This window comes from Centroberyx gerrardi, chromosome 11 (assembly GCF_048128805.1).
Source record: "Centroberyx gerrardi isolate f3 chromosome 11, fCenGer3.hap1.cur.20231027, whole genome shotgun sequence".
NCBI classification, from domain to species: domain Eukaryota; kingdom Metazoa; phylum Chordata; class Actinopteri; order Beryciformes; family Berycidae; genus Centroberyx; species Centroberyx gerrardi.
The window spans coordinates 5,098,506-5,170,594 of record NC_136007.1 but is presented as its reverse complement, the minus strand read 5'-3'; the positions used below and the strand labels follow the sequence as shown (position 1 = coordinate 5,170,594).

Below are 72,089 nucleotides of genomic sequence, written 5' to 3'. Positions count from 1 at the left end.
CGAGTTTCCCAACAAGCACCTGCCGTCTCTCTGCTGATGAAAAGACAATAAACCATTTATTCTTAAAGCAAAATCTTTATGTCGAAATCCACCCGTCCTATCAGCCTAAATCACAAAGTGGGGTTGCAGCAGAGAAGAGCGTCCCATCTCTATTAGTTAGAGAAATTCGTCCTGTTTGCCCAAATGTAATTCTGGCCTCAGGTTTGGTCTCTCCTCCACACAGGAAGTGATGAATCCAAACTTCAGAGTGAAATCCAGACACATCCAGAAAACCGGACTCACCAACGTTAGATCTTTTCCTCTCTCATCTCTTTGGTTTCCTTTGGTATAGATAAGAATGGCTTGACATTTCAAACAGGCCACGCCCACAAAGTGCGGTACAAGTGATATGACCCCTTCTATGGGCAAAATAAAAAAAAGTAAAACTTTCTGTGGTTGCTTTTTCCGTGTTCTGATAATTGTCGTTACCTTTTCACAGTTATCAAAGAACTGCATGATCATTAAAATGTTTATTTTCTGGAAGTCACAAAATGCTAACAAGCTAGCTAACTTCCGTGCAAACTTCCGTTCAAGACGGGAGTCATGTTGCATTTTGAGACTTCAGGAAAAAAAACATTTGAATGATCCTGCTGTTGTTTGACAACCGTGAAAAGATAACGACAAATTATTTATACCATATACATGTCACATAAATTATTAGAACACAGAAAAAACAACCATTTTACTGTTTTGCTCATAGAAATTGAATAGGGTTTCGCACTTGTACCGCACTTTGCAGGCGTGGCCTTTTTGCTGCGTAATCGCCATTGTTATCTATAAAGCATCACAGACCGCTTTACGTCACCTTACAGGATTTCCGGGTTTTGAATTCTAATTTTTCAGTTACCTCTTGCTGCCATTTGGAGCCGCCAACATGCGAAGTTGCATACTGCAGCTTTCAAACGTGAAGGTTTGCATCTCTGTTGCCACAGATGCTGCATGCGTCTTTGGTGTGTTCATACTGTAGGATAAAAAAAAATGTCTTTGACCTTAAAAAGGGGCTAAATGCATCACTTTGTTTTAATCTGGAATTGTAGCGACCCCCTTTGGCCAATCAGTGTAGTTTTGAGAAAGCTGGAGTGCGGTGGTGAGATGCATCATTCGCCCAAGTTTAATCAAAATCAGATCAGCGGTGTCTGAGATATCACAGACAAATGAGCGAATGGAGACCGAGACCTCAAGGAATATAAATGATAAATTCACTTTGTCCAATATTTGTCCAATTGTGAATTGAACACAAGCGGTGCAACACTACTTTGCCACTTTGTTGAGTAACGCTACTTTTTTGAGTACTTTTACGATCTTGTACAATAATTTCTACTGTTGTTATTTTAAATATTTATGCCTACTTTTGCTTGAATAATCTTTGAGAGGGACCATCTCCAGAATTAGACTTGATAATAATAATCTGCAAGGAGCATAGTGAAAACAGAGGAGAGCTTAATAATAATAATAATTAACATCTGGAAAAACTGGACTGAACCTTGTATCCTCAACCTAGTAATATTAATGAGATAGAGATTAGCCTCTGTTAAGAAGTAGCGTTACTCAGACATAGATCCTTAACGCGATATTCCACTTAGTTTTAACATGGGGGTTATTCGGCACTTGACCGCCATGAAAACCAGAATATAATGAATGAATGAATGAATGAATGAATGAATGGGAAGTAAAAATCTGAACGCTACAAACTCGTCCAGCTGCATCCGATCTTGATGATTAGTATTTTGGTTTTTATGGTGGTCAAGTGCCAAATAACCCCCATGTTAAAACTAAGTGGAATACTGCTTTAAGTTTAACCTGGACATTGGTTTTATGGATCTCTCATGGGGAAACACTGTTGAGAAGTTTTTGTTATCATTTTTAAAGTTATCTGTCTGGTAATCCTGCTTCTTGAAGTATCTGCTCAGATCACTTCCAGCGTCTCACTGCCCACATCCTCTCTCAGTGTTTATATAGTATGTCCTCATTTCTTCCCTCAGTGTTTATACAGTATGTCTTCATTTCTTTCTGAGAGCCAGTGTATTGTACTGCTGGTGATGCCTATCTGAACAAAACTGTGTTGAGACAATAGTCATCTTTGTTTAGATAGTGTCAGGTTGTTAGCTGGCAAACCGTAGGCATTACATCTGGTCAGCTAACCATCACTGTCTTGTTGTAAACCCATTTGATTTGCACATTACGCATCAAGTAGAAGCAAACGTTAGCATTAGCAGTGGCTAGTAGTCGCATGCAAGCATTAGCATTGGTTGCTTTGCTAAATTAGCCTGCTGGCTAGCTAGCTAACAGCCAAAAAACAGCTGTTTTGTTCAGGTTAACTGAGCTGTCTCTTATCAAGCTACAGCTACACAACCTGATACACACAAATCAACACGACTTGTTAACACCAAATTACATGTTGGTGGCACGTAACGTGTTAAAACTCTGTGTTCCCAGCATGAAACGTTAACGTGAAGGAGACGCGACTGTAAACAGGAAGTAGTTTCATATTGAAGTAGCGCAGTGAGGTAGGAAAGTAAGGCTGTTGTGGTCGGTGTGGTGGATGCCAGCGAATGGGGTTCAATTCCCAGCTTGTACAAAGGAAGTGAAGTTGTGATATTTTAATTTTTAGCTTAAGTTTTACTTTTAACCACGAAGCCTTTTCCTAACCTTCACCAAAGTTGTTTTACTTGATTAAACATAACTGTTAGCCCACCTTTAGCTGAAAATACTGTCCAATTTGTGTTATTGTCACAGAATCCAATTTGTGTTGGAGGAATGTAATTTTCACATAATTCGTGTCCACAGCTCATGCTAATTTCACAGCTTTTAATTAGATCATGTTGTTCATACACAGGACCGGCGTTCTGCGGCTCACCGCGGAGTAGAGATTTAGTAAAAGGCCACAGAGAAGAGGAATGTTTTGAGTCTACTTTTAAAGTCGAGATGAAACGGCATTTCGAGAGTATCTAACTTCCGTATCGTGACGTATTTCCGAGTGAAACAGGAAAGACAGGCGGGACGTAACGTTGGGAGGAATTTGATTTGAACGTTGAAAAGTGGGCGTGTCATAACACCCGAAGACACACCGAAGTACCATGCTGTTGCTAGCTAGCTAACTAATGAATCTTAGCTCTGTGCGCTAAAAGTTGAAGATTGATTGATGGGTGGATGTCATGATATTATTGGTTGAAATTGGTTGAGTCATGCTTACGTAAGCACACGGCATATTTTGTTTTACAGGAAGAAAACATGATTGAATTTTGATATAAGAATACAAAGAAATTGATTTTTTTTTTTTTTTTTGGCATATATTGTTAAATAGGTGCACAGCATGACCGGGGATGTGATCTAAAAGGGTTAAAAGGGCATTTTTAATTTCATCTCGACTTTAAAAGAAGTGACAGTGGGAGCAAATCTCAGGGCATCTGGACGTTTATTCCAGCAACTGGGAGCGTAACAACTAAAAACGAAGTAACTTTACCCTGTCGCTGTACGCTGTGATTTGGAGCCTCAGTGTGAACCAGGTGGGCGGCAGGAGGCTCCGCGGGAAACAGCAGGAGACAAAAGGACAACGCGTTTCAGAGGGTGGGAATCCTTTTAGCCCTGTGGGGAGGAAAACCTCCTCACAGTTAATAATAGTTCAGCCCACCCCTCTCTCTTTCTTTCTCTCTCTCTCTCTCTGTTTCTGTCAGTCTCTCTCTCTCTCTCTCTCTCCTTCCCCCTCGCTCTCTCTCTCTCTCCTTCCCCCTCAGTCTCTCTCTCTCTCTCCTTCCCCCTCGGTCTCTCTCTCTCTCTCTCCTTCCCCCTCGGTCTCTCTCTCTCTCTTCTTCCCCCTCAGTCTCTCTCTCTCTCTCTCTCCTTCCCCCTCGGTCTCTCTCTCTCAGACGGGTGGAGGGGTAACTTGATACGGTGAGAGCTCTCTGTCCTCAGGGGTTAAAATAACACTCAATCTGCTGTTTTCTGGGCACACTGGAGCATTAGAATAGAACAGAATAGAATAGGATAGAATAAAATAGAACAGAATAGAATAGAATAGAACAAAATAGAATAGAATAGGATAGAATAGAATAGAACAGAATAGAATAGAATGGTTCAACAAGGAAATAAACAATGATCCCCTGCTTAAAGCAATAATCCACAACGTTGTCATATAAATGAATGTCCATTTTGCTACTATTATCGCTGATTGCTGTAACCCAGCAGTGATCCAACCTGTGATGATGATCTGTGAGAAGTGCAGTGCAGAAACACCACAGTGAGGCTGAGGGACAAAGATGGAGACTGAATAAAAAATAATTTTAAAAAAACGATATCGCAGCTTATGACTTTAAGCTTTCAACATGTTGAGGAGATTTTAATTGTTAGATATGATTTAGTACAGAGTTAATATGTAATATTCTGTTCTCTCATTAGGTTAGCGTCTTGTAAATTAAATTATAATAAAATGTAACTGTTCCGTATTTTGCTCCTTCTGGAGCGTCTCAAACTACTCTCCGATTTCACTCCTGTCCTTCCTGCCAGAATCTAGTGAAGCAGAAAAACAATTTTAAAAAATGTGCATCAGTTTGCTTTAGGAAAAGAACAAACAACAACAACAACAACAAACACAATCATATGTTATGAGAGTAAAGAAAATGCTAAACACTTAACTACATCAGAGAAAGCAGGGTGATGAAGATCAGGAGTGAACTAGGAATAATATCTGGCAAACACAAACCAGCGAGTATTATAACTGCTGTAGTGTGTTTATTCTGACCTGATACTGTATATGTCATTGTTCAGTCGTCGTTCAGCATTTCCAAAGCGCAAAATACAAATATTTTTGGTTCTTGTTTTGGTAATTTTCCTAAAGCCGATCTGATCATATGCTTGTTTATCTGTAAATACTTTGACAAGATGCAGAAAATACTGTAGCTCCTCACTGGGACTTCGCTGCATTACAGAAATCTCTGTACATTCTGCAGCTGTGGTGTTGATTTACAGACATCACGCACCGGTGGAGCGGCGTGGGTTAATTGGCTCAGCTTATTATGCACGGCAGGAAAGGAATATTCCAGTGTTCAGCGTACTCTGACCCCCCACCCCCCCCCCCCTCCGCGTGATGATGTCATCGACCCGCTCCATATCTCACCTAAAGGAATTCCAGGACTTCCTGAAAACCAAATATGGTCTCGTATCCTGCAGGATATCTGGAGCTTGGGGTTGCGAAACGCCTTTTTTGTTAATGTGGCGGCTGGCGCTCCGTCACACACTTCACTCTTCCTGCTCTCAGCGTTTGGCAAGAGCGACGCATTTTTATGACCGATGTAAAGTCACTAATGCAAATACTCAGTGGGAAGCCTTCATGACTTCTTCTATGTGACTCTACCTGCTCAAATCAGAGTCAGCCTGTCTTCCTTTCACCATGTTTTGTCTTTGATTTCAGAGCTAAAGTTATTATTTTGTTATTGTTGTCAGACTTTGTGAAGCGATATTCTTTAGATTCAACCAACCCAGGAAGTGTATTTTCTTGCTTTTGTAGGTGAGGAGATAATATACTGGTGAGAGTGAAACTTATGATCAGAATAGTCATTTTTATACATTTTGCAATTGGAATAATTTCTGATAACTTAAATAATGATGAAATTATACTCATATACTCATTTGGTGAGGGATGCCCCAGAATCCCCTCAAAGGACTCAACATAACTGTCACATCAACACAGTCCTGTCACTGCTGCTGTGGTTGGAAAACCTTGTATCTCCAAAACTTTTCAGGAGCTTAGAAGAACAGCCTTGTTTTTCACTTGATGACAATGCATTTTCATTCAAGGTACAGAGAGCTTAACCTGTAGAGGAGCGCGTAATCCTTCAGTTGAAGTGAAAACATGAACATCACCTGAGAGTTATGACGTTTTCACCATTGTAAATAATACATTTTTGACATTAGGTGACTTGATTTGGGAATTAAACAAGTCTTGGAATGACTGTAGAAGTGCTTGTGAGAGAAAGTACATTTTCTAGACTCAGAATTGGTGTGAACGAGTCTTCCAGGGCCGACACTGTTGTGCAATGTGAGATATTAGTTCCTACAGACTCTTGACAGTTACAGTAAGGCATGGTCATAAACTGTCTCAGTCGCATTCCTGATAAGAAACTATCAATAAAATAGAATTTCAATAAAATGTCAGTGACTGGGCTTCTCTGAGATAAGGCCTCCCTCATTCTCACACACTGTCTTAGACCCGGATCTACTAACATGTCGCAATTCCTGGCGCAGCGCGAAAGCAATTGCGGGTGCAATTGGTACCGCCAGCGCAAGGTATTTACTAAAATAGAGCACGCAAATGAGCGGAGGCGCAGATAATTAATTAGAATTGCGACTGCGCTAATATAAGGGCCAAGCAATGCGCACAATAGCCCATTAGCGGCAACGTAATGACGGGCAAAAGAAGCGCAAATGTCTCTCCAATGGAGCTGGAAGTGTTGGTGGCAGAGAAAACCACAAAGAGCTGCAGAGAAGAGTTTTAAAAAGTCACTCTGGAACGACATAAAGTGAATGCTTGAACCAAAATGCTTACTACAAATAAAGCCAAAGAGGAGCCTTAACTCCCTTGGAGGAGCAAGTGCTGAGACGCAGGTGTCAGTGGGAGGGATGGATACCTGGTGAAGGTATGGTTACATATACTGTAGCTGGAGAAGCCATGCACACACCTCTCCACTGTGGTGACAGTTATTACGCACACGTTTTAGCTGCATTGTTTTCATCAAGGCACATTGGCTTATCATAAGTGTCAGCAAATCCAGAAAAGAGTATATTTAGGTAATAGTCTGAATATTGAGTGCGCATTCTGCTATGCTGCCAATGAGGCTTAAATTGTACATTTTTAAGTCAGCATACTCGTTTAAACCCTGCGATCTAATGACTGCATGTTATGCTGTGTAGATGACTGTGTCACTTTGATCTTGGAGTCGGTTCCAGAGAGTTTCAGCAGAGCTATCCTATGCGCAAAATGATAAGACATGCTTTTCCTAGGTCTTAAATTTCATGCGCAATCGACAGGTGATAACAGCCACCGCCTCTTGATAAATCACGTCCACTGTCAATTTCCATAAATCCCTCCCTTTATTTTGCGCCTCAGCCTTGGAACACCGACAAATGCATATGCAATTAGACCAAACCACAAAAAGTAGTAGATCAGAAAATAAGGTTTTAGCACCCGCAATGCGATTTGCACTGACGCAAACCTTTAGTAGATCCGGGCCTTAATGTTTTATGGCTTAATGTTTCTTAAATTTGAAGTTATATTTCTTGTAAATCTTTTATCGTCTGCATTTGGCAAAGAGAAGCAGCTATATGCGGCTCATATACTGTATATCATTATTAATGTAGGCAGCCATGGTTTTGACAAAAGTAAGAAATACTAGGATTTTAATGAACATTATTTTCTTAGATAATTATTAATGATTTTCTTGTTTTTAACATAGTTTCTTACTATTTTGCAATGTCTTGGTGATATACAATACAGTCACATTCAATACAGTCACACCATACATACCATAACATTTATTACAGTTAGAGTTTAGAGAAGCCTCCCAGCTGTACATATAGTACCATAAACTAAATAATAATAAAGGAAAATAAACATTTGTGGATTTGAATAATTGCTCATTATGTGTTTTTACTTGAAGATTTCTTTATATTATGCAGTGTGTTGTTAGGATTTGCCCATGGGTTTGACAGCCGATATGCTCTGTATGATAAACTGTGTGTAGCCACAGCTTCAGGGAAATAATTTAATGAACAAATTTCCCTGAGAAATCAATGCCAGTTACTTACTTTAATTGTTTAGTTTCTCAGAGTTGTGTAATGTGGCAGCAAAGAATTTCTACAGTTGTGGCTGTATACTGAGATAGAGAGGGTCAAGGCTATAAACTGTCTGGCTCTGTCTCTTTACAGTCAATAAAATGTTGGGAGAAGTGATCCAGTGAATTGTCATATCTGGACCTGGACAGATAAGAGCTCTGAAATGACAAACAATCATGGCGGCCTGCCGTCACAGGAAGCGAGGTGTCGTCAGCGTAGGCGATAACTTGGCTGGGATCCACATGCTTTAAATATAATGCTGTGATTTACAGCCTGGGACGGAGCACTCGGAAATGGGCTGCAAAAAGATTAGAATATGTTGCCAAATTATTCTGGAGAAAATCTTATCAAGGGTTATTGCTATGCAAGGTTGCAAACGTTTTCCCCATTCGCTCCAAAATAAGGTAGACTGTATATTATAGCAGCCTAAAATTCGTTTAGATTGACCTATACAACAGCCAAAGATTACAATAGACAATTTTGATTCTAATTTATTTCAAAAGACAGTGTATGGATCCCCAAAGGAAATGACTGTGAAGCACTAAAACAGTGTACAATACATTACTCAGAGTATAGTAATAGTATTCTAATGCTAGTGGAATCCGCACAGCTATATCACCCATTCAGTCAATACAGTTTTTATCACTATTGCACCACACAGCACACGCTTGCAAAGCACACACACACACACACACACACACACACACACAAACTTCCTTGTTGGTGATTCGCCAACTGACTCAGAGCTATTGATCAACTTGTAGTGTGTGGGAAGAAAACATACAAAAGAGAGTCTGAGTTTTAAAGAAACCAAGACCAAACCTAACCATATATTTTCTCTTTTTCTTTAGATATGTTGTGGATTATACTACTGAATTTGACTGTAATCTGTGCCTGGTGCATATGTGTGTGTGTTGTGTATTTGTGTGTGACTTTGTGTGACTATTGTGTGTCACAATATTTCACGTCTTTGGCAGCACCTCTTCCTTCACATGTGAAAACTCCCTCACTCTGTCCATCTCGCTCTCTCCCCGCTGTACATGGGGAACTGACGTAATTAACTATTGCAGTTCTGAGTTTGCTTAGATCAATGCTTAAGCTCTTACCTTATAGAAAGGTAAACAGGCCTGTATTGGAGTCATTCCTGAGAACAATCAGAGGCTGTTTCACCGGTTCCTCCTTCAGTCAATAAGAGGCCTCGCGACTCCACGCAGCCAATCAGAAGGCTTTCTGACCGTCACGCCCGAAGCTCGCTGCTCGAACCGCACTGCCGCAATGGAAAGAAGCACTTTCAGAGTTCAAGAAAAGACCGTTGGACTCCCATTACTGTCATGATCATCGCCCTTGTCGTCATCACCATCATCATCATCAGTATCGTCAACATCATCGTCATCATCATCATTGCTATCATCATCATAGTTGTCATGATTACCATCATCGTCATTATTTAATTTCTTGCTTAAGTGTGATCTATTTTTTTAAGATCTGATCATTCATTTCATCCAATTATATCTGGTCAGATTTAGATTTTTCTCTGGTGTTTGGTGTTTGCAGAAGCGTCACAGAGGAGTAACATTAACAAACTTCACCTCCGATTGTTCATGCTAACACTTGCAGTATGAAAAATCAAAAACATACATCATTGAAACAAATCTGAGAGCTTCATTGTGCAGCAAACCAACATTGTTTTCTTGCACTTTGCCAGCAGCTACAGCTGTGAGCGACATTACAGTCTGAATGCAGAGCTTCTGGTTCGCTGGTTCAACACACTGTGAGCTGAAGTGTAGTGCAGCGATCCTCAACCTTTTTCATATCAAGCACTCTAGTTTAGTCCACATCAGAGCCACTGACCCCCATTTGATGAGATTTTGTCTCTCAAACCCAAATCTGAGAATATTTTTATTGTCAGATATGATTTTCTCCTCTGTATTGTAGGTAGAGAGATAACAGAGAAACTATGATCAAAACAGTCACTCTTCTACATTCTCTCATTGTGTTAACTTCTTGTAAATTAAATAATGGTGAAGTTTAACAATTCACCAGTTTGCTGGGGACCCCCTGGAACAGCCTCAAGGACCCCTGGTGGTCCCCGGACCCCACGTTGAGAACCACTGGTGTAGCTTTTCAATAATGTATGGATAAACAGCATGATATACATTTATAATACTGGCCACAGCAACCTGTTAGCTGAATGTAATTGTGTGTGTAGGTGTGTGTGTGTGTGTGTGTGTGTGTGTGTGTGTGTGTGTGTGTGTGTGTGTGTGGTATGACTTAAGTCACTTTCAGGGACACACACCAGGCTTAAGACCAGTTGATTGGGGACGGCTTGTGCAATTAGGGACAAAGCCGTGTCCCTAATTGGTAAAAAGCAGATTTTTGGGTCAGTGGGTAAGGTTAGGGTTAGGGTTAGGTTTAGGCAAGTAGTGGTTATGGTTAGGGTTAGGTTAAGTCTCCAGGAAATGAATGTAAGTCTATGTAAATACCCCAAAAGTGACTTAAGTATAACTGTGTGTGTGTGTGCGTGTGCGTGTGTGTGTTGCAAACACACGTGTTCTGGTGTGCTCATCAGAGACTCACAGTAACTTAGCGCTGTAATTCGAGAGGGATTGCTGGTAAACTCCAGTAACCACACACTCTCTTACTCACACACCTGCACACACACACACACACACACTTCAAAATGGCCACGGTTTTCCCTCCATCAATCAAGCGGTCCAGCTGGATGCTGTACTAGGCAAGATTTTTATGTAAAAGTACACCTGTCTCATCGGCCTGAAACACAGTGGGGCTGCAACAGAGAACAGAGATGCTGTAGAAATGAATTACACATTACTCGTTACTTAAAAGTACTTACTTACTTATTACTCTCTGAGAAAAGTAATTAGTTACACTACTTGTTACATTACTTTTGTGTTACCCTCTAAAATGATTGTCCTCGGCTTACTTGCAAAGGCAAGGTTGGGTCAATAAATACTGTGGAGCGAAGCCACATCACCAGCAGAAGAATGTAAATAATGACAAAATCTATTAGATAAAATCTAATCTATCTATAGTGATTTCCTACATTTCCCAGAATGCCTTTCAACAGAGAACGGGCCTGAACTCGGTGCATTCACCTGCTGGTTATACATGTGCGCGGAGAGAGCGATAGAGATAGACCGAAGAAGAAAGAGAGTCGGTCCTCACTTATAACACATCGGGTCTTGATGCTGCAGTGCATTCTGGTCTCTCTCCTGCTCCTGTGGGTGGAGAAACTGGTCTCTCTCCTCTTCTACGATGGATTTCTCCCTGTTTGATTGTTGAACGTCTCTTGAAAGAAGCCCTCGCTCTTTGATTCTGAGGGACTGACACCAAAACCTGACGTTTACCGCTGATGTTTTAGATCGCTGAAACATTTTCTGCTGTCAAACTCCATTGGAGCTGCTGGAAATATCCGGTCGTCTACGATTGGCCGGTTATCAGCAGGAATAAGAGAAATACACCAAACAGCAAAATGGACCCAGAAATGCAAGCTACATCACGAATAGCTCCAAAATGACCTGGCTTCGCAAAAATGTCCTCACTCTGAGATCTAAAACTCTCTCTCTCACACACACACACACACACACACACACACACACCTCACGTTCCCTGTAGTTGTGTAGAATCAGACTCCATATGTGCGGTTTGTTTCATCATGCTCTGTGTCTCTCCGTCTCTCTTCTTCCTCCTCCTCTGTCTGTAGTTTTCCTTTGAAGTCCAGCAGGAGGCTGCGCGTTGTAATTGTCCGGGGAATCCGGCTGTCCGGCGTATCTGGAGACGCCCGAGGCTGCTGGTGTGTGGGGTCCTTTGATGATGCTCTCCCGATGGGTCAGAGAGGTCAGATTTGCAAATTCCTCCTCAGCGTTTTGGAGAACCCCCTCCGGCCGCCGTTACACCTGGCGTTAACATGTGTCTTCGGATCCGATGAGTCCAGATATGATTTAGCCGGATCATATTTACATCTGACATTAAAATGCATCTGCGGTTCACACTGAAATCTGATTCCACTTTCCCTCGTAAAGTCTCTTCCTCTCGTAATATTTACATTCTTGGACAGTAAACTCCTCGTCTTGAATAGATAGATAAATAAATAAATCGATAAATAAATACCGTACTTCCTCTAATATTGGCCCGGGCCTTTATTTACCTCAACTGCAGAGGGTACCAGGCCTTTATTGGAAGCAGGCTTATATTAGAGACAGGCCTTTATTTCTAATTCCCTCTGTTTGATAAGTATATTTGCTCATATTTTAGTACGAAGCCTCCTTGTTTTCCGATCTGCTTCTGTTGGGGTTCGTTAGGTAGACGTTTTTTTGTTACTGCAATGCATTACGATAATTACGGTAATCGACGACGGCACGCTCCAGAGACTTCCGCCGGCCGAGCCGTCTTGTGGCACTTGTACGTTATTACAAACTACAGTTACATTATATAACAGACACCAGGAGTTTACCGGTATCCACCGTTGTTTGTATGTAAGCTGAAGCTAACTGAAGCTAACTGAACCTGGGCACCGATGTGTTCCCGGTGATCCGGCCGAGATTTCGGCGGGGGTCTGGGGCTTGGATCGGGAGGATCAAAGAGGGCCGTGGGCGCGGTGGAGAGGCAGCGGCGGAGAGAGGAGACGGACACGGTCCAGCCATATACTGGTTTTGACCTAGTCTTGTTTCCTTTGTTTTCTCCCCCGGCCTGTATTTGAGGCCGGCCTTTATTTGTTCATGTCGACCACGGCCCCGGCCATTATCGGAGACCCGGCTTTTAATTGACTACAGGCCACTATTAGAGGAAATACGGTAGATAAATAAAATTGGCAATAACAGAAAAAGAGAGATAATGCCTACATATCCAGCAGAGAAAAAAATGAAAATCATTTTTTTTTGTCAAGTATTCCAGCAAGCATTTAACAGACGGTCAACGTCAACCCAAACAAGCACAAACTTTTCACTATATGATATTATGGCGCGATAAGGGCCATCCAGCTTTGGAAATAGTTTTGAACGGATATCAGAAAGATATTTAGATCCTGATTTCACAAAGCGATGCAGGACGACTACAGAAGTCTCAACTTTCATTTTTCGCTGTATTTCCACAGGTTTTAGTGTTGGGATGTTTTTATCGAACTGCCTGCCTCCTCTCTGATTTACGTTCTCTTCCCGGTTTGGATTCACATGTTTTGACTTATTAAAGCTGTTGGCTTCGGTGATTTTCTGATATGCAGGTTGGTTCACAGAAAGGCCTGGTGATGTTAAAACTCTCCACTGTAACAAATGCTTTCCGCTCACCTGTTGAATCATTTTATTTGTGTATTTGTTCACGTACCTTGTTGGATGTGGTTTGTCTTATGGTGCGGCTCTTTTGGCCCAGTCTCACTTTTTTAAAATCTAAAATTAAAGTCGAGATGAAACGGCATTTCGAGAGTATCTAACTTCCGTATCGTGACGTATTTCCGAGTGAAACAGGAAAGACAGGCGGGACGTAACGTTGGGAGGAATTTGATTTGAACGTTGAAAAGTGGGCGTGTCATAACACCCGAAGACACACTGAAGTACCGTGCTGTTGCTAGCTAGCTAATGGGTGGATGTCATGATATTATTGGTTGAAATTGGTTATGGGCATGCTTATGTAAGCACATGGCATATTTTGTTTTACAGGAAGAAAACATGATTGAATTTTGATATAAGAATACAAAGAAATTGATTTTTTGTATTTTTTTTTTGGCATATATTGGTATATAGGTGCACAATATGACCGGGGATGTGATCTAAAAGGGTTAAAAAGGCATTTTTCATTTCATCTCGACTTTAAGATTTTTAAATACTGAAATTCTGAACTTGAAATTCCTCACCCATCCACTGGTGTTCACAGCGTTGTGACACGTACAGCATGTGAGGCAGAGGTGAACTACTGTGGGCAGCAGCAGCGTCACAGGGCTTTCCTTTGGGGAATCACATTCCTGTGATATATTTAGCTGTTGAGCAACAGCACTTTTCTGTCAAGTCATACATGTTGCTGTGTTACAAGACAAAGGAGACGGAGAGAGAGACTGAGGAGTTTCAGTTAAGAAGGAGAGATCCATTTACAAAATGGCATGAAACTAAAGGGCATTATGGGAAAGCTGTGACTCATCTAAAGACCTGTGCTTACACAGTGGTTCTGTTTCTGAGGATAGAATCATCTGTGATTTTGAAATATTGATCAGTGAAATTCACCCAAATTGGATATGCAGCATTTTGGAATAAAACTTGTGTTTAAATAACTATAATTAGTTATTATTTTCCTCTTATTGTCCCTCTTCATCTGGCCTGTTGTTAGTTTGTCATGAGGTAGAAGCGACTGGAGGCTTAGTCTGATATTACATGATAATTTTATTACAGGTAATTTGCTAGATCTTTGTTTTTGTTTTTATTTAGTCTCCATCTTTGTTGCTCAGCCTCACTGTGGTGTTTCTGCACTGCACTTCCCACAGATCACCTGTCAATCAAACAGTGAGGGCGGAGCTTGGATTTTCTGTAGGTGGCGCTCTTTTCAGCCATGGTGACTCAACCCATAAGTGAAGGATAAGTGAAGTTAAAACATGAAAATCACCAAAATTGGAGTCATGAGGTTTTCACATGACAACAGCAATATATGATAAAAGATGTTTAATACAGTCATTAAAAATTGTTTCTGTTTGAGGCGTTACATAGGGTTAGGGTTAGTGCAAAGTCATTGCATTTTCAAAAAAACCATCCTTTTTTACAGGCAGTTTCAGAGAGAAAGGTGACCATTCTGCCTATTAAACCCTTTTATCTAAACTACATTTATTTGCGAAACACTATGAAGAACATTATTTGAAAGCCAAATCGTGAAAACTGATCAAAACAATACTGAACAATACGATTTTAATACTGAATGCAAGATTAAATGACTTGATAACACAATGGAGAGGAGCGTTTGTTCTTCGGTTTTGGGGCTGAAATTGTTTCACCGGTATCAAGTGACGAAAACAAAAACACACTCAGAGCCAGAGATCATCACACAGCCGCAGCAGGACAGAGGCAAAACAAGGGCAACCACTTCAATCCTGCCTGTCAGTGTCATTTGCATGCACGTTTGTATGTGTGTGTGAGTGTGTGTGTGAGTGTGTGTGGGACAAAGAGATAAGATAAGATAAGATAGAGAGAGAAATAGAAATAGAGAGAGTATTCATTCTGTTTTTCATCCATTATCACCTGACAGAAAGGAGAGGAAGCAATGTCGGAGGATGGGAGAAAATAAACTGGACACTCTGCATTCCTCCTCTCTCTCTCTCTCTCTCTGTCTCTATCTCTCTCTCTCCCTCGCACTCTTTCAACTCTGGCTCTTCCACACGGTGAAACATAATATCTGTGCCAGCGTTGGGACGTCCTGGCAGGTGGCAGCGGCGGCGCCGGCGGCGGCACAGAGGCCAGATGAGGACGAGGTTAACGCCCTGCACATCTCTCCTCACCACACTTGGAGTTAAAGGGGAAACGAATACGAGTTTCACTGACCCACAGCACAGAGAAACCATAATATATCATAACAGCGGGGGGTTGTCAGGGCTGTCGATCAATACCGATGACTCATTGATTACTCTGCCAGGTGATTTCAGAGGTTTCTGTCCGGATCTGTGGGAAGTTCATGCAGAAACACAGCAGTGAGCGCTGAGCAACAAAGATGCTGCAACAAAGAACAAATATCTCACAGAACACCAGCTGATCAAATTCCTACATCACAGTGGTGGAAAGAGTACTAGAGTGTCCTACTCAAGTATAAGGACTGTTACTTTGCTGATAATTTACTGAAGCAGAAGTAAAAGTACTGGTGTGAAAATCTACTGCAGTAAAAGTAAAAAGTGTCTCATTTAAAATGTCCTCAGAGTAAAAGTTCCTCTTTAGAAAAGAGAACATTGTTAGCTGTGATCTTTTCCATGTGATTCTAAAAGGAGAGAGGTCAGAGTTCAAACTAGATTCTTTTCACTGGAAACATTAGAAACGACAAAATAAAGTGCAGAAACAAAGTAAAGTCAGATTCCTCTTCTCAATGTGAATAGATCCACAGTTTGTCAGTTTACGTTGATCCAGTTTCTGCTGCTGATGGAGAGAGACAAGATCTGTTCTCTGTAATGGATGGGATTTAAAAATTTAAATTTAAAATTACTGATTTATATAGGTAAATATATAAAATATTCAAAAATTCAAATACACACAAAAGCTACTCAGTTACAGTAACAAGAGTAAATGTAATTAGTTACTTCCACCCATGGCAATATGACGATCATTGTTCTACATTCCTGTGATCTGGGTTAATGTGACGATACGGTGCTGTAACTGCTTTTAATTCTTATAATGATCGGGTGGTGATTTATGAGGTAAGAACCCAGGTGATATTATGGCTGTGGAAGCTGCCTGGAGCCGAACTGGGAACACACAGGTGTTGTCATGACAGCTTTATGGATTATTTGTCCTAGTTGCCACATTCATGACAATTGTCATCATCACTAGTAAAAACATTTACAGCTTGGGGTAACCTTTGTGTGTGTGTGTGTGTGTGTGTGTGTGTGTGTGTGTGTATATACTGTATGTGTGTGTGTGAGAGAGATTTCAGTCATGTAGTTCTTCTCCTAGCAGCAGCCTGTAATGTTTCAGTCACAGTTACACTCCTCTACCTGCTCCTGTATACTGCGCCTCACAACTGAAACCAAACATTAAAACCTCTCGCCACAGAACAGTACGCACTGTTCTCTCTCACTGTTACGAAGTTATGAGGTCAAGTTTTATTGAAATAAGTGCTGCATTTACTGCCAAATTTACCAGTGGCTCCTAATGATTCAGAAAAGGTCTGAAGTCGTGTTCTTGGAGGCATTTATAGTGATTAATGAATGAAATTAAACAAATGGACTTCCTGTAACTTGATCGATGATTGATGCTAACTGGCTAATGGTAATTTCTGGGCTGTTAGCATGTTGTGACCCTCGATCAAATCACTTTTTTATAGTCTTGCCGTCGTCTGACAACAGAAACAGAAAGATATGTCAGTGGCAACACCCTCTACGAACCAGTAATCCCTTAAAATAACCTTACATTTTCATTAATTCACCCCTTCATTCATGCAAAACCCCATCATACCCATCTTAAACACCCCCTTAATTTTTGACTCCTTACCTTCTACTTTCTAATTTAATATAAAATCCAGGTAGACAGGAATTTTCCATTAATAACTCATTAATAACCCTGCAAACCTGCACAAAAGGCATGAAAAAAACCTTATCAACCCATGAATAAATCCCTTAAAATGATACTAACCATACTTTTTTAAGCTATGTTTTTTTAATGGATAATTCATGTTTATGTAATGAGAAATTAAGGACATTTCAGGGATAAAATTAAGGGGTTTGGTTTGGTAGTGTAGAACCGATCCAAACCCTGCAGAAATACATCAGCCATGTTTGTAAAAAAAAAAAAGGTCTGTTAGGCTCAAGACATCACCAGAAGGCTCAGCAGGAAAGTTCTGGCATCCCATAACCTCCACGCCCGCTCTGAACACCGATCAGACCCAGACTCAGCTCACCACTGATCTCTTCCACAGTCGGCTAATGGGAAGCCGGACTCTGCCCCCCTGAAAAGGCCCGATCAGCGGTTCAGAAACCAAACTGGACCAACCAGCTGATCCTGCTGACTTTTGTTTTATTTTTAATATCTTCCCTCCTTTGTACCATGTACAATCCGCAGTCGTTCAAAATGTTCGGTGTATGGTGCCAGCTCTTTTATCGCAGCTCGCTACGTTGTGGTACAATTACGCTCTGCAAATATGCTGGAAAACCAGTGTGGCAAACTAGACCAGAACAGAAAAGTGTCTGTCATTATATTCAGTATAAACAAAATCCACATCAGTATTTTCCCACGGGCAGAATCACACTGTAGCTGCACATTCATGTGTTCCTATAGTCCAGTAAGGTGTAATAAGGTGTAATAATGTCTGACCGCTCCTCTAATGTAGCCTCTGTGTAACATATAGGCCTCAGTTCATTATGTAGGCTACATGTTTCTGTATTTAACCGGTGTATTCTGTCTAGTGAACAGTGTCCTGACTGTTCTTTGGTTTGTTTATAGAGGGATTTCAGCTGATGTAACTCACCTCTGGCGGCCATGTTGGAGGTCCTCAGCTCTGTGAACAGCTGATTCCTTTTCTTAAAGTACAACTTGTCCGTCTCAACAGAATTAAATAGACATGCTTAACTTCTGCGCTGTTTTTGACTAGGAACTTATCTTATTATCTTATTTGAACTTATTATTATTAACTTATCTTAGATATTTGGGTTAGGGTAAGCCAAAAAAACAAATGTTGTTTGTTCAGGTTAACTGAGCTGACTCTTCTCCAGCTACAACTTGTGTTTTGTTAGAAACTAGTGCTAAAGACAAGACACTAATCTAAATTTGGAAACAAAAATCTACCTTTTCACTTTTACTCACAGCATTACTGAATGGATCTGCAGCCACACCACGACTATGTTTTTTAGGTATCTCTCTTTTTCTCTTTTTTATTACCGCACATTTAGCCATTATTTGCGTACAGATAATTCTCCACTGGACTTCCATGATGGTGCCAGACGTGGCTTTGTAGGAGATTTTCTAGTATTTTAAGAGATGAGTTTTAGATGGGATGAGCGACTGCTGTGCACAAACTCCCAATGTTTAAACAAACAGCAATAAAATGTCAATGAAATAAATTAAATCAATGAGCGTCTCCCTGACTCATGCTATAATCCCTTGGAAAACCCCTTGTCTTTTTAGGTGTCCCTCCATTGCTCTCTCTTCTTCAGTCCCCCCGACTCATGGATTATGGATGGACACCGACTCATTCAAGCGTTCATTCATCTCCTCAAAGCCTTTTTCTGCCCTCAACAGGTGTTTGTTGTTTGTTGGGCTGTTGATGCGACCTGTGCAATAAACAACGAGCATGAGTTTTCCAAGTATGACACTTTCTGTATCTCAAGTGTCTGTTATATGATCATTGTCTTTAAATATGTCTGTATATGCTTCTGTTACACTTTTCATACCGTTTCTATACCTGTGCACCAACGTTAGTTAACTATTAACATTTGCAACAGATGCCAATAAGGTTTTTCTTTTCTATTCTATTCTATTCTATTCTATTCTAGTGTGATGCTGTTACTCATCATGACTAAAGCTTCATCGTTTGTTGACTCTGCTGTAACATGCAAAAAAGCACAGTCATGGGTTTTTCCTGTGTGTGTGTGTGTGTGTGCACGTTAGTGTACTTTGAGGACTTGCGGAATATAAGTCCATGTAGCTTAAATTCCCATTTTATCCACTTGGGAATGTATATTTTGCTTATCTTTCGTTATAAATCGTGTGTGATTTCAATACAAAACTAGAGGTGAAGACGTCCAAGGACTGAACACCTGATCCTGGTTGACTGTTTTTTAAATCAATAAAGAAAAAAGAAGTGGACAGCCACCTGCCACAGTGTCTGCTACATCCCAAAATTCACCTGCCAATTCCTCTGTTTCACCAGCCAACTAGATTTTATTTTAATACAATATGACTTAATATTTGGGTATGTGTCAAAGTGGCTGATACACACAACCAAATGATACCAGCATTTCTCATTTCTCTTTGGGAAGGTGACTATTAACACACACCAAATAAACTTTTTGCCAGCAAAAAAGTCTGTATTTGTTAGTTAGTTAATGACAGAAAAAATAAAAACCAACATGTTTTGGTTTGCTGGCCAGAGTGTGAGGAAGATCAGTAGCTGTGACTTTTTTTTTTTTTTTTTTTTTAAATCAGATGATGAAATCAGTGTTATCCTGAAAGTGAGGCTTGCGGGTTTATTCGTGTGTGTGTGTGTGTGTGTGTGTGTGTGTGTGTGTGTGTGTGTGTGCGTGCGCGTGTGCGTGCGTGCTGTGTCTCGACCCACATTTGAAGAGACAATGCTTTGCCCGATGCCCTCCAGTTGTTTTCCTCCAGTCCCTGGTGTCTCTTCAGGTGAGTCCCGCCCCCCACACAGGTAATTGGACCATCCTCTGTTTTGATTGGCTGTGGTGTGTGTCAGTCATCGCCTCCAGGTAGCAGGTCCGTACTTGAGTTCAGGTAAAACCTACCTGGGAGCCAGAAGAGAGGGGAGGGCTTTGGACTTACACTGTACCGCGCATCTGGCTCCAAAAAGGCGCAGTTATTATAATCTATATGTGCTTTACGTAACCAAGATTTGCAAGAAGACATATTTGTTTAAATCAACAGTTTTTTAATGGCAGCGAGTATAGGACTGGCCATGAATCCGCCGCACATTACAGAAGAGAGGGCGGTTTTCACGCAGCTGAAGCCGGTGAGGATGTCGGGAGCGGACGGCGCCGAGGACGCATCCGTGTTCGAGGAAGTCAAACCCGGGGTGAGAGTCTCTGCCGACCCGCTGCGGACGGCCGGGCTCCGGGGAACCGGCGGTCCGGCCTCCCGGGGTTTATTACAACATTTTAATGTATTTGGACTCTCACTTTCAGCCTTAGCAGAAAGTGTGGCTCTACCTGCTGCTTAGGTCAGAATACAACGTCAACACTGCTATTAACCGTTTAATTACCGTGTAACTGCATGCTGTGCTGTTGTTTTTATGGAGCGCTGAGCGGGTCAGGCAGCGGCTCGGCTGCAGGCGGTCCTGTAAAGACACCTGGCTTGTTAACACACAGGTTCACTGCACCTCCACGCTGGAGGCCTGCTGGGGCTCTAATTCCACCCAAACTAGTCAAGTCATTTAACTTTATTTGCACTGCACATTTCATACACAAGGAAGTGTGCTTTTAGTAGTAGGCCTAGTATGAAGTCTGTAAAAAAAAAAGAAATAATCAAAAAACAGGCTATGTAGTTATAACATTTTATTAATATGATTGTTGTCTTTTGCACTTGTTCTGTCTGTGGTTGCTCGCAGTCATGGCATTCACAGACAAACCTGTTTTGCACTTGCATTAATTCTGTAATTCATTTTAAATAAGCCGTGGGATTACTTGCTGTAAAGTTATTCATTTGGGTGCAGAAAGGCTGTGCAGTCAGTAACTGTAGACTTCTTTATGTGAAAGCAAAAAGTTACTTGTTGTAGTGATATGTTCTTGTTGTTTCTTTGAACACAAATGAGCTTTGTAGGTACTATGTTATTGATACGAACACACTCTGAACTTAAATACAGCTGATGGCCTCGTTTTGATCATTACTCAGCCTTGCTTCAGACACTTAAAGCTTGATTTGAGAAGAGGCGAGAGCGGCTTCCTTCTTTCCTCAAATTATGACACCCGTCCTCGACTTAAGAAACTGTGAAGTCATATGATTTGATCAAATAATGGAATAGGAGCTTTAATAGACAAATCTGCAAAATGTTTTTCTCCACATCATCTTCCCCGATTCGTAGATCCGTGTCTGTCAGAGAAAACCAGTCCATGCTTGTGAACGTCACTCTGATGCCAGAAAAGTGCCTGGACTTTTCAGGAAGTGACTCATCCTGTGTGTTTAACAACCAGAGCTGACAGTCCTACACATTATAACATGCATTGAGCCTAATTAACTGCAGAAAGTAGGTAAAACAAGGGGGGAAAACAACATTATTTCTTTTCACCTCCCCACCACTGCCCTTTGTTAAACATGAACAACTGGTCACAGCCAAGACATGACAGCCACATTAAAGTTAAATGGCTGTGAATTGTACGATGGCGCTGCGTGACCACAACAGAAACCGGACTCCCTCAGATCGCGCTGCGAGTCTGGCTCTCTGCCAGGTGTTTGGTAAACAGGGACGAGGGGGAAAAACCGGTAAACACAACCGGTAAACCCGGCCTGCAGACCCTGAGACCCCGGGCTAAAACTGCTCGGCTCACGTGAGGACACAGCAGGAAAAAGTAAAGAAAAAAAAAAAAAATACACAAAAAAAAAGGGCCATGACTCTTTTGGTGTCCTGATTTTATGTAAACTATGATCACAAGCAACCACAAATGTAAACAAAAGTCAGTCACACTTTCAGAAAGGCATTATTGTGTTTTTTTTCTTGAAAGCCTCTATCCTCATATTACCTCAGTTTGATGCTATTTATTAAGAAGTATACTTTATACATTTTCCTACATTTTCAGGCTAAATCAGGTGTGGGAACAACATGTAGGTGGGTTTACCCTCCGCCTCGTCCCTGCTGGTGACCCATCGTTTAGGAAAGACGAATAATTGAAACAGGATTATGCGTCTTTCCTAAACTATCGGTCACTTTCAGACAGGACACCATTTGCTCTGCGCTCATTGCTTGGTACAACGCAACTCTTGACCCTCTCTTCATATTTGGGGAACTCCAGGTAGCGCAAAAAAATAGGGTTTTGAGTTTTGGAGAAGCGGGGAGAGCAGCCACCTGTAGCTCTTTACATATATACATATATATACATGGGTGGAGTTATCTTGTCCTACGTGAAAGCAGACTTACCCAGCTGGCCGGAGAACAGCGAGAAGGAATTCTACGAAAATCTTGATGTTTTAAATCATTTGTTCGACTTTGATATCGTTTCTTTTACAATTTTCACTCAAGCAATCTGATTGATCAAAGACCAAAAAGTCCAAACCTCGCTGACAAATCCCACAGTTACCCATGATGCACTGGTTCCTACGTCATTCTCTTGTGGTAACGAGGGAGCTAGTTGGCAATCTGTCTTGTTTTAATCCCGTTTTCTACTATTTATGTGTGCATACTGCCTTGAGGAAAGCTTTCCAGACGGCAGGTCATGGCCTGTAGCTAGCTGCATCGTCATCGTACTCATGACCGCAGTAAAGACCGCCGTCACTGCTTTTTTATTGCTGTCTTGTAGCTATCCATTTTGAATCATTTCTGAAAGTTGGAAGTTATTTTATGGCAGGCTTTACAGTTATTCTGGCGCGTAACCACATAATTGTGCTTCTCAAACGTCCCTGCAGGACGCAGTGGGAGACGCAGTGGGAGACGCCGTGTCCGCGCTCTGCCAGGCTCACTGCTGTAAAACTGAGAACACAGTGATCGTCATAAACTGTAACCCTGGAGAAGAAGTATTTTACAGCCTAAATGACTCAAGAACTAGATTGTATGCCTGTGAGACAACATGAATCATATCAGTCACGGTGAAACGTCGCTGGACGCCTTGCACAAGCACAGCAGCCGTACGAATTTAATCCTTGAATCATTCTTTTCAGGATTTAACTCCTTATACACAGAGTTTCCCATTAAATCTCCTCTTAAGTGGCTTCGAAGTTAGATTTATTTTTTGTCAGCTGTGTCACACTTATACTGAGTGAAATATTCAAACCCAAAGCTCCATATTTTTTACGGCTGCTCCGTTACATCAAATGGAAAAAAAATCTAGATGTGTTGTGCTTCATTTTCTACACATTTCCCTGTAATTCAGCAGGACATGTTTGGTATCTTTGGAAACCTCGGGATCTTGACTAGAATTTAAAATAAAGTTCAGTGGGTTTGAACAAAGCTCGGCTGCACAACATGTGTTTGTAACGATGGACCATCATGCAGGACCAGTGGGTAAAAGTGGTTCCAAACCCCTCGGCGTTGGTGTCAGGATCCTCCTGAACGTGAACATTTCTGTTTCACATGAAGCACCTGAACAATTCATTACGCAGTGCCGGGACGTCCTGGTGGTTTAGCGGTTTAAAGCGCGTACGATATAACCGGTTCAAATCCGGCCCAGGACCTTTGTCGCATGTCGTCTCCCTCTCTCTCCCTGTCTCTCTCAACTTTGAACAGTCTAATAAAGTCTAAAATGCAAAAAAAAAAAAAAAAGAATTAATTATGCTTGCAAGCATGTTTTACCATACAAATGATGTGATACTAAGCTGTTCCCTCTGGGGGTTTTGATTGAGAGAAAATGGCCAACATTCATTTTCTTTTTTTTTTTTTTTTTTGTTGTAACATGCAGCGCTTGGTGTTATGCAAACGATGACTTTGAAAAGAACAAAGCAGTCATGTTAAGTGAAATAGTTAACGCCACCGGCAGGTTAACGAGGACCGCGGCATGAGAAGGTTACGGAGCGATGCGGATCCAACAAGAAGCTGCATGCAGTCGCTTCATCAAACACATTCCACACCGATCAGACATGTCGCTCGCTCAGATCTATCTGTCTATCTATCTGTCTATCTATCTACCTATCTATCTATCTATCTTAAAACCAGGCTCAAAACGTTTTTCTGCACTGCCTCTGCAACTTGATCTTTATTCTCTTTTTATGCATTTTAATTCTTTATTTATTCTCTCTTCTTATAAACTTAATTATCTCTTTTTATCTCTTTTTTTAATTTATCTTACCCTGTGTTTCTTATCTAATGTCTTATATACCTTGTGTAAAGCACTTTGAGTTGCCTTTGTGTAGGAAATGTGCTATATAAATAAACTTGCCTTGCCTTTATCTATCTATCTATCTATCTATCTATCTCCACTGCTGGCTTTCTTTCTTTCTTTCTTTCTTCCTTTCTGTCTTTCCCTGCCACTCTATTTCTAGCTCTTTCTTCTTCTCGGTGTCGTGACAGCAGTATGTTGCCCGACCTGTCTGAGCAGGGCCGCAGCGCTTATCCCTGATCTCCACAGGCCGCCTCGGGGCGGGCGGGAGGGGAGGATGATATCGCCCCGCCGCGCGAGAAAGTCATCGCCGCCCCGAGGGCAGCAGGCAGCGAAAGGCCCGAAAGTCCGCTCAACCCCCCCAGTCACATGGGTTAGGGTTAGGTTTAGGGTTAGGTTTAGGGTTAAGTTTAGGGTTAGTCAAACTTTATTCATATATCACATTTCATGCACAAGCAGTTCAATGTGCTTCACAGAAAAGTAATTAAAGATTTTAGTAATAAGAGCAAGTAATAAAATAGCATTAGAAGAAATAAAAGACGAGTTAAATGCTACTAAAAATTACTAAAATACAGCAATAAGAGCACTAAAATATGACGTATGAATTAAAACAATGATAAAATAACAGATAGATGTAGCATTTGTAACAATAATACAAGAGTGTGATATACAGGCTCTGATCAAAGGCTCTGGAGAACAGGAAGGTTTTGAGGTTATTTTGAAAAGATGAAGCTTGTCGCACCTCAGATCAGATCATTGTTCTTGTATTGCTGTTGTCGGTGTGTGTGTGTGTGTGTGTCGAAGCGTTTGTCCCTCTGCCGGTACGTATTTGTGGAGAAGCTGTCGGTAAAAGACTGACTGAAAGCTAATGTTTTCAAAGAGTTGGATTTTCCCGACACCGACAGTATATGGATTTTATTTTCTTTACTGCAGGTTTTGACTGAGTTTCAGACGCCTCAGAGGGAAATCTATAGCTATGAGAATGGACTGTGTGAATCTTCAGTTTGATGATATGAAAATCACCAAAATTGTAATCAGGAGGTTTTCCACAAGAGAGAAGTGATGTTTTTTTTAAGCAGGAGTCATGATAACCACACAGTGTGTTACAACTTAAAGGATTTTGTGAACGAGGTCGGTTTTAAGTTCCTTTTGTCACTTTCAAACTCCAGCTATCAGGATCATTTTGTACTAGCCGAGTTAGAAAGTTATTGGCCACAGGCTATTGATCTAGAAAAATATCCATCCCCAGTGGTACTATAATGGTTTTCTAGGATTCTTAGATTATTGTCTAGCAAAAAAAGCCAGTGAGTATTTAAAGTGGTAATCATTGAGGTCCTTGTTTTGTTTTATTCAGTCTCCATCTTCGTCCCTCAGCCTCACTGTGGTGTTTCTGCACTGCACTTCCCAGAGATCACCTGTCAATCAAACAGTGTGGGCGGAGCTTGGATTCTCTGTCCCTGCAGTTTGAGTTTCTCTTTTCTTCGTCTGTTCAGCCATGGTGGCTATCGCTGCTCATGCTGACTACCCAGTTCTTCTTCTTCTGTTTATTCCAAACAAACCGGAAACGTAAAACGCATCACTTCCTGTGTGGCAGAGGATTTTTCCCAGGAAAGAGCGACCAGACATCGGCTGTTTAGAACAGACAGTGGAGAAGATTTAATCAACTGGATATAGGCTGAATTACTACTGTGATATATCGATTAGCGATATAAGCAAAACTGACAGTTATTTATATGAAAATGTTGCAGATCAGTACTTTAAGGAATACTTTGACATTTTGGATTCTGGCCCCCATGGTTTCAATGAGGAATGCCATGTAACATGTTATGACATTTTTATGTTAGACATTTTGAGGAAACTAAAGGAAAAATGTGACGAGTGTCTGGTAGAAAAATAATTAAAATGTAAAAGAGTAATCTTGTAAGTTATAACTAACACTGAGCCTTTCTCTAGAATCTTCCATTGGATTCCATTTGACTGTGGGTCATAGTTTTCCACTGCACATCAATACATTAATGAGTTGTTCTTAGCAGGCAATTTTGTGACTTTAATTGAGTTAAACCAGATGCCAAAGTAGCTGCTGCAAAATATCTGTAGATGGGAAGTGAAGACAAAGGACAGGATTTACCTACATGGGACAGTTGAAGAGTTTCCCAAAAATCTATTTGGTTTGTGGGTAAAAAAAAAAAAAAAAAAGCCTTATCTGAAGTTCATCATTCAAAAATTCTAAAATATGAAGGATCTAGTCTGCACAAGTGTTTACAATTTGTCAACAAAGGACCTGCGTTGCCTGCTCATCTTCAAAATGTAGCAGAGACCGAATTTGTTTTAGTTTTGTTCTGTCAATCATTTGGAAGAGTAGACATCACTTTTTTTTTTTTTTTCAAACAGTGGATATTGTATTTTGTCCATGTTCCTGCGCAGTAATGACAGAATAAGTAACTGATATGAAACCTATTTCCAGATTCTTGTGTCATTATATCATGGGTGGGCTTCCTGTAAGACTGAGCAGAGACGACAGAGAAAGTTACAGAGTAACTTCATGGCATGAAGACCAGGAGCGAGTCGCCAGTCACGCCTAATGAGTCCTGAAGATCAATACTCAGATATGGTTTAAAGTCGTTTTACATCCTGAGGTTGTCCTGGAGGCTCATGGGGCTTAAGTGTGTGTCTCATACTAGTGATGTCATGGATTTGAATCCAGGTTTTAGACTGACTCATGTTCAGATCGTCTTCTTGTCACGTTCCTCTACTCAGCAGCAACGTGATCGGCAACACAGAAAATCCTGAAAATGCCTTCCAAAACATCTTCCATTAGTAATGAGCTGATCTGTCCCTCCTCCTCTGTCGGCCCTTTGTTGCAGAGGGACGTTGTTCATGCAGCCCGAGGCCTGAAATGGTTTTAGTTTAGTTTGACTAATGATTTGACTTCCATGACAACACTCAGCTGATTTGCATCTGATCAAGTATCGACTCACAGCCAGCGCTCAGCTGTAAGGAAGCCCACAGTGATTGGGAACGGGAAGTGAGTTTCTTTGAATGTCTCTCCTTCATTCCTAGATACAGTCAAATGTCTTGAGAGAGTGAGCTAAATTAGACTCTCTTTTTATGATTTTACTGTTTACTCATCTTTAGTTTAGTATGGATTTGATCTGAAAAGATGAGTCCGAGCCAAAAGCAGAATGTCACCGTTTCATTCGGTGTCTTTATTGGCCTCCATGGTTAAATATGTTTAAAAAATGATACCAGCAAGAACCGTCAACCCTGACTCACTGTCCTGATACTTTTGGCCCTTTTGATTTCTGTGTTAAATGTATTCTGTGTGTGTGTGTGTGTGTGTGTATTGTGTTCAGATGGCTGTTGGTCGAGTCAATGCTGGGTTTGTCTTTGTGTCGACTCTCAGAGCGGCTGTTCCTTTTGTGTTGCGTGTATTATTGTATTATGGATACATTACTGATACATTACCGCCTTTAAATGAAGAATTAAACCATTATTGAAAAATGTAACGAATACATAAAATATGCACATAAAATGATATGTAACTGCAGGTTTTACAGGCAGGTTTTATTCAGCTGAGGTCAGGGAGGAAACTCCACATGACAATATTTAATAAAAGCCCAATATCGGCCCGATATATCAGTCTAAAACGAGTAGAGACTGCCAGTGTCATGAGCAGAGAGAGACTTAAGATTCATCCTTTGACTCACGCTGCTGTTCTCTGTTCAGGCTGTTTGGTCTCTGTCTGCTGAGCTCACACATCATGCCGACACACGCCACCCACCGCCAGTCACATCAGACTGACTTTCCTAATGTCTGTGGTCTGCAGCCTCGTCTGCTGAAGCCTGTTTTTTAATCTTTTTAATGATTATCACTGTTTACCCTTCGTTCGGCCGCAGTGCTGCCGAGACAATAACAATTCATCATCCGGGCTTTCTCACCTGAAGCAAACAAGTTCAAGCCATTTTGCAGAAAAAAAAGAAAAAAAACATTACCTGAAGTATCTCTAAAAATATATCTCTAAAAATATCCACGATGTGAAATTGTTATCACTTTGTCAACCAAGGACAAACCTGCCTGTTATTCTTTAAAAAAGTGCCATAATTTGTTGTAATTTTGCACTCTCCATCATTTTGGATGTGTTGCTTTTTTCAGGATTGTTTTCTCAGAGGTAGTTAAGTCATTTGTTTACAAGATGACAGCAGCCGTACACACTGGTTCCTCTACACTTAAAAGATATTGAATGATGAACTTCCAATTGATGATTTTTCCCCCCTAAAATTAACTTTGTTTTGTAGTGTTTTGGAAATGATCTTTCCCTTTAGTCTAGATATCACAGTATCCAAACATGAGCCACATAAAACCACAACAGCTACTGATACAGGGGAACAGTCTGGGAGCAAACTCTGCTTCATGACTCTTTCAGTATTTTTTCCAGCAGGATTCCTGTAAAAAGGAATCAGGTCCTGACAGGCAGCCGGGAAAACCTAGTGGTTAGTGTCAAGCTCCTGCCGACCCCGACCTCTGACCTCCCTGGATTCCCCCTGCAGGGATCAATACAGTCTCACATTAATTCTTCATCAAAATGACTTCACAGTTTCTAATGGAAACGCTGATTGTTTTCCTGGTTCTGCTGTCAGGCAGCACACAGAGGGAGAGGACAGGTGAGATGCTCAACACCGCTCATAAGCCAGGCTTGAACCTGCAGCATTGCAAGCTCATGGTGTAAACTAGTGGTTCTCAACCTGGGGCTCGGGACCCACAGGGAGGGTCACAAGATAATTTTCTGGGGTCGTGAGATGATTTATGGGAAAGTTAAAAAAAAAACTATTGTACTATATAAATGTATTATCATGTCTATTTTTTCTCAAATATTATTTTTTGTGAAATACAGAATAGCCCGCCACACTGGCCGCTAACTTTTTGCAACGATGACATTTGAACGCCTCGGTTATATACAATCTTTGGCCTGTTTTCAGACTTTGTCCCTGCTGGCCACCGTACACTCTCTCTGACCGCGAGCCAATCAAATCAAAGCAAAAATCTGTCCTAAAACAGGCTCCTGATTGGCTGCTTGTTACTTTGCTCTACACAAAGTGGTAGCATCTTTGACATTTTGAGTCACTTCATGATGAACTACAAACTTGATCCAAATAAGTGAGCAAGTTTTAAATTAAAACTCTAAATCTGGTCTGATTCTGTAGGGGAAACGGCATTGAAAAGCTGCCACAGGTAGGGGTTCGATACCCACTGGGTCTAAAAACTAACTAACTAACTAAACTAAAAACCACCGTCCACCACTGACACCCCCCCCCCCCCCCCCCCCCCCATCCTCCCTGTCTTCTCCACTAGTCACTGTCCTAGGAAGCCAAAACAAGCATTCCTATCTCTCCATCAGTGGCCATAAAACGTCATCATGGTCTCAAAGGTTTTGTTTTGCTCCACCAGCGCTGACCCTGTGATGATGATTTGTGCTCCGTTGATGCACATCGGGCAGACTGGGGTGGGGGGTGGGGGTGGGGGGGGGGGTCTATCACTATCAGTCGTTTTTTTTTATGGAGATCTGAGTGCGAATGGCCACCGTCTCTCTGCATTCCTGAGAGCCATAAAGGGGGAATTAGTCGGCAGAAGCAGCCATTTGTTTTGCAATTAGCAGGAGAAGAGGCCAGAGATGGACTGACCTTTTAGCTTGGAGGCTTTTGGGACAGGGAGGAAGGCTGAGGAAGAGGAGGGAGAGGAGGAGGAGGAAGAGGGGGGGGGGGGGGGGGGGGGGGGGGGGCGGGGCAGATGGCTTGCTCTGACTTACTGTGTGTAGACGAGCAGGAAGGCAGAGAGCAGTAGAGGAGACAGAGGAGAGAAGATTGCAGCAGGAGTTGATCTGAGGCCAGTGGTGGTGGATGTGTTTTACCACCAGTCCATGGTCCAGAGTCTCACATCAACGTTTCTGAAGCCTGGTGCCGCTACAGAAGTGCAATAATGTTTTTACAGCCGAGATCTTAACTGAAAACAGGATTTTGCTTCATCCCCTGTCAGTGAAAGTGTCTTGATATACAGAAGGTGAAATTTTGAGCCATAATCACAATTATTGAGCAGGAATACAGGATGTGATATTGGATATGTTTTGTTATCTATGGCATTTGGAAGGTTCAATGCCTTTTTGTGAGGAAATTATATTGCAGCATATTAAAGGGACATTGGTTTGAGAGAAGGATGCAAGCCAGGATCAGAATCGCTTTATTGTCCGAGTGTTAATAAATGTACAAGAAGTTGAGTTGGCGGCGATGGTGCAGAGACTGATTGATAACTAACACTGTACCACAGACTAACATGCCATTTTTCCACTCATTGAAGTAAAAAAGAAGAAAAAGAATCACCTGAGCGCACTGGTATTCTTTCTACTTCACTTTTAAGAGGAAAAAGAGAAACAGATTCAACAGAAAATTTCAGTCAACAGACCTTCAGGAGGGTATCATCAGTTAATAATCATAATAAACTATGATTTGAGAATGTAAAAAGGGCCAAGCTGAGTGTTTCAAGTGTTTTACGCGGGCCGGAAGTGTGGAAACCCCCGCTCTCCCCCATAACCCAGAGCCAGCTGATAAGAGACGGCTTCTTATCAGGAGTAAGGATTCATAGCAGAGCAGTTGTACATGTTCTCCAATTATTAACTGGCTCAGTCTTGGCCCGGGGTTGTTCTCCTCGCTCTGCTCTCAGATCTGTGGGCCGACTTCACCTTTATCGACTTTAGTTTCCTCAACTAGTCGTCTTCCGGCTCGCTGTGCCTCTTGTTTAAAATGATGAAGAAAGTAAACAGCGCTAACAAGACACTTTTAGAGAAACTGCCCAAAATCACAAGGTATCCCTTTAGGTATTTACATTACAACTGAACTGAAGTTTCCCTTTAAGGTTAAAAGTTTAAATATACAGTAATATAAGTCATATACTGTTCTCAAAGGCTGTTTGACCTGACCAGTGATTCTGATTTCTCTGATGGAAAGGGAATTTTAAACAATTTAAATTTAAATTTTTTAAACCTTTTTGCATGCAGCTTCTCAGCCCAGTTCAACCACCAAGTCTTTTACTGCCAGCCAGTAGCAGCTTCACAGCAGCTGGGGGTTCGCTGCCTTGCTCAAGGGCGCCTCGATAGTAACTGCTGAGTGAGGGAAGAGCGTTACTTAAACAATTTTTCAGATGGTGTCAGGACTGCCGACTTTCTGGTCCCAAAGCTTCCTCCATGAAAATGACAAAAAAAAAAATTACAAAATAACACAATCTCATTACTTTAACTTCCTGGAGAACAGAAAATCTTTAGTGGTGACATCATCGTGTACCAGGAAGCAACATAAAAACTCCAACCAATAAAACATCACAGAAACATCCTGTTTCAACATGAAATGCATCACAATAAGGAAGCAAGATGCTCTTAAAATGCCGTTTCATTGTGACTTTAATAAGATCAAAATACAAAACTGTGCAGCTTTAAACACAGGGAACTTGTTTCTGTGCGAGGCAGAGAGAGAAAGACAGAAATGCCGGTAGAGAGAAAGACAGAAGAAGACAGACAGGAAGCAGAGGTTCAGGGCGTCCCGGCCAGCGGGGGACGAGGCCAAGGGCACCCAAGGGTTACAGCTGCCAGCACCCCGGCAACACAGGGCCTGTTTGTCCCGTCCTGAAAGGCGGCGGTCCTGGCAGACAGGAGCGCTCAATGGGAACCAAAGAGAAAAGCTGTTTTTGTTTTTTTTTTCCTCAGTAAATACCCGAGTCTTCCATTTCACCCGCCGCTCAGATTGCACTGATGGCAAGGCAGCGATGAACGGTACATTTATCAGCCTGCGTGCACGTGTGAACACACACACACACGCACACACACTCTCACACACACACGTATGCATAGGCACACACAGACATGCACACACATGTACAGATGTACATAAACACACACGCATGCAAATGTACACAAATGCACATAAGCTTGCATATGCAAATGTGCACAAATACTCACTGTCTCTCTCTCACTCTCTCTCTCACACACACACACACACGCTCACACACACACAAACAAATACAACCATATACAACGAACCAAAGTTATTACCATAAACCAAAACTAAGACAAAAACTAGGTGTTAAAAACATGATTGTAAACTGAAATAAAAATAAATGTGAAACTGTGAAAAAACTAAAACTGAACTAAGACTGTCTTGTCTACTTGTAAAACTAAGGGGAAAAAAATGTTTTTCATTTAAAAAAATTTGGCAGATAATTGTAAGTGAAAAAATCATGTAAATGAATTTTAAAAGAATTTGTTTTATTGTTTGTATTACACAATACATGTATCAAGCATAAACAAAATACCTGTTCTGAACTTCTATCATGATCGTCACCTTGAAAAACCACTGCTACCAAAAACACTAAACTCTGACTAAAACTTAACATTTGAAAAAAAAATATTACAAAAAAAACTAAACTAAAACCATAATTATCCTGCAAAGAACAGAAATGCACACACACGCCTAAATACACACACGTAAATGCACACACACATACACTGACTCACACCCACTCATTCTCTCTTTCTCTTGCACACACACACACACACACACACACACACACACAAAGAACTGACCTCACAGGTTTAAGTGGCGATAAAGCGATAGCCCTCCAAGGCCTGAGTATGAAAACATATCAGCGGATTGCTAAGGGGGTGCTGTGTGTGTGTGTGTGTGTGTGTGTGTGTGTGTGTGTGTGGTGGGGGGGTGAGAGATTTGGAAGCGTTACAATCCCTCCACTGTGTTGACACTGCTGGCACTTGACGCGGCGCTGCAGCGGAGCGGTGCTGAAACGGCCCGTCGGCGCTCCATTGTGCCGCCCGTTCAGCCGGACATTCTGAGCCGCGGGACGGACCTCGAACGCATCAGCACCTCGTTGGATCATTTGTCCAGAATCAGTCGACCCGGTCCAGGACCCGGGGAACACTCAGGGTTTTGATTGTTGTTGTTTTTTGGCACATACAGCTCCCACTGATCTGTAACGGAGATGACTTTGATGAGTTATTCCTCAGATTTCATAGCAGTTTCTCCACACAGCTTCCCGGTTCCCCTCTGTTGCAGTGGTCCTTAAAATCACAACTCCTTAAAAGTCCTTAAAACGAAGCAATGCCCCCCCCCCCCCATCACAGGGAAACACTTCAACCGCAGAATGATTGGTTGACAGGTTGTTTCATTTGATCATCAGAGGAGACTGAGAGGCTGAAAACTTAGAGAAATGGGTAATAAATTTGTATAGCAGAAATATGTTTTTTTCCTATCCCATAAATCATCTTGTGACCCCCCAGAATTATCTTGCGACCCCATGGGGGGTCCTGACCCCCAGGTTGAGAACTGCTGCTCTGTTGACAGGCAGCCGTGAGTCATGGAGCCTTATATACAGCACATACTGTATATCAGTCTCACCTTCTCTTCTCAAGAGGTTTTTCACTTCATCCTGCAGTGATCAGCAGCTTGTTGGTCGTTAGTCCACCAGTCGGTCTCGGTCTCGGTCTCGGTCTCGGTCTCGGTCTCAGTCTCAGTCTCAGTCTCAGTCTGGGTGGAGACTTTCCAAAGGCTTCATGTTTTCCAGACATTTATTTGTTTACATTTTAGACATTTGGCTGAGGATCTTTTCCAGAGCGACTTATGATGGCGTGTTCTTTCTTTGTGGCGGTCAGCTGGGTTTAGACCTATGGATGCACCGATATATCTGCAGACTATCAGTATCAGCCGATATCAGCTTTAAAAAGCGTGTTTTTACCGCTTATATTTGGCCGACTGTGTACTTTTTGTGACCTTTTCTTCTACGAGTGTGTCACTTAACACAGTGGTTCTCGAGGGTCCTTGAGGGGGTTCCAGGGGGTCCCCAGCAAACTGATGAATTATTAAACTTCAGCATTATTTAATTTACAAGAAGTTAACACAATTAGAGAATGTAAAAAAAATGTGTGCTTTGATCATAGTTTCACTGTTCTCTGACAATAAAAATATTCTCAGATTTGGGTCAGAGACAAAATCTCATCAAATGGGGTCTGTGGCTCTAATGTGGACTAAATTAGGGTCCTTGATATGAAAAAAGTTGAGAATCACTGTCTTAATACAACAACTAACATGGTGTTTTGTTTTAAAAAAAAAAAAAAGAAGAATCACTTTGGACTCTGTGCTTTGGACTCTGGTAACTTGTGATGGGCATTTGTCATTATAGACTAAGTCAAGTCTCACAGTCAGTCATGTGACCTGTAAGCTGTCATATTGAACGTTGCGTTTATATGAATTCTGGCTCAGCGGATTTATTACAGTTATTATTTTACAGTTCAGGTTTCTCAGAAAGCTCCAGAGAGCCTCTGTGCAGTTTCCTGCTCAACAGTCAGTTGGAGTCCGTTATGAAAACGTCAGCGGCAGGTCAGCCGCCTCATTTCCACATCGCTATCAGTTTCATAATGAGCCTCTCGCTTTCTCTCGCTTTCTCTCTCTCCCTCTCTTTCTGTTTTTTCTTCTTCCCCATTTCTGTCTCTCTCTGGTACTGTATTTCTCTGTCATTTCTTTCTCTTCTCTCCATCCATTCATCAGGTTGTGGACTCAAAAAACCACATCAGTGCATCCAGAGTTAGACCGATCCATTTGGTTTGACCATATATCGGTCTCTTTCTTTCTCTGTTCTCTTCCTCATTTCTTTCTCTCTCCCTCCCTTCTCCGTCTCTTTCTTTTGTTTCTTTCTCTCTTATTTCTCTGCAATTTCTCCCCCTCCCCCCTCCTCCCTCCCTCCCTCTAGCCATTCATCAGTGATGTGATCTGTGGTAGCTGTTGGCATTGTGCGGATCAGATTTGTCTCTCAGGTCTATTTTTACCTGACAGTGTTTAGGTTTCGCTCGTCTTTCTCATGGCTTCCCCTTTGTTTTGGTTCAGCTGTGTTTTTTTCTCTTTTTCTTCTTCTTCTTCATGCATCACCTCTTCCACATCCATCTGCCACACCCATGGAGGGAACTCTCTTCACCTGCAGCATGTTTGTGTGTGTGTGTGTGTGTGTGTGTGTGTGTGCATACTTGAGTGTGTGTTTGTGTGCGTGCATACATTTGCTTGTTTGCATGCACGTATTCATTTCTGTGGTGCATGCGTACATGCATTGATTTTTTTGTTTGCTTGTGCATTTGTTTGTACATTTATGTGTGTGTGTGTGTGTGTGTGTGTGTGTGTGTGTGTGTGTGTAGGGCTTCTGCAAGACAGATCCTGCACTTAACGCCATGTGCACCTCTAAAGGAGGGACTGTCTGCTAGACTTTGAATGATAACACACACACACACACACACACCCACACACATACACACACACACACACACACACACAGAGAGAAGGCGTAGCTGTCACACACACCAGTTAATCAAGATTAAAAACACATAATCCTCCTCGACAGAGAGAAAAACCTGCAATTTATTTCCTTCCAGCGGCTCCCAACTGATAACATTTCTCTTATATCAAAGTTTTCTACAAAGCCGTATCTGCTCTATCCTTTTATTACTTTGACACCTGTAACACACATTTTATCTTGATTAAAAAACAGGATCCCTCCACATCAGACAGAATGGAATACCTTCTGATGTTTTTGTGTCTTGGTTTCTTCTTCCTCCGCTCTCTTTCTCCTTTATATCATTTTATCGACTGTCACTCTCGCCATCTTATCATGGTGAGAAAACACGATCCATCTTGGTCAGACAGACAGCAGCACCTGCAGTTTGTTTTCTTTTAACATATTCCAGTCAATCGAGATGAAGCGATAACTGCTGATTTTTTTCCATCATCTTTCTTTTTTTTTTATGAAAGCGCTGCTGTTTCCTCTCCTGCGATGTTGTGGCTTAATTCAGTAAAACATTTGTGATCGGAGGCGTCCGGTTCATAGCCCCAATAATTTATGTAAAGTTTTAATCCTCAAGATCCGTGTTTAGTTTTGTTGTTTGTTTGTTTTCAAACAGTGTGTCCAGCACTGTGACGTCTTTCTCCTTGGATTTTCTATTGATGCAGTTTGAGTTTCTCTTTTCTTTGTCTGTTCAGCCATGGTGGCTATCACTGCTCATGCTAACTACCCATTTATCATTTATTATTTATCACTTTATTGACCATTATGATGAGCTGCATTGAAACAGATGTAACCACAGCCTGAGATCAGCTGACCCGAGAGTCTGCAGGTTTTTCATTCCAACTAAACACAACAGCAGCTGATTTCACTGATTGGCAAACCTTCAACCAGAGAGGAGGAACTAGCCGGTGAACTCAGCTGCTGTTGTGTTTGGTTGGAATGAAAAACCTGCAGACTCTCGGGTCGGGGCGGCACGCGGCTGAGAAACGCTCCTCTAGACTGTTGGAATAACCGGAAATTTAAATTCGAGTGAAACTTCGGTTCCGTCGTTCCTAATCCGCTTCCCTCGTCTTGGCTCCGCAGCCGGGGCAGCGAGCTCCACTGGAAAACAGGAATGTGAGGAATGAAGGAGGGGAGGATGATGGAGGGACGGAGGAGGGAGTCCTGGTACCACCAGCGCTCCAACCGTCTTTCTTTCTTTCTTTCTTTCTTTCTCCCCCGCCTCCCTCCCTCTGTCACTTTGTTTTCTTCATTTGTCTCTATTAACTGTCCACTGGGTGGAACTGAGCCATGTCTCAACCACCTTATCATCGCCTCCTGCCCATTAATCTCACAAAATAATTACAGCGGTTAAACAAATGCCCTATCAGTGTCTGTGTTAAACAAATACATTCGCTGCTACTATGATGTTGCTGCAACATTTTCTGCGGCGCTCCGTCAAAGCTGTTCCAGTTATGAACTTGGCGTTTGGATAAAAGCATCCAGCAAACAGCATATTGTACTGTATGTTATGTGAACCAAAGTGCCGTACAGTACCGTCAGGACATATGCAGCATATCAGCACCATGCACTTCCCATTGAGCTATTGAGTACCTTTAACATTTGCTGCTTCATCACAACAAGTATACGAGGGTGGTAACCAGCTTCAAAAAGTGGATTTTCTTCAGCATTCAAAAATTTTAAATCCTTTGCCATCCTTCTTACATCCAATCTATCTATCTAGGAGATGATTGAGACTGAAGGCTTGGTTGGTATTATGTGAATTGTAGTTTGTAATGTTTGTTTTGAATGTTGTAAAGAGACATTGTGGTGAGTCTGTTCCTCACTTCTCTCTTCTGTCTTCCTTCAGACTCGTTTGGAGATGGAGAAGTACCTCCCTCAGATCAGCGGCGCTCCCCTCGGCCCGGCTACTGTGACCGGTGACAAGAAGTACCGGCGGGAGAGCGCCTCCGTGGTCGACGAGTATTTCTCCGAGGACAAGCCGACCGCTCCTTACAGCCTGAACATCAACGTCATCCTTCCCAGCACCACTCACCTCCGCACGGGCCTGTACCGGCCCAACACCAAGACGCTGTCCGCCCACCAGATCAAGACGGAGCCGGGGCTGGAGGTGCCCTGCTCCGTCCCCGCCGCCACCCAGGCCTTACCGGACTTCACCTCCGTCTTCAGCATGCCGCCCGCGGTCAACAGCCTCTTCATCAAACCGGACATGAGCTCCGGCGGCGTGGTCAGCGTGGCCGCCGGTCCCCAGCAGCAGCAGCCGAATTTGGACACAGAGCTTCACATCGGCCCCCCGGCCCCCCAGCCCCAAGTCTACCACATGCCCATCACCGGCGGCGACCTCACCATGACGCTTTCCCACAGCGGCCAGTCGGCGCCCGGCTCCGCCGGCGGCAGGACCATGCTGAACCTCGGCAGCGTCGCTCTGACGACGGCCAACGGCGACTACGTGATGGCCGAGCACCAGCAGCCGCACCACCACCCGTACTACCAGCCGTCTCCGGCCAACCCCCCCCATCACCAGCCCCACAGCCTGCCGCCCTCGCCCCCCAACTCCCAGCCGGGAAGCCCCGACACGCAGGCCGAGCTGCTGAGCGCGGCGGCCCAGTCTCCGCAGCTACCGCCCTACCAGCAGCGTCTGGGGGGGCTGAAGGTGCAGGGACTGTCCCATCACGCCATGCTGATGACGCACGGCCAGGGCGTCCTGACGGGTCCCAGGTACAACAGGCGGAACAATCCAGAGCTGGAGAAGAGGAGGATCCACTTCTGTGACTTCCCAGGTCGGTGCTTCGTTTTGTTTGGTCAATACACAGTTTGGGGCGTCTCACTGCAAAAATGCCGATCTAAACAGGCCAATCGTGTATTCTGTCTGTAAATTTTACTTTTCGAAGAACAAGAGAATAATCTTATTTCCACTGGTTTTCAGTAAACGAGTGTCACATGTTTAAAATAACATTAGACCAAGTTGCATTGAAAGCAAGTGAAATGATCTGACTCCATTAGTGTAATATTCTTACCTCATGTTCCTTCATTGGTGTTTCATCATTCTCGTTGAGTCATGGGTGAAAAACAACTCAGATAACAGAGCATTGAGGTAAAGTTTGTGTCCCAGAGCAATATGAGGTGAGCACATTTACGCTGACTCATGCTTTTTCTCTGTGATTTCTTTACAGGATGCACCAAAGTTTACACAAAGAGCTCTCATCTGAAGGCCCACCAGAGGACGCACACAGGTAAGAAAAGGGGTTTTCTGCAAATATTTTGACTTTATATGTTGATACAACGGCCTGCACCAGCGTGCAAAACGTGTAAATGAAAATTAAACGACGTCTGTAATCATCCAAAGCTGCTACCTGCATCATTTTGTGGAAGCGGGACCTAAATATCTTTCTTAAATATCTTAAAGCTGTTTGACCTTTTTTACTATGCCATAATATCATATTGTGAGATTCTGTCCTTGTTTGGTTGGATGTTGCCCATGATGCCATCTCATATACATTAGCTTTCCCATCAAGCCTTTAAGGGATTTACTTTTCTTAATCCAGGCCAGGTTTTCCTAACACACTTTCAGCAACACGCTGCTTCACAAACACACAGTGACACAAATTCACACTGAACAACCGCAGTCTTCTGCTGCTGGACACTGAGCAGCTTCTCTGGAGCATGTGAGGGTTAGTGGCCTGGCTCAAGGGTGCAGTGGTAGTTGTGGAGGAAGGGGAGACTATTGACCTTATTCACACGGCGGCCATTTTGAAACTCTACCTGGAAGAGTGAGTCTACAGCCCAGCTTTGTCCTGTTGTTCTGAAAAACATAATAGAGACAAATGGATTTCAAGAATCCAGAAGGATATAGGTTCATATTTTAATATATTTGGCACATTATTGCTAGCTGCCTAGTTAGCTAGCTAGCAGCTCGCTAGCTAACTATCTTCCCTGCTAAATTCAAGCAATTGTTGTGGTTGTTGTTGTCGAGATTGCTGCTAATTTGATAACTGTTGTGTTTATCTGAAGTCCTCACTTATGTGTTGAAGTCACACTACATACAGTATATGCCTTTACTTTCCTTTACTCTCTCCTCTACAAACCAGTAATCCCTTAAAATAACCTTACATTTACATTAATTCACCCCTTAATTCATTCCACTTTAAAGACCCCTTAATGTTTGACTGCTTACTTTCTAATTCAATGTAAAATTCAGGTAGACAGGAACTTTCCATTAAAAACTCATTAACAACCCTGTAAACCTGCACAAAAGGCATGAAAAATCCCTTAATTTCTAGTGTCTTCATGAATCAACCCATGAATAAATAAATATACCAACATACCAACAACCTTCCAGTCACAAGCCGCCCCTCTAACCACCAAGCCGTGGCTTCAGTTAGCTTCACTTTGTGTATTGTACATTTTGTAACCAGTTTCGATACGCCTAGCAACAACAATAAGAGATGAAGAACGTAACATCGACGAGGATAAAAGACAAAGAAGCTACATTAAGAGTTTCCTTAAGAGTTTTTCTTTTTTTTTCTCCACCGTGTTCCTGCATGCCCGAGCCTGTCCTGCCCCGCTTCCCCAGAGAGAGAACAAAGGAGGGAGGGAGGGAGGGAGGGAGGGAGGAGGGGGAAAAAAAGAGGGAAGACACGCAATTATGGTGAAGGCCAAACCAGTTACTCCTGCTTTTCAGTCCCTTTTCAGAGGAGGGAGGAGGGAGGGAGGGAAGAGGAGGAGGGAGAGAGGAGGAGGGAGGGATGGGGGGAGAGGGAGAGGGGAGGGGAGGGGAGGGGGGGGTAGAGTGGAGGAAGGCCAGTTTCGATGCGTTCACTTCTGTAAGATGAGACCTGTAGACTTCCCAGCAGCCTCAGACCTGCAGCATGGAGATTTACTCATCTGAAACATGTTCAGAGAGATAGAGAGAGAGAGAATGCATGAATGAATGAATGAATGAATGAATGAATGAATGAATGAATGAGTGAATGAATGACAAAGGAGAAAAATCGATCTCCCCATTGTCTCAAGTAGATAGGATGAAACTTTATTGATCCCGGTGGGGAAGTTTAGTCGTTAACAGCAGCAAAAGCAACAGGATACAGCAGGGAAAAAAAGATCAAATATGCAAGTAAAGCCAGAAAATACAATAAGTAAAACAATAAAGCAGTAAAATAGAATGTAAGGTTATATAAACATAAGCTAGGGACCATTTCAACACATGTTAACTGTATTGGTGGGAAATATGCCACAATAGCTTACTTAAATATGGATTACTAAATGAGAAATATGTGTATAAACATAATGTAATAAAAATATAAAAATATCAGTATGTGTGCAGTATGAAATAGTGGAGCCATTATGAAAATATAATTAAATATAATTAATATCATTGAAACTGGGTGGTAGGGAGGTTTAATTGTTGTTCTACCTCTCTTTTTTCCTTAATTGGGTGATTAAGCCTGTTGGTGTATTTAACACACTGCATGATAATCCTCTTCATCTGAACTCACACCAGCCTGGACACAGTTCATGGTTGTAGCTCCCAACACCATCTGAAAAGGGAATAGCACATACTCTCCCCCTGTGGTCAACGACAGTGAGATTAATATTAATGAACGTGAAAAATTGTTCCAAAATGAAATATTTGCCATTTGAAAAAAGTGACACCTACTCTTACAAAATGATTGATCGCACAGAATTGATTTAAATGATAACAGGTCACGGTCCTTGGTTTATTTTAGTGATACTGAATGAAGAGCTTCAGGTGTTGCATTTTTTTTACAAATTGGATAATATTTGGAAAAGAACTCCTCAGATCTGTCTTTAGTCATGAACTGACTGTTTACAGGCCATTTATTATGTAGTAGTGACTGGAAATAACTAAGTAATTCCAAGTAAAATGGTGTAAAGATGTAATAATTCTTTATAGCATTAGAACTACTAATATACATGTAAAATACATGTAAAAAAAAGCAGCTTTTTACCGGACTAGGCCCGTTCTGTTTCTGTTGTTATTCTGGAGTACGTTTGTGTACCTATGTGAATATTGTACATAGTCAGTACTGATATGGTATATAATGTATCACTGTATGTATTCTATATTATAAACAAATGAAAACCTTATGAAACAGGTGTCGTCACTTTCTGTAATGAACGGAAGACAAATCAGTGCATTTTTAACTAGTTGATCCTCCAGCATCACTCTAATTTTTCAAAGTGTGTGGTAGAGCCACTTATCTTATACAATTACTGCTAAAAAAAAAAAAAAAAAAACTTGTTTTACTTGTGTATATTACTCAGTAGTTACCAGTCATTCTAATACTATAACTACTTATCACATCTATTTTACTTGGATATTACTTAATTATTCCTGGCCTGTAATTTAAAGTCTTACCAAAAAGTCAGTTTCATGGTTATTTTCCCAGCATGAACAAAGATCTTTTTTTTTTTTCTTTTTTTTCTCACCACAGCTCTGACTGGACAGGTGGGAGCATGAACCAGTCTGCTCTCTTTCTTTGTCAATATTTTCTTTTCAAATCCTGTGTATTATGTGTTGGGTGGATGAATGGCCGTCTCCCATCAGGCCGTTCTCTCTGTCACTCTGGACTTTTGTTCCTGGTTCTTCACGCAGCGTTTAGCCTCTGAACCCGACCTGACAAACCTGTCTCCCCCCCCCCACCCCACCCCCTCCCACGCCTCTGCAAGACTTCCTTCTGTTTTTTTACCGCTGTATGTATTTGATGGATTGATAGACTTACTGCATATTACAAATGCATTGAAGTTGGACAAATATGAGTTTTTAAAGGCCGATTCTGACACCAATATTTTGTATAAAAGCTGCTGATAACAGCTATTTGGTGCCAATTTTCCATATCTTTATTTTTTCCGTTTTCAGGCCAAAAGATACAAGTAATCCATGTTTCCCCCTAATGATTTGATTCTTGTCAGGCTGGAAAAACCTCCATTTAATCGAAGATTTAATCCAAGAGACACTAAAACTCTTGAAACCGTACACTGAAAATGATTCGCGATGAAGGAAACCCCGTCACACCACCGGTAAACAATGCTGACCAGCCGATATCTGATAATCAATAAAAGGCCGATCATCGAACTCTAGTCCCAAAACCACAAGTCAGTGTGTTTCTACTGTGGAGCGTCTGACCTCAGCCGCGGGGTGTCTCTCTGCCCGCTGAGCTGCAGGACTGGATGTTGTGTGTTTATACAGAAGGGACCTGAAGAAGCCGCAGTCAGCGAAACGCAGCGTGTGTTTGTCTGTGTCTGTGACTGTGTCTGTGTCTGTGTGTGTGACTGTGTCTGTGTCTGTGTCTGTGACTGTGTCTGTGTCTGTGTACACAAACGGGAAGAAAAGACTCCTCAAGGCTGTTTCTTCGGCTGGAGGAGTTCCTTCTTTCTGTTTGTGAGTTGGAGCTTCCCTATTTTGATTACTTTTTGCCTCCCAAACACCTTGCCAATTGTTTCCACACTATTGCTGTGTACGCACACACACACACACACAGTTATATTTTTTACATTTGCATGGATTTTATACTCTTTTTTTTACTATGCTTTATGTGTTTTAAATAAATCTGTTGTGGTGGGAAAACCTCGTACTGCATCTTCAAAGTGTCGACTTTTCAGGAATTAAGAAAAACAGCTTTATATTTTAAGATGGAGTTAAGGCCTTTTCACTCAACAGCGACAGTGTGTGTGTGTGTGTGTGTGTGTGTGTGTGTGTGTACGTGCGCTTGTGCTTCTCTGTCCATGCATGCAGTTTTCTGTCAGGCAGGAAGAATGAGCGGTTTCACCGTACGCATCATCATCATTCCTCTGAACAGTAGTAACCTCCGTGTTTTGCGTCAGTCATCTTCAACATGTCGACGAGGCAACTTTGAAGTGGTGACAAATCGTTTATGTTCGTTTCACTTCAGTGAGATTGCGATATATGACTTTTCCCTAGGGCGATAGTGACAGGAAGCAGTGTGTGTGTGTGTGTGTGTGTGTGTGTGTGTGTGTGTATATCTCTTTTGCACATTCACTTTTCTGCCTCGTCACGTCTGCCGTCACCGCTGGCAAACAGACAAAACTCTACTTGTTGAAAAGTAGCATCTAGGGCACAGAATGAAATGACGTCATTGAGGATTTTAAATTTACAAAACGCTAAATATCCATTTTGTGGGGAAAAATCGTTGCAAAAAGTTGGTCATTCAGTATCACTAAAATATTGAGGATCCAGTCTGTAAAAGTGTCATTTTGTCAACCGAGGACATAAAACGTAACATAAAATTCCTTAAAATGCACCAGAATTTGTTTTAACTGTTTGTTTTATTCTATAAGTGTAGGTCTCACTTTTTTCAGATGTTGGATATCCCATTTTGTAACGAAAGCCTTTATTGGTGACCTATTCAGCGCTTGATATTTTGGAGTAATCATCTCTGGTCGAGGTTTCCCTGATAAGATGCTGATTCTAACTACGGGTCCCCAGAGGGTCCAATGTTGTTGTTGGCGATTTGTGAGCTTCTAGTGTTAATAGAGATATCTGTAAAGGAAAATGTAAATATGCTACCAAAGTGAAATCTTTAACTTTTAAAGCTACAGTATGCAACTTTTTGCCTTGAGTCAACTAGGTGTATTATTAGCCCCGCCCCTTCTTCCCATCAGTTGGTCAGGTTTCAGCCCCGACACCTGTCACTCAAACGTCCCAAACGTCATTGAAAAGCCACATTCAGGCACATGGAGGGATTCACAGAGTCCCATTTGTTTATTATTTTAATGTGAAAAACATTTGCATATTGCAACTTTAACGATTTTGAACACTTTGCATTGCACAAACCACTATCATTAGTCCCAGTGTTCTTTCAAACGGCCTGGTGGGGAGAGTTCTGGATCAGCCTGGTCTGAAGCTCTTTTTATCTGCAGGCCAACGGACTCCGAAAAATTTCCATCCCCCCGTCGCGTAGCAACATCCAGCAAGCCAGATCACATTTTCCCTGTAAATACACTCCTGCTTCACTCTTATAGTTCTGTGGGAACGGCAGCAGACTGGAGCTTAGAGAGGCAGGTTGTCGGTTTGAATCCCTGTTGCAGCTTGAGGGAATTAACTCTCTCTGTGACCAGCTGGCTGTATACTGGACGGCTTCCAGCTGTGAGTGAGGAAAGGAAAGGAGAGAGGAAAGAGTACTACAATGTCCTGCTCAAGTAGAAGTACTGTTATTTGCTGATATTTTACTCAAGTAGAAGTAAAAGTACTGCAGTAAAAATCTAGTGTCTGATTTAAAATGTCCTCAGAGAAATGACAAAATAAAGTGCAGAAACAAAGTAAAGTCAGATTCCTCTTCTCACTGCGAATGGATCCACAGTTTGTCAGTTTACGTTGATCCAGTTTCTGCTGCTGATGGAGAGACACACAATCATAAAATAACAAAAAAAGCATAAAAAAGCTACTCAATTACAGTAACATGAGTAAATGTAATCAGTTACTTCACTCTTGGTATTGACCTGTGTGGATGTGAAGCGGGGCGTCGCTGAAATAGAGCAAGCGAGAGAGGGGAAAAAAGAAAAGAAAGAAGGCAAAGGTGCCAAAAACAAACAGTTTCGAAAGTCCAGATTGAACTTGATGCCTGCGAGCAGTTCGAGTGCATCACTATCTCCGGTAATTCACAGCTCCGCTATCATAACAATCTGAAGGTACGGGGGGCCAACCTTGACCGTGGCAACAACAGCCATTTGATCTCTGCACGTTGACAGATGTATTTGTGTTAGAGTGTGTGTTTGCGTGTGTGTGTGAGTGTGTGTGTGTGTGTGTGTGTGTGTGTGTGTGTGTGTGTGTGTGTGTGCAGTGCTATCAGCCTGATTAGGGAACCCTCCAGCCCTCTTCACAAACACTAACTGAACTGATAAAGCTAAGAGGTCCACAAAGAGTTTATGGGCGTCCTGGAGAGCCTGAAAGTGTTTGCTCTTTGACTCAGTAAAACCCTGCAGAGACGGTTATAAAATGTTATTATTGTATTCTGTCATATTGTATCCCATATATTGTCATTTATGACGTGGCGTGAATTAGAAGAAATATTGCACATGTTGTTTGAAAATCTGCCGTTTCTCCTCAGCTCTCTTTATTTCCTTAACAAACATTTCTTAATGATTCATGATCATTCGAGGATCATGGGAATATTTTGTTGTATCTGTATATGTTGTGCTCCTTACTATTTGTTGCCTCCAGTATTGTTGATGTAGGAATTGAAGCTTATTCTACTATTGCACCCACTATAAGTCACCAATAAATGTAAATTCATGTTAGAAGAAATGCAAATGGTTATTTACAGACAAACAAATGGCTGTTAAGTTAGAAAAATAAACATCATGGACACTTTCCTGTTTTTAAACTTTGTAGTAAAGCAATGTTGTTTTTTCAGGTTTGTAATCAAACGTATCCAAGGAAGTCAGAGTTAATACCTAAAAATTAGTCACTCAAGTAGAATTTTAACACACAGAATTTCATCATGTTACTCTGAAAATCAAAGTGTCTCGTTTAAATCTAAAACTAGATGTTCACTGTGCAATAAAAAGTGACGCCGACAGTCACAAAACGATTGATAGCATGAGATTAAAACACATCACCACACTTTCTAAGCAAGAGGAGGCAACTGAAGTCTTTTCTATTTAGTTTTCTTTTATTCATTCTGGAATAAACTTCATTTTGGAATAAAACCAATCTAGAGCTTCAGGACCTGAGGCTCCTATAGACTCCTTCTACACACTGGTCTTAGTGTGTGTGTGTGTGTGTGTGTGTGTGTGTGTGTGTGCTTTGTTTGTGTGTGTTTGTCCATTACGGTCTATGACGTGTCCATGCATGCACTCAAAGTACATTAGCCTGTGTGTGTGTGTGTGTGTGTGTGTGTGTTTGAGAGAGAGATAATGGTTTGGCCGTTTCTAATCAGCTACCTGACCAAATACCTGCTGTCTGTTGTGTACAAATGTCTGTAATGACGATCCAGCCTGATGCCTTCAGTTTGAAGGAAAGTTTTTGGGAGATCGGCCCGTTGATCAACTGACCTGTTGAGTGACGTGAACACAGACACCAAAATCATCCATGTGTCCCTGGAAGATCTTTCATTCCAGCACTCCATGCTAACACTTTAGCATCCACTGTGTTGAGTGATAGTAGGCGACTAGCATGATCTCAAAAGTGAGAAAATGAGAACTTGTAGCAGCTCTAAAGCTAAATGGTGAATCATCTTAAATGATATGCGGCCAAGCCTGACTGTTTTGTGTAGGAGATTGGTAAAAATTTCCCCAAACGAGACAAAAATACTTTACTGTTATGAACTACCAGGAACTACTTTCCCTGTTTCCATAGGAAGTGAAGGTAGTGGCTGATGGGATTTTGCGGTGGATGAATACGCGGTCGCTCACCTGAAATACACCTGGCTACATCAGCTATATTGAGTTAATGTTATGCTAGTTAATGCTATATAATGCTAGTTGCCTATCACTCAACATAGTGAATGCTAAAGTGTTAGCATGGAGCTCCAGAGCCAACGATCTACTGGGGACACGTGGATGATTTTCATCCGAAAAACTTGGATGGGAGCAGGAATGTATAGATGGACGGGGGAAGGGGGAAGGGGGGGGTTCCCTCTTAAAGACAACAAGCACTTGCACCTGACCTTTTTGGCAGCTTGTTTAGGGATAAACCCGGGAAGTGTGTTTGTTCTGTGTGTGTGTGTGTGTCCTGTTTCACCAGCCTGTTTGCCAGCACTCGGGGGATAATAGTCTGAGGGAGGCGGTTGTGCTTTTGACCCCGGAAGCAAAACCAAACACACCTGCAGGCCGACAGACATTTGTACTATACCTCTACACACACACACACACACACACACACACACACACACACACGCACGAAGAGTGGTTTATTTTAAAAATGGGATATTTAAAAATGGGACACTCCTCCTGTGTATGCTGGGCGCTCTTTGGATAAAAAATGTTCTCTGGTAATCATGAGCAAAAAGAGAAATCTGCTGCACTCCAAACATACGTTTAAAAGCCTTTATTCTATCTGGCTAGTCATAATTGTCATTTTTTTTAAATTGCACCCAAAGGTGCCCACAGGATATTCACCATTTGTGGGGGAAAAGGACACCTACTCTTTACTCTTCACCCTAAAACATTTGTGAATTATCATTTACGTTATTCGCCATCTTGAGGCATTTGTTTGAAAAATAGTCACATTATTGTGGATGAGATATTTTTGTAATATTACCCATGAAATTGGAAGTGTGTTTGTTGTTTTTCTTAAAATAAAGCCATTGGTCAGCGTTGTAAACATTTTGGGATAAAACCCTTCACATTTACGCTCACATACATGCATGCAGACATTAACTGCAAACACACACACACACACACGCACACACACACACTCTCTGTATGACCATATAAAAGTGTTTCCCTGTCACCTTTTGCCCCCCTGTGCTCTTTGGACCCCCTGCTTCACTAATGGTTGTCAGTAAGTGATTGATGATCAATAGCAGCAGCTATCTAATCAGCACTAATGGGGCCCATGCTGGTAATGAGCGCTTGATGAACCAAACGGCAAAGAACAGTCACACTCCCTCTGTAGAATGACTTCTTCAAGGATTTTCAGCCCCAAGACCCAACTGAGAAATCTAGTTCTGTGGGACTGAAGTTTATTAAATATATACAGTACAGTTAGCTGGTCCCCACAGGCAATTGAAGTGTTACACTCCACTTTTTTATTGAAAAAAGTGACATGTACTCTTACAAAAAGGGTGATAGCTTAACATTAAAATGATTTTAGGTCGTTTTTTTTTAAAGGATAGTAACTTTTTTAAAGGATATTTAGTCCTTGGTTGACAAAATAGTAACACATTTACAGACTGGATCCTTTATATCTTAGAAATATTGAATGATGAACTCTAGATAATGCCTTTTCCCCCCAAAATGCATTGATAACGTTTTCTTTATTATGTTATGGAAATAAACTCTTCTATTTTTGGTCCTTCCCCTCAACTTATGAGTTTTATTTCCTTTTCAGTTCAGTTTTGTTGATTCTGAGACATTAACTTCCACATTGGCTATGATTTTTTCCCTGCTGTGTGCAGACGATGATTGATGATTGATGATTAGCTGACTGTTTGGCAACAGCACATTGTGGCACAGCAGAGAAACGTCAGTGTCAGTCTGGGTGTGGTGGGATAAGCGTCAGGGCAGATTGACTTGCCTCGCTGTTCTTTGAATTTACAGTTTACATTTTAGCCATTTAGTTGACACTCTTATCCAGAGCCAATACAGTTAATACAGCAGTGGAACCAGCTTTAGTTCCTAGATCAACAGTATGCAACCACTAGTGAGGAGTGCAAGAGTCAGTGGTAGAGACATTTTAATTATCAAGTGAAGAGTTTCATTCCAAAACAAGAGATCCACCATTTCACAAAGCTGACACATACTCTGATTGGTGGTATGACAGTAAAGCACATTATAGGTTCATTTATAAGTTGTGAGACCACTTAAGATCTTTTCTTACAAAATTCAATCATCTTTGTTTTTGAAATATTGACTAAGGAATTTCAGGTAGCAACATTTTTTTAACATTTGAGTATTTTGGAACAAAACCCGTCAAATATTTTCTAATGCACATCTTGGTTTTATCAAGTTGCCAGTGGCCTCAACTCAACGTTGTTTGGGCATACGCCTACTTTAGCAAACAAATCGCAGGCAATCAGATTGTTTCAGTTATTATTAGAAGATTATGATTGTAACTACCAAAGATAATTTGCTTTGAAATCTGAGATTAGCTAACTGCATGTATGCCTACAGCAAATGTCTTTTGCTGTCTTTGTATTTTAGCCAAGTGTCCTCCATTAGCTAGTTAGGTAGCTAATGTTAACCCAACTGAGTCTCTTCAATATTAATGCAGTCCAAACCGGATAATTGTGTTCTCTTCACTTTATTCAGGGTTAGGGTTACATTTCTTTAATATATTTCTCTTTCCTGCTACTTTCAGCCCAATATGGCAGCTAGCTAGTTGGCTAACAGACTATTTGGCTAAGGTGCTAAAGCAGCTAAGCTAATCTCAAATCCAAAAATGCCAAGTCAATATTTGAGTTCTGTTGGAGAACGTTCCTCCCAAGTTTTCCTGGAGAGAACAAACTTGTCAAGAAGAATTAACTACAGTTAATGATGGGCTGTGCGCTTGATGTCGTGCGTTTGGTTATTTAAGACCCACAGCTGTTCATTTTCCCATCTGTTTGAAAGGCTAGACTGTAGACTGTTGCGCTGTTTGGACGTGATGCATCGTTCTCGCAATGAATCTTGGGGCTTCGTTCTCGTCGGTCGAGTCGCCGTCTGACGCTTCCTCAGCTGTAAACTCAGGGATCTTTATCCGTCCTCTGTCCTTGCACTCTTTTGTTTTGGAATTGTACTTCAGCTGTTAGATATTACGACCAACGCGTCATTGGGGGACACAAGAACACACAAGAGCACATTTTAAGACGCTTGCCTGGTTTGCTGCTCGCTGGGGAAAATGCAAATGTTCTTGGTGATGAAGTAGGAAACTACAGAAACGCTCTGATTGGCTGAAGGAGCTGCTGGCTCCAGCATGTCAAAACATGTTGAGTTGAGGCCAGCGGTGATGTTGCATTATCTAATATAGCATAGTCATAGTCAAAAGAATTTCAGTGCCTATGTTGACCCGTCCCACCCAAAGAGAATACACAGGTGAACCAGCATTGACCACACACACACACACACACACACTCACACATACACACCGAACTTGTTAACTTTTAAATCAAAACCTTTAATCTCCAAAAAGTCTCTTCTGTCAAATAAAAAAACCCAAATAAAAGCAGTTTTATAATCGCTCCCTTTCTCTCTCTCTCTCGTTCTCCCTCATTGTCTCTCTCCACCCGCCCGCCCACACACACACTTATACATACTTGTTCTGATAGTGACAAATGCAACTGTGTAAATAAAGGTGTGTCTGTTACCCCTCCACTTAATTTGGCAGAACGAGTATAATATGACACGCACACACACACACACACACATCACTGCTGTCAGATCCTAAAACGACATCGGCCCAGAAGTCAACTTTTCAGGAATTTAGAAAAGCCTTTTGAGGCGGGCGACCGTGCATTTTTTAAATTCTGCGATGGCTTCTGAATGGCTTTCATGGGCCACGACCGCACGCTCTGTTGATTCAAGTAAAGACATGAAAATCACTGGAATTAGAGTTACGAGGGTTTTCCGTGACAGCAGCGATATGGTCTCTCTCTCTCTCTCTCTTTCTCCCTCTCCCTCTCTCTCACAAATACACATACTTGGCTTAATAGCTAGAAATATCTCTGGGTAAATAAAGGTGTGTATGAGTTACTCTGCCGCTCCATTGACGAGGTGCAGCAAAACAACGCCGGCATCTCGTTATGCATTCGTTGGACTGTGTGTGTGTGTGTGTGTGTGGCCAGTGACACAATGGTTTGGTCCATTGTCTCAAACCTAGCACAGTCCGATCTTATCGCGCTGTTCAGCTTCATGGAAATGAGTGGAGTGTTTACAGTAGGGAGCTGTACAAACCGCAAGCACATACTCGCTCGCCTACACTCATAACTGCCATTTAAAAATGCCCTGATAGCGATTCGTTCCCCTTAGAAACACAGCTACATGCAGGTCCATCCTTGTTCACTTGGCAGGCCCACACACACACACACACACATTCAGAGAGACAGACATTAAGACACACACACACACATTTTCTCACTCAGTCCTTCAGGTTGCTCTGTTAAATGTTAGCGCCATGGTGTGTTGGAATTTGTGCAGGTTTGACGGGGTTGAAACGCTTCCTCTTGATTTGGATTGAAGGAAACATTCGGCATTTCTTTCCTATGAGATATTTCTCTCAGCGTCAGACTCGAGGAATTATATGAGGTGTTCATTTGCAAGGCGCTTTATAGCCATTTAATGAAAAACAAAGGAGCAGTACACAGGTCGTCCCCAGCGAGTGATGCAGACCGCCTCTGGGCCAACCTGGAACAAACACGTCTCCTTGTTCTGACCTGTAGTCAAGTGTAGATTTTGAAAATGCCACAACAACGTGGTGAAATACATAATTTCCCCAAGTTTCATCAAACTTTGATCAGACTTTACCTGACGTTTCTCAGTCAGTACATCTCCAACACACAGAGGATCCAGTCTGTTAAAGTGTTATCATATTGACAACCAAATATTTAAAGTCACGCTGAAATTAAAAATTACTATTTCGCATTTTTAGCTCATTCAATCATACCATACACCTATTTGACCTGTTTTTATATCAAAATCACATTACTTTTACTTCTTGGAAAACAAAATCTTCTCTGATGACTTCACTCCTCCCATCAAATCAAACTGCCTTTCTCTCACTAACTGATCTCCCATTGGTTTTAGACTTTTGATTGATCCCTCCCTGCGCTATGTCCCGCCCCAACATCCTGTTTCAACAGGAAATACATCACATTAAGAAAGCAAGACGCTCTCAAAATGCCGTTTCATTGTGACTTCAAGTTACCTACTAAGAGACGGTGTCACTTTTTTCATTTGGGAACAAAATCCTCATCTGCTGTCCTCAAAGTTAGTGGGTTGTTTTGTTCCTGATGTGATTGTAGCATCGTGTCACCTTTTGGCTCATGGTCTTATCTCATAAATATATAAATGTTCGATGTGGGGGCGGCAGTTGCTCAGAGGTTAGAGCGTGGGCTTATGACTGGAAGATCGCCAGTTCAAATTTCCGGACCGGCTAGAAAAAGTGGGTGGAGAAAATGAATAAATAACGCTCTCCCTTCACATATTTTTTGGGCATTTTTATCTTTATTTGAGAGGTGAAAGTGGAGAGAGACAGGAAACATTGGGAAGGAGGGAGGGGCAAGACATGCGACAAAGGTCCTAGGCCAGATTCAAACCCAGGACGGCCCTGTCGAGGTGCTGTTGAGCAAGGCACTGAGCCCCCTACTGCTCCAGCAGACAGCAGAAGACTGTGGCTGTACTGGGCAACAACATGGAACTGTATGAAAGTGAATCAGGGCCAGTAGACTTTCTCTGGATAAATACAGGTTAAAAGAAAGATGTTGTTGTTTACAAAAATGACGTAAGTATTAAGTATGGTTTCTCCTCCTCTGTCCTGCAGGTGAGAAGCCGTACCGCTGCACCTGGGACGGCTGCGACTGGCGCTTCGCCCGGTCGGACGAGCTGACCCGGCACTACCGGAAACACACCGGGGCCAAACCCTTCAAGTGCGTCGCCTGCAGCCGCTGCTTCTCCCGCTCCGACCACCTGGCCCTGCACATGAAGCGCCACCAGAATTAACTCACACACACACACACACACACACACACACACACACACACGCAGTATACATACATACATGACAACTACCTGACCGTAACAGCATTGAAGGAATACACCAAGTTTTTGTGAGATTGTCCCAGCAAATTATTCACTCTGTTGCTCCATGCTAACACTTTAGCATTCACTACGTTGTGATAGAAGCATTATCCAAAGTAAGAAGACTGACCGTTTAGTGATAAAAGTTATCAGTGTTTTTTATTCATAAGATTCATAAAAAATGAACCAACACGTATTCATCCGCTGCTCGGTGAGTTCACTTCCCAATCTATCTTCCTGTGGAAACAGGGAAAGTAGTCCCTGCTAGTTCAAAACAGTATGTTATTTTTATAGCATATTTCATGTAAATCTTACCAATCAGCTACACAAAACTGCCGGAATTAGCCACATATAATTTAAGATGACTTACCGTTTAGTTTTACAGCAGTTAGTTTCACAAAACTGCAGCTAAAAGTTGAGTGAATGATCTACCGGGGACACGTGGATGATTTTGGTGTCTGTTCTCATCACTTAACAGGTAAACTGAGAAGCTTGGTATATTCCTTTAAAACATGCACCGGTCACACACACTATATAAACACTCACACAGTACATACAGTATGTAAACATACATAACTATACACTAAAGCATACTGTGCAGTCATGCAACACAGATGCTAACATGCTACACACACACACACTTCACGTACATTACATTACAACTATTGCAGTGATCAGAACTGTGGTGTCAAGCTCCCACGATGCATTTGGGGACTCAGATTTCATCCTGAAAAGTTTTTTTCTTCTCCAAACAACATGAAATATTGCTTTTCCTACAAATTCGCTGCCAACTTCGTCACCACCACCACCACCACCACCACCACCACCATCATCATCATCATCATCATTTGTCATTTGAGGTACGAACTTTCAAGCGGAGTTGGAGAGAGAAGGCGGGGAGCGTGTCCTCACCTCTTTGTTCTGTAAATATTTGTTTATATCTGTGTGTATATGTGTGTCTGAAAAATACAACGAATGTATTGAGATTTATACTTGACTTTTTTTTTTTTTTTTTTTACACCTGATGTTAATATTATTAATATTCCATGTCGATGATGGTTGAAACTTCCTTGCGACATAATCTTCCTGCGGGGAAAATTAGTAAATAAATAATCAACAGAAACTATTGCAGAACTTTCTATGGAAAAGTTAATGATCGCCTAGTAATGCCTATTTCCGCACAGGTAATACCTGTCGAGCCCAGAGAACAGAGCGATTTGCCAATGTTTGTATCCATGACATTGCCGGTTGTCACGGCGACCAAGCTCCTTTGATGACAGTTTGCGGTTGGCTTGCAGTTTCTATTCAGTTCTTTTTTTTCTCTCCCTTCTCGCTCTGCTGTATTTGTTCAGAGAGAGAGAGAGAGAGAGAGAGAGAGATGGGTGGGTAGACTTGTTATGTAATCAGTTTGTTTTCCTGGTTGTTTTTATGTACAGCATGACTGGTACACTAAATTAGCCTTGCACTGGAGTCTGTACCTTTTTATGTGTTTTTAATTGCGGAGTCAGTCCTGGAGGTTGAATCTGTTGTTCTGAACCCACCCTCCTGGTTCCAGGTTGGGACGTCCAGAGTAGATTGCTCTCTTTGCCAACAACAGGAATTAGGAGGAGGAAAAAAATGTGAACAGCATGCTGGACTGCACAGAACAAATGAAGAGTTTGATTCCATGAAAGAAAACATCCACTGTCTGGAAAAAGTGGCATCTGCTCATACAAGAAAAAAAAAACAAAAACAAATTATAGTCGTTTGCAAAAGATGGTGCGTAATCTGCATTAGTGGTTGGCAAAATAGCACTTTTACAGACTGAATTATCTATATTTTAGAGAAAATTGGTGCTACCTGAAATCCTTCAGTCACCTTTTATAAGCAAAGGGCTGAAAATGATGCATAGCGTGTTTCTCTTTCAACCCAGCAACCACTAAGTCAGAGTAGGTGTCTTTTTTTATATTTATCCCATTTTGGAATGAAACTCTTCACATGCTGTTTGTCAGTAAATATCATCACTGTGAGGAGGCTTGGTGTCGGTGTGAAGAAAGGCTGACCTTTGAAACTGGAGCTTCACTCCTATCAGCCCACACTAATCCTTTAATTATCTTATTCTTTTATACTCTGTTTGTCCATCTGAGGTTTCCATAAGAAGAGTTTTATTCCAAAAAGCTATATGTCCATTCAGGAAAATAAAAACATCACCTATCTATCTATTGAATATCTCTAAAGCACAGAAGATCCAGTCTAAAAATATTATCATTTTGTCAACCACAGACTTTGGATTCCTACTATGTTTAAAAAAAAAAAAAAAAAAAACAGAATTTGTTTTAATTTTGTGCTATCAGTCATTTTGTAAGAGCAGGTGTCGCTTTTTTCAAACCTCATTTTGGAATGAAACTCCTCCTGTATCGTGTGTTTATCATTCCAGTTCATCTGTTTTCTGCAAGTCGATCTACCTGAAAGAGTCTCAGTTGTTATTGCTCTGTCAAAGTCCAAATTGGCCTCTAACTGACACACTGTAGTTTTTGTTTTTTTTCTACCATGCAACATGCACGCCAGTTTGTCTGTGCTGACATTATCCTCATGCAGAGCGTTTGAACACATGGTTTGGTTTGTAAATCTAAACCAAGCCTGGAGAGACAAGATTACTGACATACAAGCCCTTCCACCCTATTCTATTACTTATTCTTACTATCGCTATTACAGCTGATGGAGGGAAGTGGAGCTGCAGCAGATGAAACTGCAAACAAATGGCAACAGAAAACAAAACCACCAAGTGACGGAGCTGATTCAGTGATCAATAAGACAGACTATAAACATCCTGAAGCTTTCTTTAAAAGCAATACTTGCCTGTCTCCTCTTTTTCCACATTTTTGGGTGAGAGTCAAGACGTGTAGTCTGCTCCTCCACCAATCAGAAGTCATGAAACACTTGGTCCAAAATGGCAGTGTTTGCAGTGCATCATGGTCTACCACCCCGACGTTGAACCATCACATCAGTTAGTTGAGACTAATGAAGCATAAAACTCTTGATTGGGTTGAATCTGTACAGTATGTTATGGCCAAATTTGCTAAATTACAACAAAAGATATTAACTAACTCATTTGCTGATTAAGATTTCGCTGATCTCACCGTTTTAGATTTCACTCCAGACTGTTTTCGCTCCTCAGACAGACTCCTCGCTCTGTTTCTAGCACTTCGTTCCTCAAAAGAATTTGTTCAGATATCACAGGATGTGTTGCCCCAATCTCAACATGTAGGAACGTATTGAGAAATCACACTGCATGTACTAGTTGTGCTGTGTGTAATGTGTTTTTTTAGGCATATTTAAAGGAAAAACTCCACCTTAAAACATTGTGAGACAGTTAAAAAAAACAGTTATTGGTGATGTACTTTGATGTAGTTTGGTGACAAAACTTCATCACAAAATCACTGCTGGAATGAACTGAATGTCACAGATTGATGATTTGTAACTGTCAGAGTATTGGAAGGTGGATTTTTCCTTTAATACCACACCAGGGTCAAACAGTGTGTGCAAATAATTCTTAGCATTTTTTTTAACCTGCCTGTGGGAACAGATGGGAGACGTTCGCCACACAGCAGAATACAAGTTTAGACAATCACAAGTCAATTTTGGATATTTTTCTGTGGTTTACGCTGTTTAGATTGTGCTGATGCTGCAAACCCCACCCATCTGGTACACCAAGGGGGTTAAAACAAGCATGAAGAGTTCTATGTGTTTATTTAGGGGAGACACATCCTGGTATTTCAACGCTATGATTTGATATTTTTTAAGTTTTTCCTTCCCAAGGAAACAAGTTCTCTGGTCTCTCTGAAGCAGGGAGCGCTGACCACCGACTGTGTACATAACTGTAGTTTTATGAACAGAAGACTTTGTAAATATTTGTTTGGTTTTCCTATTATAATATTAATATTTCTTTTTTTTTTGTTGTTTTTGAACAAAAGGGAATTTAGATCGGTAGTACGCGAATGACTGTTTAATTTTGTTTGGTTTTGATACTTCATGTGTGTATGAGAATGAATCAATTTATGTACAAATTAAAAAAGAACAACTACGGTTTATTTTTTGTGTTTTCTGTTTGAGTAAAATGCTGCGATTAAATAATAAAAAGCATTCATAAATAAATATTGGATGGGTTTCTTGTTTTTTGGGCCTTGGAGTTTATCCTGTCACTTCAGCTTCAGTCAACAGTGGATCAATCTTTCTGTTTAGCTTTGAAAATGAAACCAAGAGACAAAGATCACGTATGAGGTGTTTTTGTGTCTGGTTATGGAATATTTAGCGTTTTTAACTTATATTAAAAAAAAATTTACTTTTTAGGCCTCTTCTGAAAAGAAAAATCAGGTTCAAAGTTCAATAAAAACGAGCTTAAAGGATAATTCCCACCACAGAAAATGTTATGCACATTTTCCACTGCACCTTTTCATGACTTATTTCCTTCCCTCTTGCAACTCCAAACGATATCAAAACCACATTTCTGAAATGGTAAGTGTAGTAACATAATCCATGGAGAAGTGTGCTTCTATAAAAGTTTTCCTCGCCTGAAAGAGCATTTAAAAGACAATGATCTAATCATAACCAAAAGCTTATTTCTCATCAGCTGCAGATTTTAAAATGTAGAAAAATAAAATGCAGGACATTATGAAACCCCTGTAGCTACAGGTTCCCATGCAAAACCTCCAGGAGTTTACTGTCCAATAAACCAGCTACTTGTGAGTCATGTGACTTTTGTTTACAAGTGAACCAGTCAACTCTTCCACTGTGGTTCGGAGCAAAGAAAACAAAGTGTAGGTGTGATCACAGAGTTTTACACTGCATGTTGTGAATTGCCTTTCTGCATCAGTGAGGTCAATTATAAACTGCATGATCTGAATCTCATCTCTTGACTTTCACAAATATTTGACCTTCTTGTGGATGTGGGATCTTTGCAGCACACTGACAGACAGCATCCTATCTGGGAGAAGACAATATAATGGGTAAATTATTAAGAAGACGTTATTGACAGCTTTTGACAAGACGGGGTAGAAACAGAGTTAATAATTGCCCCGGCATCGACTCCTCTGCAGGTGAGAGACGGTGGATTGTGTGTGCGTGTCGCGGCAGGTGAAAGGAAACCCTGCCAGCAGCGCTGCTGGGGCTTTGCGACACAAAAGGACCTGCTGGGTTGAAAAAAAAAAAAAGCCTCAGTCACAAAGCGAGCAGAATAAGACGGGGCATAAAGGCATAAAGGCAGAGAGGGTGGAGTCCGCCGATGCATTTGGCTGGCATGTAAAGTAATCATTATGTTTGTGCCAAGATGCTTTCGGCCGGGAGCCACAGCAGAGATTTGCCTGATCATCAGGGACAACGCCCTTTTTGTTACAGCAAGTGTGTGTGTGTGTGTGAGGGTATGTGTCTTTCTGTGTGCATGTGTCTATGTCTATATACATCTTGTATCATTAACAAATGTGCAGATGTCTCTATCTGTATACATCTTGTATCATTAATAAATGTATTTGAATGCTAAGTGCATGTATGCATATGTAGCTGCATGATAATGAAAAACAACACAACAGAATACATTATTTATACAGTAGAAAAGTGTTAAGGCAGCACCTTACTGTACTTACCACAACATGTTTCATGGTTGCCAGGTTTATTCTATGTCATCCCCCCTCTGAAGACTGTTGCCACACATCTGCCCCCCAACAAGTATGGCCACACAATTATGGCTAACTGATAGTCCTGATTATTTTGCCAGATACTGCAATCACCATTATTAATCATGATTATTAGTCTTGATGATTTGAGGAACAGTTATTTTCCCGCACTACCGGCATCTCATTTCAGCAAATTGATTATGTTTCAATATTGCTGATATGCCAATATTCTGTGAATACTAATTATGAAAACTAAAGTTGTGATTGACGTTTATACACGATTAATTGCATAGTGCGAATCTTCAGGTGTTCCTCTACAGCTCCTGACCTCTGACAACCTTAAACAGTCAGGGTTAACCTAAACCTAACAGGGTTAGGTTTAGGTTTAGGGGACCATGTAGAATCTGTGACCCCTGGCGTAGTTGTGCACTGGCCTTCTCAGGAGCCACTAAAACGTGAAGCTACTGTTCATTCAACCCACCTGGATATCTGGTTAGGTTTAGGGTTAGGGTTAGTTAGGGTTAGGGTTAGTTAGGGTTAGGGTTAGGTTGTTAAGGGGTTTCCCAAGACTCTCCCTGTTTCATTGGGTTAGGGTTAGGGTTCATCTTAGGCTCAGGTCGGGGTTAGTTGAGTATCAACATTGGGCTATCCAAATAAAGACTTACTCTTATTGCTATAATAAAACATATTTTTGCACTTGCACCAACCAACAATAGGCCCATCATGACCCAATTTTGTGTCCTGGTCATTAGTCTGAAGATATCATTCACCCCAAAATGAAACTTCAGTCATGATGTCAGTTGAAACGTTTGACATCAAAACAGTTCGCCCCCGCAGTTCCACCTCAGCCTTATAACAAACTATAGAGCCATCTTTTTACAGAAAAAAACATAAAATGTCCATCAAGTTTCTTCAACAGCTCATGCAGCATAATCCAAGTGTTCTGTAGCCAAACGATCGCACTGTGCATCCAAAAGTTCAATATTTACCTCATTATCGCCTTTATTTTTCCCACAATGCTGCTTGCTAGTGTAGGGTGCCTGCAACCAGAGCATTGTCAGTGGGGAAAATAAATAAAATAATGAGGTAAATATTGTACTTTTGTATTGTACGTTTTGCTACAAAACACTTTATGATGGATTATGTTGCACAGGCAGAAAATGTGTGATGGAGAAATGTGATGGACATATTAAGACATTTTTTCAACAGTCTGGGAGAAGGCTGAGATGAAACTACAGGGGCAAACTCGCTCTGTGTTTGTTGGTCCTACAAACTTCAATGGAGTTTCAACTGACAGAGTGAGTAGATAATGATAATTTTCATTTCCTGGGGGAACTATTCCTTGAAGAAATCATACTATAAACGTATACGAATTGTATTTCTTGCCTTTTACAATAGGTAGAAGAAAATCAGATCAAATCTACTTTCTATTTTGTGTAACCTGTCATGATGTTCCAAATGTCCACTTATAGTTGGTTGTCTCCACTGTCAACAAAGCAGAAATGTAATGCTAACAGGCATTAAAGCCGTACCCTGCAGGTACCCAGATGACTGACATGTATCTACAATCTCGTTTTTTCCATTTGCTGTTGAAGTAAATTTCCTTTGGCGGCCGTCCCCGGTACTTTCACCTGGAGCCCCGGAGGATCGCTGCCCGGATCCCGGCTCATTCCACCGCCGCAGCAGTGATGAGGAGCCAGAGAAACTCCTGTTAAAACTTGTCTGACTGCTGCTTGTGATCCCACAATGCAGCGCTGCCTGCAATCGACCCTGAGGACTCAAAACTCTCTACAAGGAACAGATGCCGCTGTATGGAGGCTGGTAGCAGCTTCAGTGTTGATTGTGTAATTCCCAGGAAACTTTTTGATGCTGATAGATGTTGATAAGGCTTGCATCAACACTGAAAACCCGTGTAAATATAATGCCAAAATGAAAGATGAGACATTTTGTGCATCATTTTGTGAAATCAGGACTTTCTGATATCAGATCAAAGCTCTTTTCATATGAATTTTTACTGTGCCATGCCGCCTCCATGGTGCAGCTAAACAAAGACGCAGCTTTAGCGTGAAACTAACGAGAACTAAACGTCCAGCCGGTGCAACAGGCTGCAGGTGCGCAAGTTGCTGTGGAAACGGACAGGATTAAAAATACGTCAGGAAGATACGGTAGGTAATTTCAGCCAGAATTGATACTGGAGTTTGCCTCATAAAATCCTTCACATGCTCAGGAGGCAGAAACTAGCGGTCACTCCCTTGGTAAAACTAACATCTTCTGGAGAAGCTTTAGAAACTGAATTATTAAGTACAACAAACGTACAAGGATCTGTCTCTGTGACCTTTGTGCAGAGACGTACAGTTTGAAAGGCCACACATGGAACAGGGTCAACAGGATCCTGCAGTCGTCTCCGTCAAAGAACATTCAAGGTGAGGTTCCTCTGCTTTTTAGGCGTGATTCACAAAACGCCACGTGAACCGCTTCAATTATCAATTACCGTCAACATGACCTATGGAGACCTGAGGCCTGACGGGTGTCGCTGCACAGAGGCGTGGTGTTAACCGCTTATATCTGTTACACAATGTTGCAGACAAAAAGCTACCCGCACATCATGCCGTGTCTAAATGTCATGCGAGACGAGGGAAAGGGAAACCAGCCAACGTAGCTGTCAAAACAACCCACAGTTCTGTAAACCGTGTGAGCTGTCACTCAGAAATGCGCACAGGGATCAGCTGTATTGTTCCGCTGGCCCTTCAGTTTAGTGCCGAGCTGCTTGAACAAGACCCACCTAAACCTACAAAGTATATTCCATATTGTAGACGTGAAATAAAGAGTACAACGCCCTGTTAGACAGAGAGGAGAGCGCATGCTGAAGATGTCAACAAGTCCTCCAACCCACACAATGTAGGCAGTGAAGAAGTCCCACGCCTCCACACTTTAAGAAGAGTTGCTCGGAAAATCCAATTTTTTTTCCCTTTTCTGCCATCAGAAGGTGAAAGAATGATCAAGCAAGTAGTAGTTTGAAATATTAAGAGTTTTATGTTACACAAATACCTATTCAGTTCTAATAACGTGAGAAAGAATAGGCTGCAGTGGGAGGTTGCAGTGTGAGTGGAGGATAGACACAGAACAGATGCATGATGGGAGATATTTTTGAAACTGTAGGTCAGGGCTGTTAAAGTGGTAATCCTCAGGCTCCTAATTTGTTTTTTATTTTGTCTCCATGTTTGTTGCAAGAGTGGCAAAATGGACATGAAAGTGTTGGCGATTATTACTTTAAGGGAACTGACAGTTGAGTATTTGAAAGTAAGGATTAGTTCAGAGCTGCTCTGTTAGCTAACACTCACTGACTTCAGCACATCTCTCTTTGTGTTGCTGTTTGTATACACAGCCAGTTGTCTGAGCACCGTCTGGTAAACAAACTGACACATGCCAGTCGCTGAGGACAGCAACCTGTTCCAAGTCAGAGGAATGTGATGTGTACTGACGGCCTGTGTGCTTAGAGAATACTTTTGATTTTTTTTTTTTTTTACCTTAGTTGACCCCAGATTGGATTTTATCATTGCTCATTAAACAATGTCAGATATTAACCGATAGAGGCTTTGCATTTGCGTTGCACATCTCCTAACGACCACGCCTGGTGCCATCATGGAGGTACAGGAACTGGCTGTGTACATATAAAGGTTAAATATAACAACCAGGCTATAAAAAGAGCGTTAGATGAAACAGCTTGTTGTGGTATGGCTGTAGATTCATTCAGTAACGTTCTCAGTAAAAGTGAATAGTGTGATAAGGTGGACTGGTTTCCAAATGTAGGTTACTGTGACACAGTAAACTGTCTTGTCAACAACTGATGTTAATTAACTCTAATTAACTCTAAGGGTTAATGTATGGTTTGCTAGCTAACAAGCTAATAAAAATCGTTCAGATGTACCAGTGACAATCAGTTCCCAGTCAAAAATAGCACAAAACTTAACCGTCTATTCAATTCTGGTGAGACAGCCAGGTTGTAAGGTTAGTAATGCAGTCAGCTGTTACTCAGTTACCTCCAATATGGCCACCGAAGGGTGTTTTGTCATCTGAAGGCCTTCTACACTATGGCTCTTTCTCAATATGCGTTCTCGTGCATTCACAGCAGCAACAGCAACGTACGCGTTTCCCTCAGCCTTCCTCAGCGTTTCTGTTTCCCTAGTGGGAGTGACCCATATTTATAAGCAACCAGGGTCCTCAATTATCAATCAAGCAATAACTGCGCTTAGAACATAATACACATAAGAAAATACAACTAACGGACAACAAATGGACACATTCCCATCAATCAGTTTTATAAGAAGCAGGACACTCCTCACTCAAACCTTTGGGAGACTCAGGCTGTAGCTGTGGATCCAATAAGCAAGACAAGGCAGCTTTATTTGTATAGCACATTTCATACACTGAGGCAATTCAAAGTGCTTTACAGAGTAATAAGAAATACAGTAAATGTAAAAAAAAATTACAATGCAAAAGTACAGACAAGAGATCCACAAGATAAAAGACTTAAAAAGTAAACTAGTGCAGTTCAAATCAAGTGAAATAGAAAGATAAAAGAACACAACAAATACTCCTGCATATTGTGAGTGAGCCCATATGTTTTTCTTTAATTTTCTTATCCCCTGTCCTTCCTAATTCTACTCTTGATCTGATATTTACGTCAGATCTCACTGCCTAAGGCAGACGAGAATCATAGATTCTCCTCTTGGTCCACAGATGGTTGAGAATCATACAGGGAAGATAAAGCTCTGTCATGTAGCTCTTTGAGTTCCTGAGCTTCTCTTTGCAGAAGTGTTCTGTCTCCTCTCCTCCTCTGAGGCTCAACTACCTCAGTGCCTTGGAAACGCAGCCTACAGACCTCATGGTCAGCAGCAGTGAAATGTCTGGCTGTGGGAGACGCTCCTCTCTGTTTCTGATGTTACTCTCATGTTCAGACATTCTCGTCTGTCTTTTATATCTTCTCTGGGAGAATCCGCCTGCCTGATGCCTTCCAGGCAGAGATGCTGAACTAATACTGGGTGCAAATTCTTGTGAGTTAAAAAAATGTTTTTGATAATGTTCACATTCTAGTCGTCAGATCTAAAGAACAAAAACAATACAACATCCATTAAAAATTGTTGTTGTCACTTATCGACTAAATTCATGAAAGAGCTTCCTGTCGCCGTCTACTGACACTGACACCATTTAAATGTGGAGGCATTTACAAAAGCTGGACCGTATCCGCTCTGGAGGAGGTCTTTCATGTCAGGTCCATTTCTGGACCCTGACCCACCTGATGCACTTGTCTAACAACAGAAACAGAAAGATCTGTCAATGACAACACCTGTATAGGGTTATACACCATGTTGAAACACTAAATCAGTGATCACAGACAGAGATGGAGGCCACAGAAAGTTATCTTTTTATCTCCACCCTGCAGAAGTGCACCAGCCATGTTTGTGAAAAAGGTTTATTTAAATCCATTAGTTTTCAATTTTGTGCTGTCGGCACGAAAAAACATAAGAATTTGTGTCCAAGAGCACGATTGAATAGATTAATTTTGGTGACCATCTCACGAAAGAGCGTGATACTGGGTATCATGCTCTACATGCTATACACTGTGGTCAGAGTGGGAACTCACCACCAGCTACCAGTCACATCCTGCTAAAATTTGGCATTGGCTGGTAAGTTTGTCAACTCAACCAACCGGTTTGGCGAGGAGCAAGCGGCCAAAACCTCAGGTGAAGTTTGCAGCCAATACTGAAGTGGCAGCAGCAGATCCTCTAACGTCCGCTAGAGTCCGGCTCCAAAAAGACTCCAAACCTCCAGGCTCCATGAAGCCAATGGACCACAATACAACTTCTTCTAATGTGTCTCCTTATGGCAATTTTCTAAATAATTGTGTCATTAACAATCTATAACAGATATACAATGGGGTTGTTTTCCTAGTGATCGACAGCTTTCCGATTATGAGCCAATAGCAGGCGGAGCTGCGGCTCTGCAGATGACCCAAACTCCGCCCCCCCAGGACCTTGGCTCCACCCTTTGCCTGTCTGGCTGCTCCGGCTCTAAAAAAATGTCAACATGGCGGTGACTGTAATCACAATCTCCAGGCTTCAAAACGGCCCTGCAGAAGACAATGGGTGACGTCACACTCACTGCTCCATCTGTTGTTACAGTCTGTGGTGAGGAGCCAACCGTGATTTCAAAGTCCAGTTATGTTCGGCAGATTGAATTGGCCGGCTACAGGGTGAAGGTAGTTGATGAATTTCAGGACCTACCAGCCATTTCCCCCAAAAACTACTGCTGGCAGAACAGTAGAAAGTGGCTGGTGAGGTTTGCGGTGCGCAGGCCGCTGCAGCTCTGCAGTTATGCAGCGCAGCAAGCTGTATCGGCCTCCGCATCAAATAAAACAGCAAGGTTTTATTCTTTATTGCGTTTATACGATGTGTTCCCTCTCCATCTGTGTCTGTATAAAATCCAACGACCGTCGGTGTGTGTGTGTTAATGATTGGCCTGGCGGTGAGAGCCGAGCGCCATAAAGACCAGAGCAGAGCGCGGGTTTGGTCCTGAGGCCAATAAAACTAGAGAGAGCAAACAGAATGGAGAGAGAGAGAGAGAGAGAGAGAGAGAGAGAGAGAGAGAGAGAGAGAGAGAGAGAGAGAGAGAGAGAGAGAGAGAGAGAGAGAGAGAGAGAGAGAGAGAGAGAGAGAGAACGGTCTATTTCATTCAGACATGATACACACACACCAACGCACACCAACGACTTTATTCTCTTTTGAGATTAAGCTCATTTTGAAGAATGATTTCACCATTAAAGGAAAAATCCCTCAGTCTGTGATGTTAAACTCATTCCAGGAGTTATTTTAGTGATGAAGTGTTGTCATTTACTTTTCTGGTGAACCCACTTTACCTCAACCTGCCTCGTCTACTTCTACTGCAGTTAGTGATTTCCTACGTTTCCCAGAATGCCTTTCGACAACCCCCAGAGAAGGGTCATGAACTTGTTGTTTTTCACCTGTGGGTTATAGGTGTAGGTGAAGAGAGACAGAGATAACACAGTAAGAGCAAGAGAGAGAATTTTTCCAGTTGAGAAAAAGTGAGAGTCACACTCCTTACTCAAAGTGCAACCTGTCTCTCTGCTGCAGTGCATTCTGGTCTCTCTCCTGCTCCTGTGGGTGGAGAAACTGGTCTCTCTCCTCTTCTACGATGGATTTCTCCCTGTATGATTGTTGAACGTCTCTTGGTGCAAAATGGCGGCTCTAGAAAGAAGCCCTCGCTCTTTGATTCTGAGGGACTGACTGCAGATCGCTGAAACATTTTCTGATATCAAACTCAAAAGTCTACGATTGGCCAGTTATCCACGAAGAAGAAAAATACACCAAACTACAAAATGGACCCAGAAATGTAAAGAACATCAGCAGTAGCAGTTAAAGTGTTTCCGGTTGGATTTAATATTTTTAGGCCACTTCATATGAATGAAAACTCACCATGGGGGTTGAAGCCTGCGATATTTCCGTATAACCAGGAAGTAATCTTATCTGGAAGCATTCGCCACCAGATAAGATCAAATATGAACATAGGACTTTTCTATAAATGAAAAAGATGTTGGGGCCTGAGCCCAGCAATACTAGACACACACACACACACACACACACACACACACACACACACACACGCAGTGCCGGAGATTCCGCTGTTGAGGAATTCTCACAGTACTAACCATGTATTAAGTAATGCCAGTCCAGACAGAATACTCTGGTATTTCCTCTTGAGTCACTGTTTCCTCCTCCTTGGCTACACTTTATTGAGTAAGTTACATTTTAAATGAGCTACTTGTTACTTTAGTAGATTTTTACACCAGTAATTTTAACTCTACTTCAGTCAAATTTCAGCAAACTAACAGTAGGCCTACCTCTACCTCAGCAGGATATTTTGGGACTCCATCCATCCTGATAGGATCCAGCAGCTTCTGGCTGCAGCTGTAGTCTCTCTGTTGCAGTGCGCCCCCATGTGGCCAACAGCCGCACTTACACATGTACTGAGCAGAGGTGATGACGTCATTATTCAGATCAGTGTTTCTCTACCTTTTTGACTCAAGAAGCGATGCAAATATACCAATTAATGAAAGCAATTTCAGAATAACAAACCACTTAAGGACTTATAAATGACAAAGTCAGGGATTTACCTGCCTACTGAAGCAAAGTGTCCCGTTATCGTCTCATTTAGGTTTAGTAAACAAATCAGTAATTACTAAAATTAGTCGCTCCTGAAATTCTCCCTTTCTTCCTCTCTGGTTCTTCTTTCTCTGCGCAGCACTTCGCCTCTGAATCATGCCTCATCTCCCATATTCTGTTATTTTATTCTGTTATTATTTTGACCTTTGACCTCCTCAGACTTGACTGCTTGGTGTTGATCTTGCAACTGAAGCTTATCCCACTCTGGCTAAGAGCGTCAGCTAAAATGCCAAAAAAAATATGAATGTGAGTGCAGAATATATTGACACCAGGCATTGATTTGCACCAAAAACATTTTTTATTCTATAAAAGAAGTGGGGGGGGGGAGGGGGGAATAATCACAACTGTACAGGGAGAAACTGACTTTTAAACACCATGGGTCACAGTATCAAAAAGCTCACGTTTTCCTCACTGATCTTTACACATTTGTTCTGTACAAATACAAAAAAGAAAACAAAAATAATAATATTAATAATTGTTTTATTATAATGATAACTGCATTGCACTGAGTAAATATAGTACTGGCCCATAAGTTACTGCATTCAATATAAAATACCTAAAACTTCTGAATGGTAGAGGATGTGACTCCTGGTAAGTCGAGGCACTCTCACACAGACGGACGCGGTCGACTTCACCTCTAAACATGAACCTCTATCCCGCTGCGGGTCTCAGTGGGGATAAACTTTTTAAAACGTCTCATAGTCCGCTCATGGATGAACATTCCTGTATACACGAACAGAAGATTCAGAATAATACCAAGGGAAACCAAGCTTGCACAAACCGGAGAAACCAACAGTAAGCGGGGAAACGTGTTCACATGCATCAGTGTCCCGGGACAACGCACACACCTCACTGGGGGAAAGACCTCATCTGCTGTATTGTAAACGGGATACAATGTTCACATGTGCCAGCGCTGAAATGGAATACTTGACTATCCTGAATGTGATATTGGATATATTAGTGTGTGTGTGTGTGTGTGTGTGTGTGTGTAAACATACTAATTATGCGGCGCCATTTTGCTGTTGTGATGGTCAATGTGCTTGTAAAGCAGTGGGCCACTATCGTCTTCAGTCATATACTGACACATACATGTGGGACGGGGGGGAAGTTATACATGGAAATAAAGGGGTGCGGCATCCATCTTGTTAGGCCAAATTGTTAAATCCAACCACTTGTTAACTACAGATTTTAAGCTAATTACAGGTGAGAAATGGGAACTGACCTGCCCCGCAATTTCTCTTTAAGTGTAAAAATTGACTCAAAACACCAAGTTTTTAGGAGATTTTCCCGTTGGTCAATTTATCCAGTAAATAAACAGAAGATATTAGATACCAAAATCATCCATGTGTCCCCGGTAGATCGTTCACTCTGCTGCTCCATGCTAACACTTTAGCATTCACTGTGTTGAGTGATAGTAGGCGACTAGCATGATCTCAAAAGTGAGAAAATGAGAACTTGCAGCAGCTCTAAAGCTAAATGGTGAATCATTTTATATCATATACAGCTAAGTCTGGCAAATTGACACAAAATATTGTAAAAAATAACATTGTATTTTGATCTATCAGGAACTAATTTCCCTGTTTCCATGTGAAGTGAACTTCAATAAATACAATGTTTGTTCATCTGATAAAAAATAAAGCTGGTTACATCAGCTATATTGAGTATATTGAGAATATTTTGAAATGTTGAAATTGATCAATCTACCGGCCATATGATGATTACTTTGGATCATGCTAATCGCCTACTATCACTCAACACAGTTTATGCTAAAGTGTTAGCATGGAGCAGCAGAGTGAACGATCTACCGGGAACACATGGATGATTTTGGTGTCTATGTTCTCCTCACTTAACAGGTCAGTTGACCAATGGGGACAATCTCCCAAAAACTTGTTCTATTCCTTTCACTTTTGAATCTGAAATGAGGGGGAAAAAAACATATTCATATCCAAATTCTTGATATTTCATTTTAGCAACATCCCAACCAGCGAGCTCTTCATCAGGTGACCTCAGCTGCCTGATGGAGACTAAACTGGTCAAAAATGTGCTGGATTGTTGTATGCAACTCTACTTTTGTTCCCCCTTTTCTTCTAATTGAAGAACATGGTGTAAAACAGGTTGGATATGCACATGTCTACTCATCTTGTAACGTCTGAATCTGATCTATCCATCATGAACCTGGCAAGTGTGAAACAAGGTCTGTTCCTTGTCAACGTTCCCAATTTAGCTGAGAACTTGAACTTGTCTCATGTTTAAAGATTTGACCTGAAAAATTATTCTCCAAGCTTGAGTGGAAAAAGGTTTTTTGCGACCCCAATTTTCACGTATCGTGGGATTTTTCAGTGATGATTTTGTTCCTGACACAAAAAGCCGATGGGGTCCAGCTGGTCGGGTATAAATGTCAAGCTCTGTTATAATTAATGAAACGTTGACAGGTTCATTGTGGTTTCTCAGTGTTTTTTTTTTTGCAGGTCATTTCTGTGCGGGGCGCCCCACTGTCTCACACACACACACTGACATGCTCACCAACTTCACTAGAAAAACAAGAAGGCTACTCTCCATGCAACACAAGTGCGCACAACACAAGTGGGACCAATTTTTTTTTAAGGAACTAAGAAACAAATGTATTATTAGATTAAAAAAAAAAAAAAAAAAAACACATGATGAAACACATTTCATCAAACCAACAGAGGAAGAAGAAAAAAAAGAATATTTTTTCACATTATCTAGTCAGTGTTAAAAATAGAAATTCACCCGTTACATTTACTCTGCACTTTTTGATTATATACATTTATGTACATCGATTTCTCTTAATTATTTGTCATTGTCCTTTATGTCTTTATCAACAGTTTACAAAAGAAAGAAAATTGCAATCAAATGCATATACTCTTCTAGAAAGATGTGCTTAGTAACATTTTTTTTTTTTTGAGTTGAAGCAGAGGGGGTGATAGAGAAATGGGAACGTTGCATTGGTCTGCAAAACAAAAAGTCCCTCCTAACAAGTGACTGAATTTTGTATGGCGTCTTAAAAAATCATAATTTTCTTAAAACAAGTGGGAAAAGTCAATGGAGTGAAATAATTCCCTTGTTTTAAAGTAAGTTTCCAGAATTTTCCTGAAATAAGTGACAGTATCTTCAAATAAGGCAGACGCTTCTGGATAGATTCCTTTCACTTGTTTTAAGAAAAGTCGTTTTTTTTCAGACTCCACACTAGACGAAGTGACTTGCTAAGCCGGGTCTTTCCGCAGTGTGCAGCCCGAACAACGAACCCGTCCTGTTCGTGTCTCGCTCTCGGCTCTCGGCAAGCCGGCCTCGGTGATCGCTCTGTGAAAAATCAGATCTTTAACATTCGCTCTCCCTTTCTAGCTTTTTTTTTAAATGACGACAAACTGCTCTAAACGGCTAACGAGAACGCCGTCGCCCAAAAAAAAAAAAAAAAAATGTGTTTCGCTGTTTTAAAGGGACACATCAGGATTTTAAGAAGAGCGTTCCATCGATCTCTTACTAACGCCTCACTGATGACATCACAAAAACAGTTCATGTCTGCGGTTTTGCTTTGCGAGAAAACGAACATTTGTCACCGGCGACTGAGACATTTCTCTCAAAATCATATTCATCCCGTCCCGTTTACTTCCATAAACTGTAGTAAACGGTGACGGAACTTTTTGAAGGGACAAAGAAATGTTTTCAGACCCCAAATATTAACTATTCCAACTATTATAACTTTTGAGACTATTGCAAAAACAGCAGATTGAAAAGTTCTTTAGTGTCCCTGGTTAGCGATCGATAGCACAGGCTCCTCCAGATCCTGACCCTCCCCTTTAAGGTACTTGTATCAGCAGTGACTACCAGCTAGGACTCTACTGCTGATCTCAGAACAGCGCCTGGAGCGAGGTCTGCGTTATGTTGCATAATCAAGTTCAGCCCAGATCAGGAGCTGAAAAACAGCCCGCTTAAGACATGGACACCGTGGGTCGGAGAGCAGGGCGAGGGGGCGGTGGGGGGGGGGGGGGGGTCGCTTCCGTTTCAACTCCGGGAATCCGTTCAAAAAATCTGCAATTCAGATTTGGAAGTCTCCACTCTCAACAGAGTCGTTCTGTCCGGGAGATTTACTCACCCAAACGTCGAAAAGGCAAACATACAAGATTCTCCATTAGAATTCAATGGAAGTTAGGCGTTTTGCGGATTACAGACAATTTCACATCTGTCATATAGAAGATGTTTTTTTTTAAGTTTTACAGTGGAAATTCTCTGTCTGAACAGACCCGGTTGAAAGGGAAGAGACCCTCCACCCTGGTAGAAATGCTAGCGAGGAGCGCCTGGTCCCGCAGGGTTCGACCCGACAGCCCAACTCAGCGCCTAGTTTCACCCAGAACCACCGACACGCTGTTTGGCCATTGTGGGTTTCTGTGGCAGCCATGTTGGCTCCACAGTCCCGCTCTGCTCCAGATGGCTTTTACACTGTCGGAGCATGGCGATGTATTTACAGCCGGTGCTTAAACGCCGCAGCGTCCGTCCACGGGGAATCTCTCTTTCAGCTCGTTAAAGTTGGGAAGCGCTCGCTGTGGTTCCTGCTGTTGCAAATTCTATATATTCAAAACTTTTTAAAGCACGGCACTGTTTGGTTAAGAGTTGAAATATCTTTAAAGGAGCCATGTGTAGCATTTTTAAACATCAAAAAGTCATTGTCAAATTAATTGTGACACTTCAGTATAATTAGTGTAAACAAATAAGACCATGGTGGAGACGACTGGTAGCCTCTATCTGCTAGTGCTTCTCAAAATTAAGACCGCATTTCCTATAAACCCTTTTGCTTGCTATCACAAAGAGGATGTTGCTTCTTCCCTCCCCTCCTCTCCCTGGTGTCACTCTGGGTGCGTTTGTTTTCTCTTTCACTTCAAAGAAGAGAATAAATATAAAGTGATTTCTCCATCTTCCTTTCCCTCCTTCCACCATCTGCTGCCAGAAACTCTTTCAGCTTTAGCTCCGTTTGCTCTGGAAGAACAGAAGAAGAACTTCTTCCTGTTTTGTGCCGTAAAGCGATCCAGCAGATTTCCCTCCAGATCCACCAGGTGGAGAAACTATGGAGGATGCAGAGTAGAGGCTGATAGAGGCTGCTAATCTTCCTGCCGATGGTCTCGTTTGTTAACGGTAAATATGCTAATG

At 41.7% G+C, this 72,089-nt stretch overlaps 1 protein-coding gene across 1 annotated transcript; it reads left to right on the top strand.

The window, feature by feature from the left end:
* Window positions 1-20,038: 20,038 nt before the first annotated feature.
* Window positions 20,039-57,108, top strand: klf5l (Kruppel like factor 5 like). Its single transcript, XM_071914078.2, has 4 exons — window positions 20,039-20,301; window positions 37,473-38,403; window positions 38,797-38,856; window positions 52,782-57,108. Exons 1-4 carry the CDS (start codon window positions 20,161-20,163, stop codon window positions 52,958-52,960), a joined length of 1,311 nt encoding a protein of 436 aa, XP_071770179.2. The 5' UTR covers window positions 20,039-20,160; the 3' UTR covers window positions 52,961-57,108.
* The last annotated feature ends 14,981 nt before the right edge of the window (window positions 57,109-72,089 follow it).

Coding starts and splice junctions, on each gene's coding strand:
- klf5l (XM_071914078.2), top strand. CDS start 20,161: ATGGCAGCGAGTATAGGACTGGCCATGAATCCGCCGCACATTACAGAA. Junction 20,302..37,472: donor TCGAGGAAGTCAAACCCGGG/GTGAGAGTCTCT, acceptor GTCTTCCTTCAG/ACTCGTTTGGAGATGGAGAA. Junction 38,857..52,781: donor CCACCAGAGGACGCACACAG/GTAAGAAAAGGG, acceptor TCTGTCCTGCAG/GTGAGAAGCCGTACCGCTGC.